Below are 71,478 nucleotides of genomic sequence, written 5' to 3' on the forward strand. Positions count from 1 at the left end.
AGATAACCCAACAAGATAGAACATACACATTGATGTCTCAAATCAATGAATGTACAAGTGCACTCATTGTCACAGTAGTATCACTAAAAAAAAGTATCAAGTGTCGTATCTATAGGGACTGTTAAATAAGATTTTCAAGTCTTAATTACTTAATTGTTGAAGAACACAAACAAAGGAGTTATGATGATAATTTCACTAAGACAAAAAATAGCAAATAGAAAGAAAATAGATTTCAAGAATTAAAATTTAGAAAATGGGGTTAAGTAAATTCAAATAGATAAAGCGAGTACCTAGATTGTAGCATCCAAATAATTAGATTTCTCCCTCAACTATTCAATTTTAATCTTTTAGAGCTATGGAAATTTCTAAGATAAATCAATATCTTTCTCAAAGATAATAGCTCCTAATCCTCGGTTGATTAACCGAAATCTCTTCCTTAATCAACACATCTTAGGTTGCATTAAATTTGATTTGTCAATTCCACTATTAGGGTTATCCCTAATACAAAAGACTTATGTCATTCTATCTTTAGAGTTGCATTCAAGTCTTTTCAAATGAGTAATGATTAATTCATGCTAGATTTTTACTCAAAAACAGAAACACAAGAGTAAGATAGGAGATAAACTGAATCATCAACTAACAAGTAAAACTACTCAATTGAACTAAAAAAAATAAAACTTGAAATAGTTTGAAGGAGAATTCTAAGAAAGGATTACAAATGATTCATTACATCTAGGTACTCAGAAAGGAAATTAGAAATTAAACATAGGTAAACTACAATCCAGGATTAGAGAACGAGAGGAAAGGCTTGTTGTCATCCCCAGTTGTAGTCATCACTTTTTTTTTCTTCCAAAACGTCCTCCTAGGGTTTTACATCATCCCCTTTTTATATTGACAATCCCCTTGCTTATTTTCTCGCAGATGCTCAAATCTGATGCACATCAATCTATAGTCTGAGATACATGGCCGTGTACTTACCCATGTATATCTCTGATTCCTTAATAATTCATCCCTTTAAACTTCTAATTGAATACACGCTTGAAAACACGATCATGTACATGACTGTGTATATCTTTACTTCAAATACTTTGCTTAATTCATGTGATTCGAGAAGTATACAAGCATGTACATGGGCATGTACTTGCCCGTGTATCTTGTTGGATTTGTAGATCTTCAAAGGAGCTTGACATTTCTTCCCTTTTTAATTCATTGTCCTGTAAAAATTCTCTTTCCTTGTTAATTTTTCTTGAAACAAGAATAAACAATCTGGTTAATACGAATTCTTACAATATCTAGCTTAAAATCTCAATCATTACTCATGAAATGCATAAGAGGATTAAGCATAAAAAGCATTTATCACACATCTACATATGCCTATATGTGGTTGAGATCGAAGCTACAGGAGACACGACTACAAGAGATAAGGAGAACAAAGATGAAGGACACATCTTTCATGCATGTTATGTCTATTTATTCATGTCTCTAATAGATATATCCCCTCACTAATAGAGAAGAAAAAAAGGAAAATAAAAATAATGTTGTTAATATATATATATATATATATATATATATATATATATATATATATTAGTGTGACAAAAAAATCCTAAGGGTTTTGGGGAATTTTTTTTACTAAACAGTAAGTTTTTATTAGAACCATCGTGTTTTTATAATTTTCTGACGTTAAGACATAGGCATGTGCACGTAAGCTAGATTAAGAAAAAATTAAGTTAGATAAACTAATTTCATAATTTTTTAAAATAAATTGAATATGTTATAAATTCTCTAAAATAAAAGAACAAGAAAAACTAGAGGAAAATGTGAGAATTTGAAAAGTATATACATGTTATTTAAGCCTAAATTTTAATTTATTTTTAGTCTTTGTATTTATTGGTGAATAAAAATTTAGAATGCGTGGGAAAAAAGAGATTAACACTAAAATAAGTCAAATTAATAACAAAATATAACTATAAATAACATAACGCAAAGTTTAATTAGAAATAATTCAAATGAAATCATCATTGGCAATTAATCATGAACTAGGTCCAAAAGCATTTGGACATCAGCTTTGAGTATGGCTCTCGCCTTGGCAAAGAGTGCATTGATGTAGTCCTATTATCTCACGCCAGTCCATTTTATTAAGAAAATGAGATTTGAAATGACCTCATATTGGTGTTGTGTGCTTTCATTCCCTATCACTCTAAACTCCTTCTTGTAAACTTTGCATATTTCACTAATTCTATAAACACTATCAACATAAGCACGCTATTGACTAGAGTAAGTAGTAATCAAATGTCGACATAAATATTTATCTGTTTGTATGTCACCACGTTCACGATACCTTTATCTCAGATAAACCCTATACTTTAGGTTGCTAGATAGGTCCTCAACAAGGAAAGTCTCAATTTTTCTATCAAATTGATTGACACAAAGGTTTTGGATGCTTGCTCATTTGATTGAAGTTGAGTCATAACAATTTCAGAGAAAATGTGTCCATCATTACTCCGTGCATATGTATCACTCCTATGTATCACTATATATTTGCGTAAATTATTGAAGAAGAAACGCTAAGCTCTGTGATCTCACCCTCAACAATAGCAAAAGCAATCGGCAATATATTATGATTACCATCTCGTGCAACTATCATCAAGAGTTCCTTTGTATTTGCCTTGTAAATGTGTCCCATCAACCTACACAAGTAATTTGCAGTGTTTGAATGCTCTAATGTAAGGACCAAAACTCCAAAACAGTTGAAATAGTATTTGAACATTAGGAACTAACTTGTCATTGTGGTAAGCTTCTCTAGCACCTAACTAAACAATTGATCCTCAAACAACATCACACATTATTACACATCATTGTGACAAAGTTTTAAATGAGACTTCCCTTTGACCAAATATTTTTTCAATTGCTTTTTGTTTTGCCATCCATGTTTTTCAATATGTTGTCATGTATGGATATTGAGATTAAGTCTCACCAATCACAAATTTTACCTTAAAAGAAGGGTCAGATTGTACCATTAGTTTAATATATTCTGCAATTGTGTCTACATCTAATTCTTTATCACTAAATTGCATTCCAACATACAATTCTTTATTTGCACTAAAATAACCTACAAAACACAAAGATTTACTAATTAGACAAAAAATTAAATAAACAACCATATTTATAAAAATACTAACAAAAATTAAATGATAAAACAAATTATTTAACTAGGCAATAAAAATTAAATAAACAACTATATTTATAAAAATACCAATAAAAATTAAATACTTAATTATATTTTTGTCCTTATAAAACTAGTATCATTTAGGATAAATCTTTAAAAAAAAATTGTTAAAATTTGATTGTAACATTTTCATAGTGTAACAATTTAGTCTCTACTTTATTAAATAATAAATTAAAATTTTAACAAAAATTCAGTTAATCACTATAAAATCATCATCATGTCATTATTATATTTTAAAAAATTTATATCTACAAAAAAAATCTTAAAAAATAATAATTTACCTAATCTCTAGAATAGGTGAGTTAAATTGTACTATTTAATGCTCTTTAAAATACCAATAGCAACAAATTTCTTTTGTCTTACACTGTTGATATAATAGCCACAATAACTGTTAATTTGAGCGTAATCCAATTATTTTTTCCGTTCTTGGGTGACCTTTAATTTTCTGGTATGATTTAAAAGCATTAAAAAAAGGTTGCAAAATTAAATTCATCTATATCCTTTTAATGTTGGGAGCAAAAACAAAGAAAATAAATAAATAAATAAATTCAAAGAATTAAAATTTGGAACCCAAGTTGTAACATTGGAAGAAGTAGAAGGTAGAAAGAACAAAAAAGGGATAATTTTTACCCAAATAAACAAAACAATAGTTTTGATTCGAATCGAATTATGTTTTACAAATCTTAAAGGGTAAAAGATGAAGAACATTCTATGGCAATAGAGACTGACCTAAAGAATCTGAGTGCAAATGACATAAGCGATGCCCTTAGCATGCTCCCTCTGCTGTTTGGCAATGATGATAAGATCAGTGATGATTGGCTTCAAATTGCAAGTAAGATTCGACAAGAGCTAGTTGTAAAGTTGTACAATTTTGTCAACGGTTGGCAACGACATGGGGGCTTTGGGAGAGACCTTGATTCATCTTTGCGTTGTTTGAGAAGAGCGTTAAACAACCAACTAGTGTTGAAGGGGGTCGTTTCTGGGCGATTGTGACCTCATTGCTTATGGGTTTTGAAGTAAACACAGCGAGTCGAGGGTTTCAAGAGGGAGTATCAAATTTTGAGAGGTAATGAACATGCCTCAAATGTGCAGACACAAGGGAGTTAGGACTTTTGGGTTAAGGATGATTAAACAGAATACCACAACTATCTGAGACAAGCATAATAAAGAGATCCAGAGAAGACACTTCTAAGAGAATCAATTTTTGAGCTTGTTGAGTATCATTTTTGGCAAGAATATTGACTTTTTTACAATAATAAAATAAAATTACATAAATGTCCTATTTTGATATCTTAAGAAAATAATTTAAGACGATTTCCTTTGAAAATAGAAATCGTTTTGAATCGACTTTGGTTGAAGGTAAATCCCCCATATTTATTCCTACAAAAGTCAATTGAAATCATTTTATTTTTTTTACTGCGAGGAAGTAAATTTAAATCAACTTTGGTTGCACATGCTTGCACCGCATCTTTCTCATACAAAAGTTGATTGGAAACAATTTTGGTGCTATGTAGAAGTCAACTTGAGGTAAGGAGCAAATTAACTTAAATCGATTTTGGAAAGTTTCAGCTTTCAACTTAAATTAACTTTGGCATACCTGTATTCACTGCCATGGCTAACTTGGAAGTAAGACGCACCTATAATCCCTTGAAAGAAAAGAAGAGAAAGAAATTCAATGTTGCTGCAAAAGAGATGGATAATGATCTAAATCAACTTAATTTTGTTGATTATATTGCAAGTAAATTGTCTATAAGGTAAATATTTAAAAATATTATATAATTTTATTTGAATTTTTTAATTTAATATGTCATTAATGTTTTTTAGTTTCTAATTAAAAATAATTTTAATAAAAAAATTATTATTATATATTTAATTCTTTGTCTATTATATATTTATTTTTTATGATATTGTATTATATGATGTATATATATAACAAATAATTTTTATTATGTATTTAATTAATTGTCAATTATAAAACTGTTAGTGTATTTGATATTTGAGTTTTTGTTATTTGATGTTATAAATTAAATAATTATAGGTTTAGGCAAGTAAACATTTAGACTATAACTTGATGAATTAAAATAAATTTAAATATAATGAGTGTGAAATATATTTGGAGAATTTGAATTATTAATTTGTATTGTATTAATTTTTTTATTTATTTTAATGGACTTGATACATTAAGATAATCTTGATTAAATTATACTATTTGTTAAATTTATTTTTTGAAGTAGTTAATTTAAGTATAGTTTTGTTGTAATGTGTTTATATTGAATATTTTAATATGTATGAACTAAATATTAGTTACTATTTTAGTGTTTTCTTTTAGTTTTGGTAATAATACCTTATATATAATTTTATATTAATTTTATACAAAGTTCAGATTTTAAGAAGTAAAAGCTATAATATGATGGTTGCTCCAGATCTAAGGATGGAACCATTTCTTAGGCAGACTGATTTTTGGCATGTTGCGCACATGGTGCCGATATTTGATTATGATATGACACTTATTAGTGCACTTGTGGAGCATTGGAGGTTTGAGTCGCACACATTCTACCTTCTATGCGGAAAATGTACAATAAATTTAGAAGATGTGTTTCAGCTAGGGTTTACGTGTAGATAGACTCCTTATGAGTGGGTGCATTAGAGTGTGAGAGAAATTTTATGATCAAAATATATGGGCATTGTGTGGAGATTTAGTTGGAGCAGTTCCAAATGAGGCGAACATAAAAGGATTCTTTGTAAATGTACACTAGTTCACAGATACATTTAGAGCATTACTCTACAATGCTGATGAGTAAACTATTATCCATTACACCATGGCATACACAATGGTTTTATTAGGTGGAGTATTATTCTCAAATAAATTTGGATTTAGGATTCATATGAAGTAGCTCCCTCTTCTTATTGATTTTATTGGGACTATAAATTATAATTAGAGATTTGTTGTTCTAGGATCCCTTTATTGTTAGCTCTGTCATACGGTCAAATATAATGTCATTAAGATTGCAGGATGTTTGCTGCCCGAAATAAGAATTCTTGTTTTTACTTTCTCTCGAACTCTCATTCTTTTCTCATTCTTGCGTGTGTTAAGTGCTTCGATGGAAGGCTAAACTTCTCGTTCAATCCACAGAATTCAAACGTTGTAATTTCAACTTGAGTTCTACACTAAATTGTTCTGAATTTGTTATCTTTTTCTCTCTAATCTTAGAATTGTGTATTGCGATTGTGATTAACTTTTTTGTTGTTAAAATTTAAATTAGGACTCGATTGATGCTCTAATTTGATAATTAATACGGATTAGGTTAAATGATTATTTGATTTAATTCTTAACTCTGTTCAATTAGGTTATTCGATTGAATTAATAATTGAATTGGGTGATCATTCAAACACGAATTTAAATCTTTAGATACTGTGATAACTGAAGTTACATATATTTGGTATTCTGTAGATTGATGTTTCTTAATTCATTTTTACTCAATTTTATTCTGTTTGTAATTCAATTTGATTAATTTGCAAATTTCAAAACCCAAAAAACCTTATTTGCATTTTTAAAAGAAAACCTAAAATTGAATTTGACTAAGAATGTATCTCCGTGAATAGACCTAGGTTTAGCTCTATACTACAAAATTTTTAAAAAATTTAGTTATTTTGATAGTGACTCGGTATTGTCTATCATTTTCCTCTTCTGTAATCTTGGACATGGTACAGAATACCTCAATTGGCCCCTAAACGTTATCATCCACTCACTTTTTCACTAGCATTGAGGTATATTTATTTGTTATTTTTTATATTTTTATTCATATGTGTTAAATTTGCAATTGTGAAATTTAATTATGTTTATTTTAGGTGAAAAAGTTTTAGGTCATCAACGAGATCACACAAAGATAAGCTGTTGCAATATAGGAGAATCATTGGTTTAATTGGCATTAATGGGGTAAGTAAAATTATGACATATGCTACTCAGTCTTCTATGCCATTATAAAAATTATTAGTCTAATATTTCTTATTAATTGTTTCAATTTAGGTGGATGTCTTAACAACAACAATAAGGTGGAAAATGTAAAATCTCGTTTTGTTTATGATAAGGCCGATGTATGAGCATTTGTGATTGCTCTTATCCAATTTATTGTGATTGAGTGGTACCCTGCTAATCGCGTGGTTCGACAATTTGGTAGAGCACAACACATACCAATTGTCCTTATAAACATTGATCGGTTGCATACTAAGGATGAAAAAGGTGATCTAGATATGTGATGGCCTGAGTATCTGTGACATGACGTGCTGCATAGGAGGCATACAGGAAGCGACGAGTTCAGTATCTGCTAGCTGATGATGATCGTCCCTTTCTCGAATATTTTCAGTGGTACTTATCAGTAGCTAATAGATTTTTATCGTTGGATGGAGTCCCATAGGATTTAGAGCTTAAGGACTTACCTGATGGTGTAGCACCTCATACCCCCTAGCACCTAACATAGCACACCCTGCTGACATCCCAAATAGACGATCTTTCAGGCATCGTTTGTGTGTTGGTACACGTGCTAGCAAACGCTAGTACCCATAAGACAGATGATTATGATGACCATGTACAACCTGATGCATATCCCAACCTACAACATCAACCATAGCCTAGCCACCGAACTGAGCCTCAGTCACATGATGTACCCTAACTAGCACCTCATGTCAGGACCTAGCCAACACTTCATGTCAGGACCTAGCCAGCACTTCATGTTCATGTCAGGACATAGCCACCAGCAGTACATGGCTAGCCCTTCTTAGCAACAGTTCATGGAAAGCCCTAGCCAATCATGTATGACCCCAAACCATCAGTTTATGGCAAGCCCTATTTTAGTTCATGTTAGGTTGTTTTGTTACTCCTAGTCCAATGGAGCAATTTGTCACAAGTTTGGGCTAGAGTGATGTTGCACGACATATATCTTTTATTCCACCTTTCTTGTTAGATGCTGAGGTTCATCTGGTACATGTTCACCTACGCAAGAGGTTCAACCACCAAATCATTTATATTGACCATCACCAACACATATCCAAACTCCCTCTTTTCAAGGCTCGTGTTAAGAGGAGGAAGAGGATGAACTAGATGACTAAGGTGAATAAGCGAATAAGCAAGAGAAAGAACAAAAGGAGGAGCATGGCCTATATTATAGACCAAAATGATATATTGTATATTGTCAATGTGTAACAGGAAGTCATATTACTGGTCCCAAATGCAATAGGCATGACCTATAGTGATTCACATGGATATGTATGGTAGACTTTTAATTTGATTTATGTAAGATTTTTAATTGTTAAAGCATGATGGTGTAAGATTTTAATCGACTTTAAATTTTATGTACTGTGAAAAATATCAATTATGTATTTTGGTAGAAAATAAGGGATAAATAACAATTTTTTCTTAAGAAAGTAGTTACATAAACTTAACAATATTACTCTTAGTACACGAGAAAATAAGGCTATAAACAACAGATATACTACAATAAATTAAACTTAACAATATTATTTTTACTACATAACACAGTCAATCAAATATGTTGGCTATAGGATGGAGCATGTGGGCATGTCCGTCTGATGTGATCGATACCTCTACACAATTCACATCATTTTCTCTGACTCAGATCAGTCTCATTCATTTCATTGTGAAACCTTGTGGTGACCGGACAACCCTCAAGATTTTACTTAAGTGTAGGATTTGTCCGTATAAGAAGCCCAGTGTATGGCAACCATATATCTTCATTACGAATCAAAGAGAAATGTGTTTTATACACATTGAACATGGACTCCATAGTGTACACTTTGTCAACAAAAGAGATCCAATCTCTTTGAGCATTAGAGCAATTAGCAAGTGCATGACGACATGGATAATGCAATTTTTGAAATTCCCGATAGTCACACCATTGCTTTGTTAAATGCACCCTGAATTCTCGTTGACCACGACTTCTTATGATGTCTCTTTCAAACACCAAGTATTCTAAAGCATCGCGGGTCACTCGAGTGATACTCATGTTACTAAAGTGTTATCTATGCTCCTTAATTGCATTTAACAGGGTTTGTGAAAAATTTTTGCCACTTGCAAGTCACGTCTTTGTCGTTATGCCCTTTTGTACAAATAACTCAATTAGACGATAATATGTTGATTTAACTATGGCTTTAATGGGAAGATTGTAAGTGCTTTTCATGACAACATTCATACACTCAGATAAATTAGTAGTCATGTAGGGACGACCCTCATTAGCATACTGAGCCCACTTTGCACATGGTATGTTGTTAGCCCATGCACACATCGTGAGATCCAAATCACCCAATGCTCTAAACTAATACTGAAAATTGTGCTCAGTCTTTGCATATACTATATTCATTAGCAATCGCTTGGCACCTTTATTCTTGAACTTCACAACAAATGTTGACGTAATGTGTCGTGAACAGTATGCATGATAAGCTGAAGGCGGATGTCACCCACTCCCTATAGCTACTAGAGCTGCTTTGATAGTATGATGTCTATCAAATATGAAAAAAATTTCTTCTTGTGGTGTCACATGCTGACAAACATTTCTAAAAAAAAATTACCATGCTTTTTTTGTCTCTCCTTCCACAATTGCAAATGCAACTGGCAAGATATCTGAGTTGCCATATTGGGCAATTGCCATCAACAATATTCTAGTATACTTGCCATACAAATGTGTTCCATTAATTGAAATTAATTTTTTGGAATATTTAAATGTCCCTATGCATAGTGGATAGGTCTAAAAAAGACGATGAAACATAAAGCAACCATAAAACATCACTAATATAGTATGGTCCAGTTTGCATTTGGACAATAGTACCTAGCATATAAGATTTCAAGCCACCCAACCATCTTGGAAGTTCATTATACGATTTTTCTCAATCTCTATATATCATAGCAATAGCTTTCTGTTTGGCGGGTATATGTGGGCAAAGATAATATTATAATTCATCTGAACATGCTGATTCATAGACTCTGTAAAGACACATGTGCGTGATCTTGTCAATTTTTGCACTTCTTATAACTACAATTTTTGGCGGAAAGTGATACATATACTCCAATTACAGTCATTGTTAAACTTCATACACTCAATGAAATTTTATGTGTTGAGATTCATAAATTTTATACTAAACACCTCTTTGAATGATGTAATATTTAACAACAAACGTCACTTTATCTTTGGTACGAAATACTTGACCAAGTGACAAGTCATTCTCTCCTCCTATACTCGAACTTGAACTAAACTCACTCACATTACAATGCGTTGCTTCTAAATCAACTATTGAGTAGTGACTAGGACGTTGTCGAGATTGAGATTAAGATTTGGATTGAGACCACGACATCAAATGTTCATCCACATTCTGCAAATCAAATAATTGTTCATCTTCTTCATCATCAAGGTCCTCCTTTTCATCATTTTCATCATGTTGCTATGCCACAATAAAATCAAAATCTCCAACCAAGTTACCTTGTCTCATTTCCTGTGAATTTTGTGATAATGGCTTTTCAATATGTCTAACAACGTGTTCGAAACTTGGAGAACCTATCTCATCAAGTGAATTGTATACATCATGACAAGACATCTCAACTAATGGGCTTGAATTTGGTGGAGAGCGAGATGGATTTGGGGCTAAACCTCCAGAGCTAAAATGATCACCTTGTAGTTCGACAAAAGCTCTATTGTACGAGTTTCAGCAAATGAGTTAAAATAACTAAATGTGTTCAGGGGCAAACCTTCTTAGGAGCGGGAGGGGGCCACAGCTCCCCCAAAGCTTGTAAATATTTTAATAATTATATTATATTATATTATATTATATATATATATATATATATATATATATCCTACTGGTCTTACAGCTAATTGATAAAACGTGAAATAAATATATATCTTTTTATAGAATAAAGTGGATGGTGGCCATGCCCATCATTTCAATTTTAAAAGTTAAAAGAATTTTTATACATAAAGCAAATGACACATAAGTGAGAGAGAGAAAACTTATTCAAGAAGAAATTTCTCAGCTTCTCCTTCCACGATTTTGCTCCTGCCAAACATAGATGTTCACTGTTTACAAATTGCAACTCCAGTTATAGCAAAAAGGTATGCCTTTTTTTTTATCATTTACTTTTAATTATTAAGCTTATTTATGAGTAGCAAGTCATAAGCTAAAATAGTCATAAGCTACAGCAAAAAGGTACACCCTTTTTTTAATTATTTACGTAGATAAAGATTTTATTTGTCTAAAATAAGAAAAAATGACAAATATATACACCAATAATTCTTCTATAATTTTCATTTGTGCAAAATATATGTTATTATCATTATTCCATTATTGATTTTATTGTATTGATTTTCACCTTGTAGTAGTTTTGCTGATTAATATTGTTATTTTTTTGAGTTTCAAAAGTTCAAATAATGTGAATATTGGATCTATTTATATAAATAAAAATTAGTGTGTTAATAGAAATTGTATAATGTGACCAATTAGTCTTTAATTTTATTACATCAAATAAGAAGTTTGATTTTTATAATCTTTTTACAATGAAACTTTTATGTTTTAAAGGTATAATAACCAATTATCAACAAGGTTACAATAGTTAAACACAAGACAATCAATTCATTTTTCAAGAGCAAAATTACTGACAATGATAAAAATTATAAAGCTTGAAACAAGCAATAATCACATAGTTAAAGAAGATGATGAGTTATCTTTAAAGATTCAAAAAGTAATTGATAAATTTAATGCTAATTCTTTAGAACGTGGCTCCAAAAAAACGTCCCTAAATTTGGGAATATCCTTCGAACCAAAGAGATGAAATTCGAAGAGCTTATCTAAAATGGGGTCCATATCAATATCATCTTGAAAATTATCCCTTCTGGAGATAAACATTCAAGGCGATTTCAATCTACTGGGATCAAAATGTTTCCTTCTTGGCTAGCTAAAACTTTTGACTCTGATCAATTATTGATGACTTCAAGTCTTTAAAGGAACAAGAGCAGCACTTTGAATGTAGGTACACTTAATCTTTTGTATATTTATTGCTACTTTGCATTAATACATTATTTTGAGACTTTGCTTGAGAAATATAAATTTTAGTTAAATCACTTTATCAATATTTATGGCTCCCCTTAAATTTTTAGTCAAGATCCACCATTGAATGTGTTCATCTTTCCAAATTCACTACTTTTTATATTGAATACCATTTGACCCAATATAAATTGACATCTTGTGGAATATTTTTGAAACTTGTATATTGTTTCTCTCATATTCCTCTAATATTCAACTCACCAATTATAGCTAAGTAATTGATAGACAGGTAACCAATCAATCCTTATTATTACTACAAAATGTCTCTCCCTCTATTGTATTTACAATCTCACCATTATAATATATAAACACATGTGTCTTTGTCATTTCACTAAGATTTTCACAGTCAATCTCACAAATTTTTGAAACAAAATAATGCAAAGTGAGAAAGTCGTATATCTCATTTATAGTAGAAGACCAAGCTAATTCATCTCTACTTTAGTCGACTTATGTGTTAAACTAAAATTTATTTAAATCGACTTCTATTTTATACATAAATATATTTAAATCGACTTTAGTGTTACAAATCAGATATATGAAAGTCGCTTTAAATCAACTTATGTGTAAAGAAAATAAAAAAACTTTTACAGAAGTTGACTATAATTGACTTCAATGTAAAAAAATTCCAGTGTTGAGGAAATTGATTTAAACCAACTTCTAAGCAAATAAAAAAAAATTCAACAAGAAAAAGTAGATTCAAATTGTCTTCTATTTCATTTACATGCAAATTTGTAACCAAAGTCAATTTAAGTCGACTTTCATTATCATAGTTTCATAACACAATGGTAAAAATGTTTAAAATAAGACATTTAGGTAATAAATATTTTAATTTAATTTATTTACGTAAAAAACTCAATAATATCATCATAATGATTTCCTTCTCCAAAAGTATGACACAAGGACGCAATTCACTCTTTAGATACGAGATTTTAGATGTTTCTTGTCAAAGCATGATAAATATGAAAAGGTGAATTAACGAGTTTGATTACCTCCATGCAATCCAAATAGAAAATTATATTTTTGAAGCTTTTGACCAAGCAATGGATAACTCATGGAAGTGAGGGAAGTTCGGACTAAGTTGTTTATTTGGGGACTTTTATTTTTGTAAATATAATTTAAATAATAAATCTTTTAAAAATAACGATGATGTGAGATTAAGTGACAGGGAAGAATTGAATTTTTATTATCTGTTTAATAGAATATAGTTAACCATAAATATTAAATCTTTTTATATATTTTAAAAAAAACTTATTTCAAAGGATGCTTGTTTTACAAAAATTAAAGACAGATTATTTGATGTAAAAAAAAATTACATTAATCATACTTATAAAAATATCAACAAAATTTAACATGATAACAAATTAAATAAATAAGACAAATTATTAAATAAGACAATAAAAATTAAATAATATTATAAAATAAAAATACCAACAAAAATTAACAAGATTAAAAATATCAACAAATAAAGCATATATAATGTAAGGTGTCAAAGACTACATACTCAAGTTTACATTTTTAGAAACTTAATTGCATGCTTACCTTCAAGACTGAAAACTGTTCTTTTTAATAAATGTACGTTATTATTTGCACTATTATGATCACTTCTTTATTCTTCTTCAAAATCTTCATCATCACTTTCACTAATATTTGTAGAAATTAATAGATAATGTTGTTGATGTATTCAAAACATTTTTTTGAATATCATCCTTATTTGGTTATTAGAATTGTTTTGTATTGCATGAAACACCATCAAATGATATATCACATGAAATATTCGGTAGTATTGACTTTTCACATCAAAACATCAAATCTTCACTTTAGAACAATTTCACCATCAAAATATACTATTATATTTGCACTCATTTTTTCTTTTCATCAAATGCAAACCAAGCTCAAGTGCTACAGAGTAAAATGAGGAGAGAAAATGAGTTTATTCTTTTTCATCAAATGCAAACCAAGCTAAAGTGTTACGGAGTAAAATGAGGAGAGAAAATGAGTTTATATAGAGCTCAAGGTCACAAAATACGCCTATGGCGACCTGTGCTCAAAAGACGCCAGTGGCGGTCTTCTACTAAATAAAAAATTTCTCGCATTTAACTCGCTTTACAATAAAATATAATTCTTTTGTTGCTTTGGCGATTTTTTAAGATGTAACCTGCCACCTGCACTATAAATCGCCAGTGGCGATTTTTCAGAAGTAAAAAAAATTTCTTTTCCATCTAGCGTTTTCAAATTTTTTAATTGCCTCTGCCACTAGAAGACGCCAATGGCATTTTATTTTAAAAAGAAAAACATATGTTATTGAGCAACCAAATCTCCCATTAAAAAAATGTCACATAATCTATTGAGTTGCATAAAAACAATAATGTCATTGAGAAACCGAGGGAGGCGTGTAAAGAAAAAGTTAATGGTAAAAACAGTTGAATGTAGTATCAGCACCGACATCTATCTGGCAGTGACAAGGGAAAAAGTGTGCGTGATACTACATAAATAAAGCATCGAGTAAACACGATACAGAAGAACCTTTGAGGTCGCAGCACAAAACTCTATGTTTAGTGTACCGTTTAGCTGGCGCAAACCAATAGACAAATACAATATATAGCATTCAACACAAAAATCCCTTTTCCATCAAAATTAAAGAAAAAACATTAAAACTCTAATCAAAGAGTGACAATCCCAAGTCTTCATCTTCTTCCTCTTCCTCCACCTTTTCTTCCTTTTTCTCAGCCGGGGCCGCCTCTCCAGCTGAGGCAGCAACTCCTGCAGGAGCTGCTGCAGCAACAGCACCACCTCCAACGAACACTGCACCACCCACTACCACCTGAACAAAACAATCAACAGCTGTATTCAGCTATTCATATAGTGGTTGAATTAAAAAATTTAGTACTTGTGCATTTCAACTTATTTTAACAAAAATAATCGTTCATTCTTATTATTAAGCAAATATTATCTCAAATTTAAGCTGATTTATTAGTGCTGGCACTATAACCCACCAATTTAGAAATGCAGTATAGCATGCGAGCACAAATTAGATACTTCTATGTAGAAGAAAGATCGAGCTTTACACATGTTTTAGCACTAAACCACATTATTCTCTTCAAGTCAACGCATATTCACAGAATAATTTGAACGAAAAACCAAAAATACAATGACGAAAATAAAAAGAATACGGTCAAACTACAAATTCTCAGCAATCAGCAGAATCTTACAAATGACATGAACCAAGCTACCAACTTTCTCGGATTCGACACAGTTGACTATAAAAAATAGCATAATAAAAGCCTAAACTAAATGCGTAATGCTTCAAAAGAAACAACGCGATATACGCCTATAAATACACACACACATATACATTCTACGGGATCTAAATAATATGACGAATAAATTAAAAAAAAAAAAAACAAAACATAGAGCTCTGAAATTGAAAAGGATAAAAATACAAAGACGACCTAGAGTTTCATTTCCGATCAAGAAACCACAATCATTGGGGATGTGGAAAGTTGTACCTGGAAGACAGCGGAGGAAGGGTCCACCACAGAGAAAGAGGACTGAACGGCGCCGGAGGAATCAACGGCGAGAGCGGCATGAACGAGCTTCCGTTGGAGGTCGAAGGTGGAGTCAGCGGAGGCCTCGATGTCGCCGGAGAATTGCTTGGCAGACCATTCGCTGCCGGATTTGCGGAGAACGAATGTGAAGACTCCCATGGCTACTCTTCTCTTTGCCCTAAGCGAAACCCTAATTGGAAATTGAAGCCTCGTAGAGAGCAAAGTTCACAGTGACGGCACTTTCAGTGGAACGATTCGTTTATGTATCGGTGAAATTTTGCAACCCTAATGCTGTTTAAGTGAAAAGTCCGTTTAGTCCTTCACATATTACAAAACTTGGACATCTTATATTCACGTGCATATATATATAAAAATATTCCTCCGTCTCAAATTAATTATTAATTACATTAACTATTATGATAATATTTTTTTATTAATATGTTATTATTCAAAAGATTATAATGTAATTATCAATTAATTAAACATTTAAGTAAAATATTAATAAATAAAAAATATAGTTAAAAATTTCATATTTTTTAAAAAAATAATAAATATTTTGGTCAAATCAAAACACTTTTTTAGTTTTTCTTGTATTTTGTCACATCAAAATTAATATTTTTAAAATAATAAATAATGTAAGCTGAAGAAAGTATAAAAAATACTTAAAAAGTAAGTTTTAAAACATTAAAATTAAGTAAATTTTGTCATTTGATATTTTTTTTACTTTAAATCATCAACATATTATTTTTGTTTAAATATTTGAGGGTTTATGATAGATTTAAAATATGAGATAATTTTAAAACTAAAATAAAAAAAATTGTGGAAACTAGATAAAGTCTAAGGACTGGATAAGATGAAATTTTAGAGTTTTAAAAAAAAAAAATTATTATTTTAAGTGTAATTTGATATTTTAAGACAATTTAATTTGTAAAAATTTTAAATAGAAAATAACATTTTCTAAATATCAGGTAAGAAAATCGACGAAAGACTAAACTTGTGTTATTTTGAAACTAAAAGAACTTAATTAATTAAAAAAGATTAAAGCTATAATAACCGCAAATAGTTTTCAGTTTACATTGTTCGCTTTAGTTCTATCTGGTCATTTTAATATTATGTCATCATTCGTTTGTGCAAAAAATGATAATAACTGATCTTAAACTCTGTGTGAAAAAACACAATGAAAAAAAATAAAAATAAAAAGTTGGATACAATGACGAGTATTTGTACACAAAATTGATAAAATTAAATACAACTATGAAAACATTAATACATAAATTATCTCACATAATTCTATCTGATTTAAACTGAGTTACTTCCTGAAGAGGATATCTATAATATAGTTTTTTATATTGGTCATTGGGTGGAGAGATCCAAAATTTCCATGTCTAGGCACATAACTTTAGTAGCATAACTTGGTTACCTATGCAGTTTGTCCAAAGTGGTGCGGTCCAACAGTTACGCACCGCATTGCATTAACATACAAATTTGACCTACCCCCCTAGTAGAAGAGTGTTATAGAGAGGAGAAACAAAATATAATAATAATTGGAAGCCAGTTTAGTCACAATTTAGAATAAATAGTGCACATCCATGAACTTCCACGTTCATTGATAACGTCCCCTGCGTTGTTATTACGTCCTTTCCACTCCACAGTTCCTTGCCCTTACATGAATTGATGCTTTTGTCAGGAAGAACCCTGGCCAGATATGATGTCTTTGCATATATCACCGTCTTCTCGTCGCTTAGATTGAAGAACGCAAGATAGATTTCCCCTAAATATAGATAAAATATCAAGAGTTAAAAAAGAATTTACTTCAAAACATTGTGACTTTTGTTGTCTGCATATGTAAATATGCATGTTTTATTGTTCAGGAAGTAAAATATTCTCTTTCTGTTTTCTCAGAAATTGGTCATGGCTGACGTTAAGCAGCAAAAAATAATTAGTTTGTATTGGAATAAAATATTCATTGCACTTTTGTATTTCCAATTTCATAAATGTCTTCTTTTCTAACTAACATTTTATTATTTTTAGATATTTGAACTTAATCTAACAAAATTGATAAAAATATAAAATTTGACTCCTTTAAAATAAGGATTGTACTTCAAAAGGTTAAGTAAGCGAAATTATAATAGGTGATTGTTTCCTTATCCTAGAGTAGTCAAATCTTATAATGTTTATCTCTTATTAAGTTCTTAAATGCCACTTATGATTAAGCAATAAGCATTTTTTCCCCTTTTTGATGCTTTGAAGTTGCAGAAAAGATGAAAATTCTTGACATTCATCTAGAATGTTTGGTAGGAAGTAGCAAGAGACCTTTCCTTCCCGTTGCAATCCAAGACCGAATACCACCAGAATTAACATTAGCTGAATCTGCGACCAATTGAGTCATGAGTTAAAAATAATGACAAAAAAGAAATACAATCTCTGGAAACTGGATCTAGAAAATGGAACATATTTACTAAATTTCACCTTCGACATATTCTACGGTCGCACAAAGACCAGAGTAACTATTTACCAGGGTACCATTGGAGCTCAGCTCCCAGATCTGTTAAAAGACCAGATAGATCAGCTTCCAATAGAATCCACAAATATCATTAAAATACAAATTGGCCAAGGCATAAAGTATCTAGATACGGCTAAGAATAATATGACACAATAATTGATATCTAAATAAAATATTACATATGATATCTAAATAGAATGTGCACAAACAAGGTTGATCACTGAATTGATTTATGTATCTACCCTAGAGACAAACTACATACATTACAAACTGGAAAACTTCTCACAAGATGCTTCAATGAATCACACACACGATTCTCTTCCTAGAGATTAAGAGCCACATGCAACAACTCTTGTACGTGAAATATGAGCTGTATCATACCTGATTTGAATCCCATCGGCAAGGAGAAAATGTACCTCTCTTGAACTCTTTAGAAGTAATCTTTCGTTTTGGTGAAGCATCCAAACAAAACTTCATTCTGTCAGTTGCAACTAATTGATGCTTCCCTTGATAATTCTCGTGATACATACTCCCTCCTTCTCTGTATAAATATTAATATGACAATATTTGTTGATAACAATACAAATGATCAAATAGATGTTAGATAAATGGAATAGAGAAAGATAAAGCATGATTACAATCTGAAAAGAAGTTCTCTCTTGTGTACACAGAAAGGGGCCAGATGCTTGCTTTCTAAACTCTTTTTCCAACAGATTCTTTCAAGATCTTGGTTAAGACTTTCAATAGACCAACCACTTGCCTTTGATTCAGTGCAGCTGGTCAGACCTAATGAATGTGTATATGATGCTTTTATTCCTTTCTTAGGTATTCTCTTTTTCCCTTCTAGGTGATCATGTTTGTGCTTCAAGATCTCCGAGCTTGTGACATAAGGAAACTGTCATTGCAGTAAAAGTGAAGTGATTCATGATAAGTTCATATGCCTCACATGCCTAGTATTCTAAAATATTAAGTTAGATGGCTCACATGCCTCCATATTATTTGAGCTGAAGTAATTAATTTCTAGCAGTGTAGGATTTGTGATAATTTCATATGTGGTAGGATCAATCTTCCGCACATCCCCCCCATACATGAGGGGAGACTTAGCCAAAGACCACAAAGTCATCTGTCAGATAAGAATAGATTCAATCAGATTCTAATATATAGTGCATGTGTACACGTCAAAACTTATACGTGAATATATATAGGAAAGCAAATCATGATCTTTTTATCAATACCTGTGTCCTTTTCTCTTCAAGATTGAGGTTACTATACCTGTGTGGACCTTCATTAGAACCTATGGATAAAATAGGGGAAAAGAAACAGTTCCGTAATTCATATTACAATAAGTCAAGCTCATGGAAATTATCTAGGATACAATATTGTAAACATCTTTTAAGTTTACTAATAAAAAAGAACCAGCATATCAACAACATCCTTATATTTTTAGAATAAATATATCTGCAGAGAATGCTTCACACTGCCAGGAGATTCTAGTTCACACAAATGAATAATAAACAAATGAAGTAATTGGAGCTATAAATACACACTAATAATCAATCCATTCCCAGTATGGGGGTTATGCCATTCATAATGAACAACAAATAAAGGTAGCAGCCCAGTCTCAATACCTGGATCAGTTAGCCATCCAAATGGTAGCATGTCCAAATCAGGCCAGGAATTTCCCTTTAAGCCTTTTCCTCCTATCATATTAGCTGTAGAGAAATCCCTGATTCAGAATTAAACGAATTGAAGTTATGTAATATGGACAGAACGTATATGGAGAAGCTGCTAATATGAACAATGGAGTAATTAATTGTGAAGATTGATAAAAATATCTTCAACAGAAATACAAACAACTTAATCACCTTGTTACATCAAAATGAGCCTTGACATCCCCCCATGTATCCCAGTCATCTCCTGTTATTCTATACATGTTGACTAGTCCAAGGACATCTTTAGCCATGGCTGGTGTCACACTAGTTCCAGGAGACAGAGAATACACAATGGGGCGACTAAGCTTGCTGAGAACCTGAAATGACATGTCACATGACAAGTTAACCAATAAATCATTGGCAAAACATTACCAATCTCAGTCTTAGATGCAAAAGAGAGGCAATAAAGAAGGTAAGAGGAAACTCCAGACTACCTCTGATACATAGGTTATTTCACTCAAATCCAAGTCATCGCCGAACACACAGTCATGTTTCACTACAAGGAAGGCAGAAAATCTATCAAAATTGCTGCCAAAGCATAGGCATAACTGCTTATGTTCTCATATACTATAATGCAAATCTACAGTTGGGTTCACTTAGTAATTTCTATGGTATTTTCTTTTCAGGTAAATCCTGAATTAACTCATGAATGAATAAGCAATCAATGCTTTAAAGCTCTACTCAAATTTAGAGGATTAGAAAGGATGAAAAGGAAAACAGTAGTCAAATGTTGATTCTCTCTTTACTTTAGTGAAAATTGAAGCTCCATGATATGAGAACATTGCTTGAAGTCTAGGGACCACTAAAATACCGATTCTATCTCATTAAGAATTATCTTGATGAAAAAAACAGAGTAACCGCTTCACTTACAAAGCATAGGTGAAGATAGACAGTAAATTATTTGAAATCATCATGGTTAATGTCGGTGACGTGATAAAAGTTGTGATAATGCATAATAATCAGATTATAAATTAGTAGCTCTGGTACCGAAATCAACACCCCACGCAGCATACTGCTCATAAAGGGATCTCAAAAAAGCTCTTCCAGCTCCCAACTTTGTATTTACACTCATGAAACCGTGAGGCATCCATGCACAAGCTCTTTCTGGGATTGCTATGTCTTTTGCACGCCACACTCGACCAGATTCTTGATATGCATCTCCCTAGGAAATTGCAAGAGGAGGAAATCAAGGTCAATAAGATTAAATTTGATAAAAACAATATTCCCATATTCTGCATGTCATGTTGTATTTTTTTTTAAGATAAAATAAAATGTATTGTGTAAGTTACCCATCACTGCCAATTTCTAATAAGATAAATTAAAAGAAACTAGTCTTAGCAGAAATGCATAGCAATACCTTTGTTGTATCTAGGATAGGGGTGTTTGCATTGGCAGCTTGTGTGCTTATCCCTCTCATTACATGAATCCCAAACTTTAAACCCAAGCTATGTACTTTATTAGCTACTTCGCTGAACCCCTTCCCACCTTGGGAAGAAGGCCACCTTCCTGGGTCAGGGATCATCCTTCCCCATTGATCAATCACATCAAATCCAAGAGAATCAGGATAAGCACCCTTGACTTTCTTCCTGTACCAGAGGTAATCTACCACAACATACTACAAGAGTTGATGGAAAGAAATCAGTCTATATCTAACCAAATTACTGCCAAGTACAAACACAGTCAAATTAACCATAAGACATTATTCTTTTCAGTATCTATACCTGATATCCATGAGCCTTGAGACGTTGAGAAACTATTTCAGCACTCTGTAAGAATTCTTCTTCAGAAATTGTCCAACAAAAGGAATCATAGGAATTCCAACCTCTTGGTGGGAAGCTAGCTTGCAGGTCACTCTGTGATATGTTTTGAGATGACACACTAAAATGACAAAGCCAGATATATATTATGTTAGTTTTTCTTTACCTTTTTGTCGAATATCTAACAAATATGACAGAACAGGGTCAGACGATTAAGGAATACTAGCTTGCACTTTGGATATGATTTAACAACTTAAGTTTCAATTTGACATACTGTACTTTTTGCAATTAATCTGGACAATATTGAAGTGTGCTTGTAAGGTTTAAAAGTCATTCCATACTCGTTGCTTAATTGAACTTGTTTATGCTTTATAATTATTCAAAAATCACATCCGCAAAATTAAACATAAATGCTGGAACCTATGCTGAGTTTCTAGTCTACTCCAAATTCACTAATCAAAGTTAACCAGACTTAGGCTTCCTGGAGTTGACATCAAGGACCCAAGTCAACAGTTAAATAACGTCACTGATTTTAAAAGTTACCATAGGTACCGTATATGATCACCATAAGACTTGACCAATATTGTGCAACTTTTCTAAACAGCTTTTGACATTTAGATACCGAAATACTATATTCAAAGCAATTATAAAATCAACCTTTGAAAATAAGCTTTTGAAAATCATCCAGCAATACCAAATCCACTCTATGAGTGAGCTCTATTACTTTTTCTATTCATATAATTTGAAGAAGAAATAACGTGTTCCTAAGGTACTATAATTTTATTTCCCTTTTCGAGTGCTCATCTTGGAGTAAAATTTAACTTTTTGAGTAAGAATTCACACATCACTGGCAATGACTGATCAAACATTCAAAATCCGGTTGGTATCAGGTATCAATATCATTAGACTAATCGACAACAGCAGTAGCAGTCCAACTATGCATTCAACTTGATAATTTCGAAAACAAATGCAAAGTTTGAAACATTGGCTAAATTACTATTACTGCTCACTCACGAGGCAGATTTCTGTGCACAGATCGATCAGATTATCAGAATAATGAAACCAATGTGAGTTAGTCCCTTTTGACACCCTCCAGTTGCAGGCAACGGCAATGTGAGCAAAGAAGCAGAAAACTTTTTAAGGGTTTTGGATTCAAGCCTCCAATGAAGCAGAAAACAATGAAATTATCAATCTAGCATATCTTAACCATGTCCAAAATGTATCATAAAGCAACATGCAGATGAAACTCACACAATCAACTAAACAGTAGTTAGAGAAGAAGAAGTAGCTTTCATGGTTGCATACCTCAGAAGACAGAGACCAAGGAGAATCCAGCAAGAGACCAAGAACACAGAGAAACGCCTCATGACTGCTGGTACGTCTGTTCCACCGAACAACATTTCCGACACGGTTAAATACTAATAAATCTCCAACTTTTTGGTTCACTGATAATAAAATATGAAAAGGGTCTTTTTAAGCAGTTGCTTAAAATGAATCAACAAATAAAACTATGATTAAAGTATATCAATAATATTTTAAATTCTTTAAGTGGTCACTAACATTTATTGAACTTATATTGGAAAAAATAAAAAAATAAAATAATGATATTGCAATGATGCGTTGTCGAGCATATGTACACGACATCCAAATCATCATAATAACGGTGACGTTTATCTCATTTACTTGAATACAGTTGTGGCTTTCTTCGAAGTGATGCGCATTTTTGTCTGTGGCGACCTCGTTTAACCCACGACACATGTTTACGTTACGCTACACGCAATGTCCCAATTACTGAAGAGAAAACGTATCTGCCAGTGCTACCTCCACTGTTGCAAATGCAATTTCCTCCATTAATTCCAAAATTCGGATTTGTCTGCATGTCAGAGGCGATGATTAACAACGTTTTGGTTTGGATAATTGAGAGTAGTAGTTCGAAATGGGAATTTTGTAAAGGGGTGGTAACGAAAGAAAAAAAAAGAGAGGGTAAAAATTGACAAGAGTTTGACACATGCGGTGTGGGAACATGACATCATGTTCATGTGTGGTTTGGTGTGAGGCATGTGTCAGTGTCTACACAATTGCCGGGTAGCGCGTGGGCGCAGATTCCTTCTCACAACTACATCGCATTACAGCTAAAGCAAACGACCTTTCCTTAGCCACGGGACCCCCACCGCTCCTTAAGCTTTGTCCTTCCTAGATTATTTCACAACTCATTAAATGCTAATATTCCATTAACAGTTTTTTGAGGGGTAGTTAACAAAATTAAAATGTTATTAAACGATAACCCATAATTAAGTAAAATATTAATCTGTTATATTTTTCTTTTTATGTATGGTTCTTTCTTCAACAAAATTATAATATCTTATTAGTATTTACTTGCATGCTGCTAAATATGAATCTTTTATTGTTATCACTGATAAAATCATCTGGTTTTTGGCAGACTTGATGGTTGATACTGTGTCAACCAAAAAAGTTTTCAACAACTAATAGGTGAGTCTAGTGATTTAATCTTTCAATTACAAAGGCATAAATTAATTATGACAATCATATAAACTCCTTTCTTAAACTTGTTTTATATTTATTATCTTGTAGGGTAAGGTGCGTTGAGTGTTTTTTGTTGTTTAAGCAAAACTTGCTTGATTTACATGTAATGTAGATTCGGTGAAGCAATCTAGTGCTTTCTTGTTATTCATGTTGAGAATCCTAAATCATTCCTAACATTGTCCGAATCATTTCTGGTGGAATATATTTCATCTTTTCAACGGGTAAAAAATAAGGATCAGTTTTTTATTTGTTTAATTTGTTAGTAATTAAATTTTGAAAAAACAAATACAGACTAATGCCAAATGCAACCATTTTTATAAAAAAAATAAATATTTTTTAAAGTTTTTTTAATATTTTTTAACATTATATTAAATTAAAACTTTATTAATCAATTAACCCTTAACTGATAAATATTATTAATAATAACTAATATTTTATTTGCTTATTTGAGCTCTTCATGAAAGACATTAAATTTTTTATAAGTTGACTTTTTTTAGTATTATCCTTAATTTTATTGAAACTTATTATTTTATTCTCTTTCTAACTAATTAATTCTTTTACTTTCACCGATTTGCAAGAAAATTTATATAAAAAAAACCTTGACAAATCCCAAAACAAAAACTTATATTTAAGATGAAAAAAAAAAGATAATATATTGTTAATTAAATTTAATTTTGTTTATATTCGACGAGATACTATGACCTAAAATAAGATAAATTAAAAAAATTAAAAGAAGGTAAATTTAAAAGACGTTTTTTATTTTTTAAATATTTGTTATCTTTTAATCATTAAATGATATACATATTTATACATATTTTAAAATAAAATATTTATATATTACATAAATTACTGCTAGCAATATTTATTTTTATATTGACAATAATTTTATATAAAACATTTTTAATCAAACTCTTAAATTATAATAATTTTATTAAATATTGAATTTAAACATATATATTTTATATTAAAAATATAAAATTTTATATATTTTTAAAATAATAAATACTCGTTACATCTTATATTAAATGTCCTTAAATTATTTTTTTGAGTAAAATTAATATGTTAACTTTTATAAATTCTAAAAAAATTTAATCTGCCTCTCATAACTTAAAAACTTTAATTAATATATGATAATTTTAAAGATTTTTAATAGTTAATATTATTATACATCCGATAAATATCAATGACATAAATTTTTTATTTTTTTAAATCATATTATTATTAAATGATATATTTAATATTAAATTACTATTCACACGTTGATGTATACAAGTTTCACTTTTTTTTATTATCTTTTACTAATTTATTACAATAAAATATTTATATAAAATTGGTATAAAAATTTGAATTCAGGTTAAAGATATTACACTAAATTAAAAAAAATTTATAAGTGATTTTTAAGAATGTTCAATATTATATAAAACATAAAAACTAACATATTAATGTTGTTTATTTTATATTAAATTATTTGTCACTTTACAATATAAAAATATTTTTTTGTTTTTAATAATATCATATTTATTAAAAATATTATATGACAACTAATAATTAGAATAATCTTAAAATTAGTTATCTCCTAATTATGTCAATGTTTTCAACAATTTTAATAAGAATGTAATATCTTTTTAATACGTGTATTTTGACAGTAAGTGACATGAGATAAATAAAGTACTTTTTTTTTTCAAATAAAATTTACCTTTTTAATTTCTTATTCTGACCCTTAGTTTTCGATTATACATTTTTACTCTGTTTAAGAAAGGTGCCCGTGCTTAATTCATTCAGCACCGTCACACCGCCAACCGCCACTGCGTTCGTCCTACATTATGCAGTCTCCGTCTTCTCATTCGAATCAACTCAGCAACACAAATGAGGAATCGCACTGTGCAGGCATGTGTAGCTGCTGTTGCATGCTTCATTTTACTCTTCATCTTAAGCCCATCCATTCCTCAGCCTCAGCAGTACCATGATTTCGCCGACAACCGCAAACTATTTGGTAATTCTTTACCAAAACTATTCATTTTTTACACTTTCATTTTGACTAGAGTTACCTTCAAATTTTATGTCAACTGGGTAGTAGAGGGTCTTTCATTTTCCACCCATTTTTTGGTAAATTTTGAATTTTTTTTGTTATTATTATTCAGGCCTTCCCAATGCGCTAAACGTGATATCGAATTTCCCGTTCGTGGTTGTTGGTCTCATTGGCCTTGTGCTTTGCAATCGTAGGAACTATTTTAACATTAGGTATTTTCATTTTATCACCATCGATTCCTTTAGCCTATGTGCTTGTTATTGCCATCAATCAATTTTATAATTAAAAAAAAAAATCAATCTGTGGCATTAGTTTGCAGGGTGAACTGTGGGGTTGGACATGCTTTTATGCTGGTGTGGTTTCAGTTACTTTTGGGTCTTCATACTATCATCTCGACCCCAATGATGCACGCCTTGTGTGGGACAGGATGCCGGTGAGTTTCTCCTATGGAAGTTTAATCAATTCAGCCATTGTTGTGGTAGAAATCTATGTTATCCATAGTTTCAAATTTTGATTCCTTGATTATTGTATTTTATTGGAGATGACTGTTGCTTTCGCGTCACTGATGGCAATCCTCATCATTGAAAGGATTGATGCAAAGAAGGGATCAATTTCAATTGTACCTCTACTTATGGCGGGTATAGTGAGCAGTGTGTATTGGAGGCAAGCTTGCTTCTTTATTCCTTCTATTTGCCTGAGTTATTTTCCTTATCCTATGCTAATAGGTGGACACTTATCCATTGATAGAGTGCTTCTTTAAGTGAACAAAATTTTTCTGGGTAGAGATAAAAAGTGGCCAATTCTTTGAACATAGTTGTCATGTAGAAATGAGACTTATTGTGAGTGACAACATCATGGATTGGGTAAGTTTATGCCAAGAGTTAGGCTAGTTCTTAACCCTGAAGAATCTGAGCATTGCAGTTTACTGAACTATAGCTCTTGAAAATAGTTGCTATTTTTCTCAGTCATCCTGTTTTTAATGAAGGTTCTTTGGAGACATCCGTTTGTATGTTCTGGCCCAAAGTGCCTCATGCATTGCCATACCTCTCATGGCTATTTTGTTGCCTCCAGTTTACACGCATTCAGCATATTGGCTCTGGGCTTCTGGTTTGTACTTTTGGTATTGTATTATACATGTTCCAATGCAAAAATATATTCAATTAACCTCAATTTCAATTTGAATCTTAACAGGATTTTATCTTCTAGCTATGCTGCAAGAGGCTACTGATAAATTGATTTATAAATTGACTTATCATATTGTCAGTGGTCACACACTTAAGCATCTGTCTGCTGCAATGGTTCCTATCGTGTTAACAGTCATGCTTGCAAAGAGGAGTGTTTACCTGGGGAGGCTTTTGCATGTATGCAACACTCTGCTCCTTCAACTTTTTGAATTAACTACTCCACACATTTGAGCTATGTGCCAAGATTCTGGCCTGAAATTTCAGTTCAACGACTGTGGACGTGTGCCACATAGAATAAGTTGGCATAACTGTCCAGGTTATGGATATGTTATGAATGATTCCCCTTTCTCATAATAAAACTTGGTGGAGATTTTTTCTGTAATTAAAATAATTGTAGTCCCATTTTCTTGAGGCAAATTGCTACCTTTTTGCAGGTAAAGCATTCTGCATCTTTTTTGTGCATGCAAGGATATCCCACAACTGACAGCACATTCTGCATTTTTTCCTTCTTTTTATTGTTTCTTTTACCTAACTAAATTTTTTCACTTTATCGATATTATAAAATTTGAATTATTAACTAACTAATTATGGAAACCTGACCTGAGTTGTGCATTTGGTAGTTCCTTTGTCGTTGTCATCGTTATCTATCCCCATCCTTTTGCATGGGGATGATTCATTTACATCATCCTATAATGACTAGAATCTTGATCTCATGCGGTTGATGTGGTCTGAATGCAGGCAAAGTCCGCTTAACACGTACAGCATTGCCCAGACTCAGGTCAAAGAAAGCATTCGATCTTAATGTGCAGGTTGTGTAGTCTCAGTAACGATCCTTTCTCTCCAGCTAGAAGAAAATCTTGAAAGGCTAAGCTACTAAGGTTAGGTTAGTGGAATTGAGATTAGGTAGTTTGTAAGATATTTTATGTTCAAACTTATGTGCTTTAGTTGTACCAAAACAGAAAAAGGAAGGTGGAAGGGACAAATCACACCCTATTGTGATACAGTAACACATCCTAATTAGCTTCCTGTTTGTGCAGTTCTTTTATCTTTAATTTATAGCTAGTATTAAAAGAGAAGGGATAGACCCAGATATATGAAGAATAGAGTCCTGATTCATTCAGTCACTGTTCTATGATTTATATGAAAGAAGCTTTTGCTTGCAGCTGCAAAATATATAATAATAGCAGGTAAAACTAATGGTTAAATAACCAAAAATAGTGAGACTCGATGGTAGCATTTGCATACATTAACAGCAAGGATCCTCATCACTTGTTGAGTGTTAAATGTTCTCTACATTTGCTTGTAAATTGATATTTGCTCTGAAATTTTTTAGCTTCATACCTATAAATCAACTTACAAGCACGTGTTTGATGAAGGACAGCAGGAAAAAATGTGAAAATATTAAGACCGACGTAACACGGCAGACGCCCAAAAGAAAGAGAATTGAATAAGGACGTGGAAAAAATGGAAAAGAATTAGCATGTGTCCGATTAGTTATGAAAAGAATAATTTTCTATAAAGGGGGCAGCAATAATTCTAACTTTTTTATTTGAACAAGATAAATATTTTAAAGTATTATTGTTGGAGGATAAAAAGGTAAAATTAAGAATTAAAAAACCTTGAAACTGTAGCTATGAGGGGGGGGAAATTTGCCAAAAGGTTGAGATTGTTTCACAAGGTTTTGATGTTTGAGCTCCCTAGAATGAAATTTGGAAACTGAAGAAAAGAAAAAGAAAATAAAAACTTGTCTTTTAAGCGAAGAAGCAAGCATGGGAAGGCTGCGTGGCATATTCTTGGAAACGAGTCAAACGACCAAGTGCAATCCTTCTACCGATACATATATCGCTTGTTGATGTGCAATTGGTTGGCAACTCGGATTCAGCAATGTAGTAGTCGCTTTTATGTTTGTTGGTTGATCCAACAAAAGCAACTAACGGTGGCATCATGAACAACTTGTGGTTGTGGGTGATAAAACTGTGCTGAAGGAAGTTGAAAGCAACACATCCTAAGGAAAAGTCACATGTCTCTGCAAGAGTTAATGCCCTTCGGAGAATCCACGCTCTATGATTTTCAGTCTCAAAACATTGCTTCGTGTGGCTCTCTTTGCAGGAAATGGTCTGACAATGCCGTTTTTAAGGGGCTATGTCTTTGTTTTTTCCGTTTTCACGAATTATATGTATTTTGTTATATGGACAAATTATCCACGTTACCCTTTTCAGTGCATGTTTCATGATCAGATTTCAGTATAATAGTTGGAAAGAAATCAGGAGTCTTCTTCTAACACATATTTCAAAAGCTAAGCAGAAAATCAAATCAACTGCTACAAAAATCCTCAAGGCTCCAACATGATTGGCTCTTGTTAGAGTAGCCAACATGTGGCAGCCAGGAGGTTTCGGCACCTATCCTATATTTCAAAAAAAAGAAAAAAAGAGTTGTGATCATAAATTATGTGTCTAAATAAATAACTTTATTAAGTAGTACTTATTCAATAAGAACCTATAGCATCATAGTTCATTTACAAGTTTTAACCTAAAACTTATTAAAACAAGTTAAAAAGAAAAATAAAACATTTTGATAAATAAACCAACCTACAAAATTTACTGAAACTGAAAAGAGCTCACAGGAAGTTTTCATAAACTCAAATAAAGTCTTCCAAACATCACTTGAATGATGCAGACTGAGATGATACATTTATTGTTAAGATTATATCTTTTAATTTAATTGGCAAATACTACTGTGGTCTAGTACAGTGCTGATGCGATTCATATATAAACCATGAAAGTAGAAGAAACTATCTGGCAGCATTAATCAAACGACAAATTGCTTCTGTGAAATTTGTTTTTAATTTATTAATGAAAACATTAACCAGCAAAGGAGGATGATAACATCCATAACAATGTCAGCTATAACATCTACACTGTGATTCCCTGCAAAGGTGGCTTTTTTGCACCGATTTTACATTATTACTTAATGGGTGGATGGCTAACCTCCGCCTCCCGTTCCATCCCCAAACAGCCCTATCACTAGGCTGGTGGCTGAGTAAACAGGAACAAGAAAAATAGCCAAAAAATAAGAGAAAAATGGACTTTATATTCGCCTAAATATGATCATTGTTATGTACTTCTGATGCTATCAGTGCACAACCTGCATGTCTTCTATGTGGTTATTATTGCTCAACCTAAGCTACACCTTGCAGGCATGCACCAATATTCAGACAAGAGTGCAGATTAACCTCTGAAAATGGATTAAATTTGAGCCCAACTATGGCTATACAGGATGAAACTGAACATTTAGTTTTCTCTTAAAAAAGTCTTCTACCTCAAGCATAGCTATCATGTTACATGACATAGTGCCACACTACGACGATCCTCTACCATTAACCTCATTTTCAACAGCTTCACTAATAACATCAGCATCTGATATTAGCCATTTTCCACTGTTTTCGCGGTCAGATTGCTTGCAACTAACATCCTTCATCAGATTATCATCCAAGTCAGGCAAAGACAATGACTGTGATCTTACCTGGATCTTGTGGGAATGAGATGGTTCACTGGCCGACGGTAGCAACATGCGAGGTGGCGGGTTACTCCCTCTGCGCTCTGCAATGGAGGGGTAAGATCCTTTGCATGGCACACAAGAGTTTGCCCCTTCCAAGGTGTGATTAGCCAAAAATGCTTCTGAAGATGAAGACGACACAGCTTCTTTGTGAAGTAAAGAAGAACTTTCTGCGAAAGATGCATCTTTAACATAAAAGGGTTCGGCTGATTCCAGGCCAGAAGGTGATGGCTGCCGAGAAGACACGAATGACAAGTCAGACCAATTTGTAGAGGAAGGTGAAAATGTGAAGGAACTAGCATAATCAGAACTGGAGGGTGAAAGTGTTGGTGACTTGCAACTAAATTTAGGGCTGCTGTTTATAAAACATGGAAAAGAATCAGGTCGATGAGGGGATGGTGGCAATGATGAATCAACACTAGGAACAAAGTGATCCATGACTTCAAGGGTATGTTTCCCCCTTTCCGAGCTGTTATCTAGAAAACATTCAAAGGAATTCCTAGAACTACAAAGATGGTTTGAAGATGGTGGTGCTAAAGGATCGCCTAAAGAATGTTGATTTTCTTCTTCCATGTCCACACTCGATTCATCTTTGGAAGAAGAGGATATTCTATCACGGCACTTAGAGGATGTGAACAACCCTTTCATGATGCCACTCGCAAGCTTTCTTGTAAGCCTTCCCCAACCGTTTTCTCTAGCAGGAAGGCAAGTTTCTGATCCAGTGCTAGACACAGAAAAAGGTGGAACAACCCCACCAGCAAGAGCCTTGAGGAAAATTCCAAAATCCAAATCATACTCATCAACTTTCCTGGGACGAATTCCCACATCAACTGCATCATCAATATCCATTCTCTCCAAAGAACTCAACCTTACATCCTTCTTAACCTCTTTTTCACAATCACCTGCTAACAATTGTTGGTTAGTAGAAAGAGCAACCCAAAAACCTGGTGGCTCTTCATCCTCAACAACACTAAGAATCGAACCCGTTGCCTTCTCATAACGCACAACCTGAACAGCTGCTGATCGTGCATTACAAGACATAACAGAACCACAATCTTTCCCAATCCACACATATATAGCAGAAGGAACATGAACAATGAAAGCCCCACGAGAATCAAGTGCTTGTGCACAAGGGTGGTTAACCATTTTAGGAACAAGATGAAGAGGGTCATAAGGGGAATGAGGAGCCATCCTGTACATCCTAAGAACAGAATTAGGACTCGCAGGAACAGCATGTACCCTTTTCTGACACTGCAAGAGTTGACAAGCGAAACCCATGTTAGGATTGGTGACACCCCTCGCATTCTTCACATACTGAAACGCATCCTCAAAGCTCTGACCCTCCCTCCACATGAGATAAGCAATAACCAAAGAGGTTGATCTCGAAACCCCTTGACAACAATGAACAAGAACACGACCACCTTGCTGTCGAACATCCTCAAAATAATCAAAAACATCATAGAGAATGCTTGTGATGTCCTCAGAGGGACTATCCTGCAACCACAGTGTCTTGTACACGAAGTGGGTTTGGAAATACTCGGGGCAAACGAAGCCCACGCAGTTAAGCACGTGCGTGATCCCGTTCTGCCTCAGAAGCTCGTGGTTCTTGGCCACCGTGTCACTCCCCAAGTACACGTGCTCCGCTATTCTGGAACACTCTTTGTCGTAAAAGGCCAACTTGTCCCTCCTCAACTGAAACTCCTTAACGGGTTGACCCGAACCCGAACCCGAACCCGAACCCGGGTTTATTATTGACCCTCTTGGGGTCTGTGGAAGAGGCCAAACTCCGAGATCATCAGATCCAGCACTTGGCCACTCCTCAACGCTGCGTTTGTTGATGGAAAGTGGCTGAAGCGGTGGCAACAACGCTCTCGGTTTGGTGTTCCCCGGCGCCGAAGGCTTCCGGATAACTGGAGACCGGTCAGTCCAAGAAACTGAGCGGGAATATGTTCTCCGGTGACCGGCGGCGCGGTCGTTGGTTTCCTCCCCTAACATGGTAATGGATAAATAATAATAATTTTTTTAATTGGGTTTGAAAGCCATGAACAGAATATGTGGCTCTAAGGTTAAGGGTAATGATGGGGTGAAAGGAAAAGTGTAGAGAGGAAAATGGTAGGTGTTGCGGCTAGTTTTCCACCTAAAACCATTGACCATGTCTCTGTCTCTGACTCGTTCTTTGCTTATGCATATAAAGATAAGGGAAAGTTGAAAGAAAATTCAAATATGAATAGTGATGGATCTTGCAGAAGCAGAGAAAGAAAGTTAGGAGAGAGAGAGGAGTGTTGAGTATGTTGGGTTTATGAAAGTGAAGAAGTGAATTTTTGCTATGAAAAAAGGTGCGGCTGGGTGGTCATGGTCTTTCTGTTTGACCAAGACATAATGCGTCAAATTGCCACCTCAGCTGTTACGCTTTTTCTCAAATATAATAATATTAGTATACTACCTCTTTAAATTTGCATTCATGACACACATTTCAAATTTATTTTATTTGACTTTCTTCTCTTTACCATTCATGATCCTCCAATGATTTAATTATATTATTATTTTAGTGATCCCATTATGATAAAGGCATGTAATATAATAATATAATAATGTACAATTCAAAAACCAAATTAGGAAACCGTATGGAATTAAATTTTTCTTTTATTTTTTGTCTATATAGAATACCTATCATTACTGTTGTTATTAAGATACTTCCACATTCTAGATTTTTTAAATTTAGTAGTCAAACTATTATAGTATTTTTTTTATTAGAAGATATCATAATGAAAAAAATAATTTTGACCAACTACATAAGTAAGACATAAAATGTTTACTATGGATTAATGGCGTAAGAAGGGCATATTTATTTCTCTTTAAATAAAGTTTTGGATTATATATATATATATATATATATATATAATTTTTTTATATTGTATAAGATTAATTTAAATTAGTTGAATCTCTAAAAATTTGAAGAAAAAATAATTATGAAAATATTGTCTTTAAATTGAGGTTTAATGATTAGGGTAAATGCACGTGTGCTTGAATGCGCGTGTGCGTGTAAGAGATAAAAAAAAATTATATTTATTCATGCTTTATTTATGACTTCTTATTATAACAGTTAGAATCTTCATAATAAGACTTTATTAAATAAAGTTTTAAAAAATATATATAAATATTAGACTGGATTAATTTTTGCATTTAATGTTGAATTATTATGAAATTTTTAACGTGTTGACTAAATATAATATCAACTAAAGAAAATAAAATTTTATAACTTAAAAATATTGGTTGTAACAATATGCAATATCTCTTTCAAATTTCAGTAGTTTAATTATATGAAATAGGTCAACTTAAATTTAAATTCACAACAATACTTATAAAAGAAGGTATTTAATATTGTGAGTTTTTTTTATCGTACTTATTATAATTTTAAAAAAATTATTTAACAGTCAAAATGTAAAACCTTAAAAAACTAATTCAATTTTGAATTGCTTTAAATTATATTAGATTGAATTGAAACTAAATCTCTAACCAATTTGACCAAACAGTAAAATTACTTATTTGCTTAAATAACTTTATATGCATACAAAGACAATTCAACCATCAAAACTTACTTTGAGCATTTATCTTTTGTGTATCTAGACATCTCTAATAAAGGAAAAAATATATTTTACTTATTGCAAAACATAACTAAATTATGGCGGATTTATTAACAATTTAATATTATAATACTTTTTATTAGTATTAACAACATTTAACTATTAGCATGAATATTATAAATTTATACTAATAATGTGATATATTACACTTAAAATATTTTTTATTTGTAAAAAAAATAAATATTTCTTGTTAGTACAATAAATATTAACAGAATACATTATTTTTTAGTATAAATTTTTTAAGTCTAAATTAATAATTAATTTTTTAAAACATATTTTTTTAACACTTAAAATTTTTTATTTTAAGTAAATAACAGTTTTTTATATGCTTGTAATGGATAAAAAATTTATAATAATAAAAATTTGAAACAATTTTTTTTTATTTTTATACCAAACAAAATTTGTATATTACTTTGTATTTTAAAGAAATTTTAAATTTAGTTGATACATACAAGTATTTATTATAGTGTGAACATATCATTTTTCTTCGTTGGCTGTAAATAACGAATTCATCTAGAAATAAATTATTTTACTTTACATATTATATTATACAGTGTAAAAACAAGTAAAATTAAATTAAGAATTTTATCGTTATGATAATATATCTTTAATTTTATACAGTATATCAGGATACGAAAATTGAATAAAAAATTTAAAATAAGACATAGCTTTCAAAAGGAATAGAATTTTAATTTTAAATTAAATATTTAAAATAATGGAAAAAATTCAAAAAGAATAATTTAAAACAATATTTCTATTTAAAAGGAAAAACTTAATAAACTTATAATATAAAAGTTGATTATAGGAAGGTACCAAGTTTGCATAAAAATTCAAAAATGGAAATTATCAAAGATGTTAAGTGATAGGTAACCCACTGTGCAGTGACAAAGTGAAGTCATAAAAAAGAAACGTGAAATTGGAACAAACATGGGACAAATAATAGGAAGGGAATTATCATTACTCCAAGTTTTCCATTGCACAGCCTCTGGTCAAAATGAAAGCTACATCTTTCTGGACTCTGAGCCAAGTTGCAGCCTGCTTCAAGCACAGTGCAACTTTGGATTTTTCTCATTACTTTTCTTGGTTAAACAGAGTTATACTGTGAAGATAAAATTAAAAACAAATAAAATTTCATCATCTATCAACATTATGCAAAATAGTTACCTTTTTCTTGCCCACAAATAATATTATCCTCAGGACTTTGTATGAATGGATGGTAGCAACCAATTAAAAGCTCACTTTCCTACCCGTTGCCCACTATTTCTAAATAATAAGTACAACGGAAACACTTGAAAATTGAAATGGCTACCCATCTTCATTAACATATTGTTATGAATCATATAATTACAATATAAGAAGCCAGGAGCCTTGGAAATTGGTAGCAGCACAAAATAACAATTTAATTCAAGATTAAGTATGATTAACTTTGATGAATTCAATTTTAAATTGTTAAAAATGATTATATTATGTGAATGGGTTTTGTTATCCCCAACTTTAAGAACTGAAAATAACCTATTAATAAAAGTAGTAAAATTTTATTAAGAAAAAACATTTATTATGCTTTTATAATAAACTGACAAACATGTGTATTGCATTAAAATATATATATATAAAATTACCCAAAAGAAAAATGGTTGGCCGGTGAGAAGAATAGTGGTAGTACTCTGTCGACAAATGCGAAATTGAGATGAGTTTCAGAAATGTGGAACATGTAAAAGACGTGATCATTGCCGTTGTACTTAGAAGAGGGAGTGGCATACGTTTTATTATATTTTGTTTTGAAAGGGTATTTTATAATATCAGTATCAGTATATGAAACCAAAAATAAGTAGCATGAGGTCAAAAAAGGTGGCGATGGAGGAAGGAGCAAGCCGATTCCTTAACTTTCTGGTCCAAAGCAAGACCTGTCCATTGTCCAATCCTTCTTAGAGTTATCTTCGCCAACACGTCGTTACGTGATCCCATACAAATACAATGACCAAAAAGTATCGTTCACTCTCAAGTAAACTACATTGGTGTTATGGTTCCAAGTGAAAGATAAATATACAAAAATATTAACTTCAACTTTTTAAAAGTCGAGTTTAAACCATTAATAATAATAAAATATTATTAAAAAATAAGCATTTATTACCTTTTTATGACTTTAATAGAATAAATATGTTATTTTTCATAAAATAATATTATTTTTTCATGTTTAAATTTAAGAACTTTAAGTGCAAAATAGGAGAAAATTAGAAAAAATTGGATTACAGCAACAATCAAATCTTATTTTATCAAGTGAAGCGGTTACATAAATCAAATAACTTTATCATGTTCCTTCAAAAATAAAATTTTTATAAGTTTAATTAATTAAAAGATTTATTTGTCTTTCTCAATTCCACTTAAGAATTATGCAATCCATTTTTTTTACTAACATTTTTAAAAATCTGTATATGATTAAACTATTTTTATTCATTTTTTATTATAAGTATTATTTCAATATTCTCTTGGAAGGAAGTGTATTATTCTTTTAAATTTAATTCATTTTAAAGTAAAGAAATATCATAATGTTTTTTATGAAGTATATCGCGATATTAATTGAATAACTTTTTTAAAAACAAAACATATTATTACTCTTGTCCATATATAGAAATTGCTCCTTTCCATTCATATTATTCTTGTAGATGGATTTAGAAGTTGAAGATTCCGATATTTTTGCCTTCATGTTTAATCTATCATGATTCATGATGATGCTATGGCGAGCTATATCCTACATTGGCTTCACCACGTAGGATCTGGGAAGCTTTGGAATTTCTTATCGATGATCATCATGAATGGATTGTGCAACAAATCATCTTTCATAACGGTATACTAACCAACAAATGTGGAAAAGATAAGAGAAAAACATTAAAAAATAAAATAAAATGAGAGAAAAGTTTATTTATTTTTAAAAAGTTAAAGTTTTCCTTTCACCTAGTTACTTCAGTCCTCAGTGAACAAGGTATACGAACCCAACCAGCCCAAAGCCCAATCTGGCGCTGAACGATTTCACTTGAAAGAAGAACCTCTTCACTGGCCTCTCTAGCTTGACATGACTATTTAATTTGGTGTTCAGAAATTGTCTTTGGCTCGAATGAACGAATATCAGAACAACAGAGATAGGTAGCATCTGAATGAATGTGGATTTGGTCGTTGCTATGCATTTGGAAAAGCTTGACATGTATCAGAGCATTGGCGCACGCCGCCTCTTATATCGCGCTCTCATTTCAAACTTCGTAAAAGCAGGTCTCATCGATCATGCCATCCACGTGTTCGATCAAATGTCTCACTCAAATTGTCGGCTCTTCAGCGTCGATTACAATCGCTTCATCGGCGTTCTTCTCCGCCACTCGCGCCTCCACCTCGCCCAACACTACTATTACGGCCACGTCATTCCCAATGGCTTCTCTCTCATTCCATTCACCTACTCTCGCTTCATCTCCGCTCTATGTTCCGCTAAGAATTTCGAACTCATCCAGAACCTTCTATGCGACATGGATGCTCTCGGTTTTGTTCCTGATATTTGGGCTCTTAATATTTACTTGAACCTTCTCTGTCGCGAGGATCGGTTAGAAACCGCTTTGGAATTGTTTCGTGCTATGCCTTTGAAGGGGAGAGAGCCTGATGTCGTTTCCTACACTATTGTCATTGATGCGTTGTGTAAAGCTGAACGGTTTGATGAGGCTGTTAGGGTTTGGCGGGATTTGATTGAGAAGGGATTGGGGCCTGATTGTAAGGTTTGTGGTGCTCTTGTTGTTGGGTTGTGTGGTGGTGGGCGTGTTGAGTTGGCTTATGAGCTTGTTGTTGGGGTGATCAAGGGTGGGGTGAAGGTTGGTAGTTTGGTTTATAATGCTTTGATCAGTGGGTTTTGTAGGACCGGGAGGGTTGATAAGGCGTTGAAGATTAAGGCGTTTATGAGTACAAATGGGTGTGCACCGGATTTGGTTACTTATAATATATTGTTGAATTATTGTTGTGATGAGGGTATGGTGGATGAGGCCGTGAGGCTGTTGGAGACCATGGAGAGGAGTGGGGTGGAGCCGGATTTGTATAGTTATAATGAGCTGTTGAAGGGTTTTTGTAAGGCAAATATGATTGATAGGGCTTATTTGATGATGGTGAAGAGAATGCAGACCAAAGGGCTGTGTGATGTTGTTTCTTATAATACAATTATCACAGCCTTCTGTAAGGCACACCGGACTAGGAAGGCATATGATTTATTTGAGGAAATGTATAGGAAAGGGATTCAACCGGACATAGTGACGTTCAATATACTTGTGGATGCGTTTCTGAGAGAAGGTAGTTCCCATGTGGTCAAGAATCTTCTTGATCAAATGACAGGGATGGGTCTTGTTCCTAATCTAATATTCTATACAACAATGGTGGATCATATGTGTAAGAATGGGAAGATTGATGTGGCTCATAGTGTTTTTCGTGGCATGGTGGAGGATGGAATAAATCCAGATGTTGTATCGTATAATGCACTCATAAATGGGTTTTGCAAGGCTTCTAGAATTATGGATGCCATGCATCTATATGATGAAATGCAGAGAAAAGCATTAGATCCCGATGAGGTAACTTTCAAGTTGATAGTTAGAGGGCTTCTAAAGGAAAGAAAGCTTTCAGTGGCATGTAGAGTTTGGGATCAGATGATGGAAAAAGGCTTTACACTTGACAGACATCTTTCTGAGGCTCTAGTCAATGCCATTCAATCAAGTGATGGTACATGAGCGTGACACTAATTTGTCTTGTGATCCTCTCAAATTCATCACACCTTTCTTTCAAATTGGAAACATGACTTAAAAAATGTTTTCTCTGGATATAATACATGAAAGGTTAGCAAACCTGACTAAAACGTTTTCTGCAGGTAATGACACCTGTAAATTGGTTTATCCCATTTTTACGATGCTCATGGTGCAATCCCATACCTTTATATGTCTATGTGCTCACATATACTTTTGTGCTGTGTAACATACTACCAATTCACAGGCCAACTTTTTGTAAAGGATCCATACTGAGGGCAGTGCTGTAATGTTTTCTTGCTATGATGGAAGTAATGTTGTCCAGGTTTTGATCCATATTGTCAACAGACTATTCACATGGTGGATTGTATTTGTCAATACAAATATATAATAGTGTTCATTAACTTTTTGGCCATTGTTATACACGGAGAGCTATGGATCTGTTTCTCACCCTGCTCAACTGATATGAGCAGTAATAGATGATCTGGTTTAAATCAGTCCAGCTACCTATTCAAATCCCGGTTGGTGTTTCTTCAGAGTTCAGATTGAGGGTGGTTTTGAGTTGGTCTTATGCTGTCTTCATGCTATTTGAGTAAATCTTATGGTTCTAACTTTTAATAACAGCTTTGCATGGCAGGGACGTTGATAATGAACATGGGTCCTCTTATGGTTCTAACTTTTAATAACAGTATAGCACCCGTCTGGTGTTCAAAACACTTAGTTTTAGTGAAAAAGATGTCTTGTTTCATCAAGATGAAGTTTGTGGTATTTACTATGCCTTCTGTGATATGTTGCAGAGCATAGTTTGAACTATGAAGATAAGCATTCATTGGTAATTTCACCTTGCTGTGATCTACATCTACTTCCTTGTGATCTTGCTTCCTATCCTAGCAAATTCTTGAACAATAAACTCAGGTTTCATACCTCAAGCATTCTGGAACATTTATTAACAGATCAATGATTTACTATTTGTGTACAATGTACATGTCTAGACTTATATAACAGCAGAGAATTGTGGAAAAAACAAGATTCATTAGGTGGCCTTGTTAGGTTCAAGATTCAAATTTATTAGATTCTGAAAAACTGTGATGCTGGCACGAGCTATGTATGACTTCCAAGATACATATTTGTTGGATACTGTAATAAATTTCAACTCGTCTTATTTTCTGGTGAATTTTGATGCTTCAGCTTGTATCTGCAGCATGAAACTTCAAGCTTCTCTAAAGAAATGTCACCCTAATCATTACATTTGTCCAAGTATGTTTCTACTCCTTTAATTTTAGCAGAGTCTTGTATTAGGGAACTATGATATTCAATACAATTTTGTCTATTGTTGCCCTTGTCAACTCCTATATGAAACAAAACAAACAAAAGAATGTAAGAGAACAAAATGGATGTATGAATCATTTAAAAGTTGCATAGTATTTCTGAAGGCTGCTGCATCAATGGAGACTAACTGGGAATTGTTGTATGTTATGTTATTTGGTATGTTTTTACTTTTTTTAGTAGACTAGTTTATAGTGCATTCATTCAGGAGAATCTTCTGATATTAAAAAACATTTTCTAGCAGTAGTTAGTAGTTACATTAAGTTAGTTAGATAATGTAATAGTGATGTGGATTCTCGTAGTAGCATTGAACCTAATAAGTTAGAACATAGTTGCACTGCAACTCTTACTGCATTTTTTTTGGGGGGGGTGGGGGGTGGGAAATACAGGTTACTAATGCATATACCTCTTGCATGCCTCAGTAACAAAAATGAGTTTCTTACTTGTTCTCTTTATATAATGATATTACTATACCTTGGCTCATTGTACGCTGGTGTAGAATGCCATAAATATTAAATCTAAATGTATATACTTGCCAGTAGATTCTACCCTAGACAATGTTGCATCTTGGAACAGGAGTAGCTGAAGGACGAATCAGCACAATAAGCCAATTTGCTGATTGATTTGATAGAAATGCAATAAAGAAATAGAAAGAAGGAAAAGGAGGGTGAAGAGAAAGTACAGGTGAAAGGCATCAGTCTGGATTCTTGATGATTTCCAAATAGAAGTGAATGATCTAGGGTCCCAGCAACTTCTGCAATGTTCAAGAAAAATTGAAAATAGTTAAAAAAAATTTGCCATGTTGATGGCTAAATGTTAGAAGGTGCCTTAATTAGTTTTAAAACTTCTACACTTTAGGAATTAGTTTGGGAAAGTGCAATATTGAAACTGGGTTGACAAATCCTTTCTTCATTCATTCACGCACTCTATCTCCCTCTCTTCATTGTGTATTTCTCAAAGTTTTTCACTTCAATTATAAATCTTTCTCCAACATATCATCTTAAGTTCTTCATCCAGAACCATTATTATGCAAAATTTAGAAACTCTCTTTGCCAAGTCATCAAAATGAAACTAGACTTCAACCTGCTTGAATATAGGATGCCAAAAGAAGTGATTTCGTTTCTCCAGCATCGAACATCATTAGATCGGGAATAATCAAATTTGTGACAATTTTATAGATGAAACTACATATCTTTTGCCCTGTATTTTCTCATTACAATGTTTGATTTCCAGCATTTCTTGAGTTGTGGGCTTCTTGTTGAATTGCTAATTTCAGTGATTCAGTCCATTTGGTTTTAGTTCTTACTTTGTAGATACTTTGCATTTGGATTCTATGCTTTCGTTGACTTCTAGTACTTACGTATTGGGCTTCTTGTTAAATTTCCAAATTCAGTCACTATTATGTTATAATTTCCACTTTTGAGATACTTTACACTTTGAATTATATGTTTTAAGTTAGATTTTCTGTTATGAAGATTTAAAATTTATAAGTCACTTTTGTCTTGTTAACATATTTTCCATTTAAAAGAGACGGAACTTCGGACTCATTAACTGATTATTTTTTATATTCTGGGTAAACACTAGTTATTTATTGATATTGATTATGTTTTATAGAGTATTAGATAGCCCTCTCGCTCTTTTTTAACTAGGTTATTGGTTATTCTCCTTATTGTTATGCAAAAGTACGGATTGAACCAGAATTAAATTCTTCTGTTTGATTTTGAATTGGTTTATTTTCTTGTTTTCTCCCAGTGATTTGAATTGATCTAATAATGCTGCGATGCTATTTTACATTCTTGAGGCACAGATTCTGATTTTGTGAGAAAATTCTACAATAATTTCCAAGTTAATAATTCCAATTCCTGGATTTTGCCATTGAATTATGAAGGTATTTTAAGAGAGATAGAGTATGTTTGATTTCTAGTTTAAAAATAATTTTCTGTTTTTAAAAATAAAATGTACTACAAATTTGTGTTATATATTTTTGAAAAAAACAGAATTTTTTAAAATAGAAATCAAACGTGCTCTTATTTTTCTTTTTTCATTTTTGTTCATCTTAATGAGGAAGCAAAACTCGTTTCCTGACCACGTTTATTAGGGGAAATGACTTTTATATTTGATTTATCCTGTCACAGTTCAATATAAGAATGGAGGAGTTAGAATGTTAACAATAGTCATATGGTCTTAAAGTTTGACCATATTATACTTAGGGCTTGTGTGGAAGAACTTATGAAAAATAACTTATTACTCATAAATTGTTTTTAGGGTATTTTAATAAGTTTGTTTGATATAGTTTATTGAAATAAGTTTTTTTTTTTTTTTTTTAAACTTAATAAGTTTCATCGTTAAATTTATGATATGAATTATCATTTTACAAGGAGCTTATTAACTAAGTGCTTAAATAAGTAATTATTTAAATACCTTTAGTAGTTTATGGGTTTGGCTCATCACATTACTTACAACGGTTTCGGGGTGAGGTGGTGGAAACACAGGAAGTGAAGAGAACGGCAGAATTGCTTTTGATTAACCGTCGGTTGGTCTGTACCTGGGGACTGTTAATTGTGCACCTGACCTGATCTTGGAAAACATTGAAAACTGAAGGCAACAAAGATAATCCTGGCTTTAGCTTCTCTATTTGACTTATAATTCTAAAAATAACTTCCACTTCTATTCGAAATTTGAAGTAAAATTCCTTCCAATTATTTAGGCATTTACTTATTTGACATGAGCCTGAGGAATTAATGTGTATGCCATTGATTTACAAACTTATGTATATTTGTTTTATAACTACTGCATTATTGCTTTTTGCTCGGTCTCTCCATTCCACATTGCAAATTAGATGTTAATGACACGCATGGTTTTGACCGTTGGTTCTTTCTATTACTGAGGGTGCGGTGGGGGTGTTTGGTGGATCCGCTGTAAATTATATAGTCCTTTTATTTAGTCACCGGTAAAGTTGAAAAAATGCGTACGCACATGAAGTTTATCAACTCAATTTAAGCAGTCACCCATAAAAATGAGTTTGCTATATTGTTCTGAACTGATCATGGCCATATATGTACCTTTCAATTTTGTTTGTGAATAATTATTATGATATATTTTTTTGCCTCATTTTGCGAATTTCGAAATTGTTTCTCGTGTACTAATCTTCTTTTTGGTAAGTACGCCAAGACAATCTAACATATTTCTTTATTTATTTATTGCTGACAAATATATATTTCTTTTAAATTGATCGAATGTTGACTCAATGAATTCCTCTGTTCTACTGGGCGTTCTAACTTCCTAAAATGCTCGAACTTGCAATCTGTGTTTGTGGCCCACGTATTTTGGACCAATGTAGGGGAAAGGTATCTTGTGCATTTAGTACTGTTTGCTTGTAAATTGGGGTAGACGATTTGATCAAAAAAATTGTGGTAGAAGAAACTGAAAGTGCTCGAGGTTAGAATGTATGTTGTCGCCTTGCACGATCAGGTCTTTTCGGCAACCTTTACAGTTTGAAGGGTATTTTATAATCAAATTTGAAATCTTCGTAGTCCAAGAAAATGAAGACACCATTCCCCCTGTAATTCCACACAAGGTTTTGCTCTCTAATGGGGATTCAAGTTCTGTATATTATAGTCCAATAATAAGCTCCGCAACTCGGATCTGAATTTCACCCATTCAATCAAGGCTTGACCTAAACATAACATAAATAAGTGATACATGATCACTCTCTAGGTGATAAACTCAAATCAGGTGCTAATATTTAAAATAATAAAAAATAGAAACATTGTGCCCCACATAAGTGGCTTATGTTTGATTCTTTGCCTTTATATGAATCATCCTTGAAGTTCTCATGAAGTCATTCTCATTCCCTTTTTATACTTTAATTTTTGTTTTAGGCTTGATTTGTCCTCGTTTCCATTAGCTTAATAACATTTTCATAGCTTTTGTTTCTCTTCATTCTTTTCATTCATCTTTCAGCAACCATGTCTCTTCGAGAAACCAACCCTCATTTTTCTAGACCGTCACGGCCACAACATGTAGATGGTAGTGACCAACCATCTTATGCATTTGTTCCGTCCCATAGACACCGTGGCCAACCACCCACACAAGGAGCTGCACCTGTACAAAATGTATTGCAACCTCAGCATGAAGATCATGTCCCATTACGAACACAACGTGATGACCATTTTCCATTGCCAATGGGGCAAGAGGATCATCCACACACATCTATTCTAAGAGAGCCACGCCGTGGCCAATCACACCGTGGAGCTTCACGTAAACAGCCACAAGATCAAGGTTTGACGCCAGCTAAGTCGAAGGTAATTTTTCAAGAGCAATCTCCCAAGGCTGGTGGCTCTGCAGTGCTACCAACACCAGACCATCCTACCGAGCCTCGGTGGCGGCCACGCCAAGATCATCGGCACACACCAATAAGGTTGCCTAAAGAACAAAAGTCTCAACCCTTAACATGGTTGGGTGCTTGCTTGTGTGTAATATTTTGGCTGGTCATAATTATAGGAGGCTTGATAGTCCTAATAGTGTACTTAGTTTTTCGTCCCCAAAGTCCTCATTTTGATGTATCTGGTGCCACCTTAAATGCTGCATACCTTGACCTTGGATATCTGCTCAATGCTGATCTAAGCTTGCTGGCTAACTTCACAAATCCAAACAAGAAGGTACATGTGGATTTCAGCTCCGTGATGATTTATCTGTATTATGGAAGTACCCTTATTGCCACTCAATATGTTGAGCCTTTCTCGGCAGCCAGGCGTGAGTCAAGGTTAGCAAATATCCGTATGGTCACTAGTCAGGTTCAGCTGCCATTAAGAGAGACCCAACGGCTTGTCAAACAAATGGAAGGCAATGGCGTTTTACTTCAGGTGAACGGAGTTTTCAGGGCAAGATCCAAATTAGGAAGCATCTTAAGGTATTCATATAACCTTTACGGCCGTTGCAACATCTTGTTAACAAGCCCTCCTGGCGGGGTGTTGCTTAAAAAGAAATGCAGAACGAAGCGGTGAAGCAATAATTCAGCAGTAAAGATTATTACAATAATTTAGCGGCTATAATATGATTGGCATTCTTTTTTGTCCTTGAAAATGGGGGTGTTTTGGTCTTACTGATTTGCCTATTACTCCTTCAAATAACAACTTTAAGGGTTAGCCTTTTTTTTTTTTTTTTCGTTTCCCCGTTACATGTAGTTTTCTTCTTTTGTATCTTAATTTTTCTTCTCAAGAATTATTAGAGATTATTACACACAAATAACAAAATCCGTAACATTAGCTCAGTTTCTTAAAGGATGCGCGGATTTCAAGTTTTCACTCTAGATCGCGGTCAATGGTCAGTTAATCTCAATTCCACAATGCAATGGAACTTTAATTTAATTTGACATGTCTAGTTAATGGTTGGCCTGAGTGATTCGTATGTATTTTATTTATTTTTTATTTTTATAATACACAGCACAGACAAGCTGGTCCTAAAAGTGAAATGCTTATATATTATATTTTCGTCGTACCAGATTGGACAGCGAAAAAGATTGTCCTGACCATGAATTTGTCTACAAATACAAGACCTCAAAAGCTATCTTGCACCTAAACCTACAAAAACAACAGCAAATTAATAATTTGAAATGCTACACGCCCCATTCTCTTCAAAAATTCTTATGCTGGTCCAAGCCTCTCAAATACATGTTAAGACCATTTAACTATCATTGACAAAAGCCTTCAGCCCCTGAAACGCTTTTGTCGTCTGAAATCGATGTATTATGTGTCAAGCTGATACTCTCAATACAATATGTGGCCATAATTAACAAAGGAAAAAGTAATTTAAATAATAATTCAAAAAAATTGAACAGAAGTCATATACATTTGGAATGATAAAAGGCTCGCCTGTATTTGGTATGGAAGTAATAAAGGTAAAAAAATCATGCATTTATTTTATTAGTGACATTGTTGAACCTATTTTGATAATAAAAAGATTGACAATTGAATATCGTCCAATCGTTGAAACCGCACTAGTTTCTATAGATTTGGGGGGTTGAGAGTTTAACCTACCCACCCGTTCTAAATCTAGACTGGCAGCACTTGCACGGGTTGACGAAACCATATATCCCTCAAAAGACTATTTGGTAAAAAAATTGGGCAGACAGAAGCTAACAAAGTTGCAACTGAAATTAGCAAGCACAGACTCAAAAAATGTAACCCAAAAACATTTATCGTAGATACAGAAACTTCGGTTATGCAACTTCCCGTGGATACACTGTTGATTGCTTTGATGGAAGGATCGTACAAAACAATAAAATTGCAATGGCCATTTATTCAAGCCAGAAGCAACTACAACATGATGATGCAGGGAAACAGCTCATCTATAGTGTGAAAACATAAGTGAAGATGCATTCACTGTTAATTTAGATATAAGTGTTTAGTGAAGTTAACCCATTCAAGAGTGAACACACCTTCGCGTGTATACTTCAGAGGCTTTCTCAATTAAGAGGAGCCTAATGCTGGATCAATAGCTGGACTAAATGCTGGATCAACATGATGCTATCAACTACAATTTTGTGACATAAAATTGAAGAAATCAACATAAATACACAAGAAAATAAGAAACAAAAAATAGAAAAGGTCCAATTATAAGAGAGGTTCAGAAAGTTCCATTTCGTTAGAAGCCTGCTGTTGTGTATCGAGTCGCTGCTGAAATCCCACAAAGTCTAAGCCGAGCCACTGCCATGGCCAACAAACATATCTAGGCCTGTTTTGGCCCCTCGAGTCTTCCCTGTTCTCAAACTCTTCAAGCTGATGAGTAAGCTCCTCAACTCTCTCTCTCAGTCTAGATGACCTCAAGTCTGCCAACTTAAGAGACTTCTCTGCTGCATCTCTGGCAGCCATGGCAGCAGCTGCTGTCTCTTCTTTGAATTTTAGTTTCTTCTCTGATTCTAACATTGATTGTTTCGCCTCTTCAAGTTCCTGCTTAAGAGCTGACAACTGCAGATTTGCAAACAGCAATCATGACTAGGAATATTCAATAAAAACAACTAATAGTTGTACCAGCAGGGGGCTTTCTGCACAGACCATAATGCTAAAAGAAAGGGGGCATCAGACACTGTATGCATGAAAAATGATTCCAGTAATGAATTCATGGAGACAAGATGCCACTAGTGTTAGATATAAAACCATCATGAAGTTTTGACTATAAAACTTCAGTAGTTCTTGGGATAATTAATTCATGACATGGCACCAAAACCTCTATGCCCATGGCATCTAGCATTTGATCATTGTCACCTCCATTCTTCTCAACAAAAGATAACAGCTAAATTTCAGCACAAAGTAGCATGAGACATAGCTCTTAGCAATCAGAGGCATGAAAGTGCAGAGAAGAGAAACAGAAGAATGGAAGAATAGAAGAATTTAGAGGACTTTCCCTCTATTCTTCTAGCATTTGATCATTGTTTTCTCCATTCTTCTAAACAATAGTTAAAGGCTAAATTTCAGCACAGAGTAGGAAAAATGATAGCTCTTAGCTCTCAGTGACATGAAGTGCAGAGAAGAGAGACAGAAGAATGGACAAATGATATCTGTTCACATGATTGGAAAGTTTTTTTTCCTCAAAAATTTCTATCAATGATCCTGGACATTATCCATGCTTCAAGCCTGAAGAATTTTTGCGTGAGTGGACATGTTAACTTTAAAGTCATTCATTTGTTTCTGCCAAGTAGCTTAAGCTTTTGAGATAGTTGATTCAACCCTCTAGCAACCGGCTAATATACTTAATTAACTGCAAATTTTGAACTCCTCAATTCACCATTACACAACCAAAGCTGGACGTAGTGCCTAAAAATCATTTATAAATTAAAGTTTAAATGCATTGTACTCTTAAGAATAATTGGCACAACTGAATTTTTTCAGTCACATCCTCTAAACATGGCAAACATGTCAATAATATTGGTGACACAGCATACCTGTGCCACAAATTCTTGTTCGACGCCTCTGCCTGCTGCAGCTTCTTGCTCTGCCGCTACTTTCCATCTGTTAATTTCTTCTTCAGCAGCAGCAATGTCCATCATTAGACCCTCAATCTACATACAAATATGCCAAGTTGGTAATTAGCGACAGAGAAGTATTAACAATCAAATGTCCCTCACAAATTATTTACAACTTAGGAATACTCAACAAATTCAATGTCCCACTGTTCCAAAATATAGAAATATCAGATAAAACCGTCCATAGTTAAGGAACAAGATCAAGATAAACTAAATAAAACATAATCAAGTTTACATTTTCATTTGCCACTCTCTCCTTCTCTTCAAGTTCCTCTATCCGATGCATTCTATGGTCAAGCTCCTTGGCCTGAGCTTCAATATGCTGCTTAAGTAAGCTCAACTCTGCCCTTAATGCAGTTAAGCAATATGCAAAGGAAAAAAGTAATGACGTCAGCACAACTAGAAATTCCAAATATGCTAGTTCTTTAGTCAGTAGTATTAATGACTAACAAGGAGATGAATTTCAATTATCAAACTTCAAATTAAACAAATAACAAACAACAGTGCATTTGATTCTAATGTTAAGTACCTTAATTCATCCACAGTATGCTGCAACTCAATGATCTCAAGCTGAGATGTCTTAACAACATCTTGCAAAGCACCAGCCTGCACACAAAGCATGCATGGACAATTCATCAAGGAGTCATTAAAATGCATACTGAGATGAGAACAAGTTTAACTAAAAACTAGAAAGAGAAACAAATACTTAACCAAAGAGTATATTTCATCCTCGTCTTCTTTTTCCGTTGTGTCTGATTTGTTATTTGAAGCTGCAACATTTCCATCTCCAAGAATCTTACTAAATTTGAAATCTATCCCAGCCTCCCTCAACCCATTCTCTGCGGCTTGAAATAACTCACTTTTCCTAGAAGATGGATCAGATGTCATCCTTTTTGACAAGGCACTTCTAAGCAAAGAACCAATTTGATCCTTCTCCCTAATTAACCGAGTCACAGTCTCATCTAAACTCTTGATCTCATGATTCTTCTCCTCAACCACATCCCTAGCTTTCTGAACAACAATCTTAGTCAACTCATATACCGATTCCATCCCAGCCAAAGAAGCACGTATATTCTCCTCAATGTCCGTTTCTTGCGGGACAAACAACGACTCAGACAGTTCCGAAGTACCATCATCATCAATTATCTTAACAACATTGCAAATTTGGTTATGAATTTTTGAAACAATACTCAACTGATCAATCAACAAAGGCCTTTGGGATTCCATCTTAGTTTCCAACTTACTCAATTTATCCTCACACTCATCAACAAACTCCTTCAATTGCAAAGCCTCACTCTGTTCCTTACTCAAATTCTCTGAAATCTCATTCAGCTTCTGATCCCGAACAGCCAAATCCTTCTCTAAACCCTCAACAAGAGAAGCCTTCTTAGCAACCTCATCTCTCAAGCCACTAATTGTGGCTTCAAGCTGAGAAACCTCAATGGCAATCTCGTAATTCCGCTGCTCCATCTGCTCCCTGGCCTCGTTCCTAGACTTCGTAGTTGCGTCGTTCTGTTTCAAAAGCTCTTCCACGATCTCATTCGCTCTCTTGATAACACCGTACGCCACCGCCGCCATGCCGGTGTATTTCTGCGATCGCGGCAACGGCAACGCGTTGCCGGCGAAACTGCTCACTTTCGCCGAGATCTTCTCCATGCCAGTCACTAGCATGTGGCTCGAATTCCCAATCTCCGATCGCAGCGCGTCTCGCTCCTTCGCCGTTTCCTCTAGCTGCTTCGCCGTCTCCTCCTTCTCCCGAAGGGCGTCGTCTCTCTGCCGTCCGAACTCGTCGCGCTTCTTTATGGCCTCGTGTGCCAGCGCCTTCAATCGGTTGAACGAAACCTGCAATTCCGTCTTCGAATTCTCGGCGGCGAGCCGCGCCTGCCGCTCCTTATCGAGCTCGTCGAGAACCTCTCGGAGTCTCTCGACGGAAAACTCATCCGGCGAAGGTGGCTTCGTGGCGATCGGAATCGAATCGCCGCCGCTGTCGTCCTCGACGTCGCTGAGCACCGCATCGGAATCTAGGTCGCCGGCGCCGGCCATTTAATTTATTAACATATATATATGATTGATAAACCCTAGAAATTGGAGCGAATCCACAACACGAGAAGGTAGAAACTCTAATGTAATTGTAGTATTGCGTTAGGTTATATTTTAGGGTGCTGATGATAATAGATAGATAGATGAAGAAACACCGCCACAACCTACCAACCAGTCAGCCTCTCCAGAATTTCGGAGTTTCAAATTGAGAATTGAGAAATTCTGTTTTTCGCCTTTTGTAATTGGAATGGATTTCAATTCAAAATATAACAATAAGTGGCGCTGTGGTGTTAAAATAAATTTGATTGTTTAAAATGAATTAATTAATATAGAAGTGAAGAAAATAAATAATATTAAAAAAAAAATAGAATATGGATTGAGGTGGTGCGAAACGAAGTGAGTGTGTTTCACGGCGATGTGATTGAAGGGGTAACTTCGGAAGTTAATAATATAATGTTTAGGATAAATAGATGAGGGAAGCGAAGACGGTAATGGTAGGCGCGTGCCCAGTGGATTGCAGGGATCGGTAACAGAAAGAGAGGAAACTTCGTCTGCAAGGGTTGGCGACGGAGAGAGACAAAAGGACCGTCACCGTAGGCTCCTTCACGCCACGGAAAGCATCATTTTTTGTTTTTTTTTCTTCTTCTAATTAACGTTAATGTTAAGTATTAAAACTATAATTTAGTTGAGTTGATTTAATTGAATTTTACAACAAAATTTCTCAATTAAAATATTATATTGATTTGTATTTAAATTATATTCAGTGTTATAAAATTAATCTAGTTTATAAGAAATTTAAATAAAATAATAAATTTTATTTTTGATTAAAAAGTTATAGATGTCTCGTTTTATTAACTTTCACTCTTAATGTCATTTAATTTTAATTCACAAATAAAATTTATAAATAAAAAATTAAAGAGTTATTATTACACAATAAACTTGCTTTAAAACTTCATGTCATTGACTCTTTTTTTTTTTCTTTCTCACCTAAGAAAATACTTTACAGAAAGATTGGAGTAACGTTTGACATAAATGAACAAAAGAGAAAAAATAAATTAACATAGAGGTTCTAAACTAAATTCAATCACCTAAGTCTAGTAAGTATTACAAAATGGTCATGCAGTTTAACACATAAATAGGCACAATAATGTATCTCAAAAACAATATGCGGTTTTAATCGTATAAAAAATAAAATTTATAAGATAGAGACAGTTTATATTTTTTATTCTTATAAATATTTACGCGTAAAATACAATCATATTCTATTGTTGGAACTTTTGTAATTTGTCCTCAAAGTTAACACAAGCGGAATTATTTAAAAAAATAGAATACCAGAAAATGTTTGTTTATTTTTATTTTTTTATTTAATTTTTAAATTATATTTTAAAATAATTTTAAAAAATAAAAGTAAAAGTTATATTAATAAATATATTTTATTTTATTTTACTTTTAGAAGAGCTGTTTTTAAAAACAGAAAACAAATAAGTTTTAAGGGTTTGTTCGTGTTTTAACTTTTGATTTTTTAAAGTTATAATTTAAAATAATTTTTAAAAAGTATTTAAAAAAAATTATGTCAACAGATAATTTTTTTATTTAAAAAACTGTTTTTTAAAAAATAAATAAACGACCTCTTAGATGCTCGTCATCTTAGTTGGTTTTTTTTTAAATTTTATTTTACGCTATGAATGTAGATAGCCAAAAAAAAAAAAAAAAAAGGAAAGTAGCAGATAAAAATAAAACGATAAACTAAAGAAGGACAAAAAAATTTGTGAAGTGTGGTGCAATTGACAATATGAACTGATATTGTGAGAATAATAAAAAAATTTATTTTAATTAAACACACCTAATAAAATTTAAAAAAAATCATATAGTGGTCGATATATGATCGAATAATGAATTATGTAAACAAAAGAAGGAAAGAAAAACATAATTTTATAGAAAAATCAGCATAATAGAAAAAATATATATCATTCAACTTGTTACTAAGAAGGGTACATTGATTTGGTGGCTTTGTCATTTAGTGGGAGAAAAAAACTTAGGGAGGTGGAATTCATAAAATTAATTTCAGACCGTCCATACCATGAAATTTTGTGGGGCGGGAAGTTTATTTCTCCCCTCCATTCCCTCATTTGATTATTAAACATTTTAAAAATAATATTAAATAAAATATACACTTAAAAGTTTTTTATATTAAATTAAAATGTTTATTATTATTCTAAAAATGTTTTGTGTGACATTCCTTATTTATAAAAAAAAAACTCTCCTTTAAGTATAGAAATATCAATGTGATATAATTAAATTAAATAAAAAATAAATAAATATAAAAAGAATTTGTGTATGTAAAATATGAATTATCAAAATAAGATTTAAAATTTTATACATATAAATTTTGTTCGTAATAGCATTGAAGATATAATTTTAGAATTATAAATTTACAATTAAAGAAAAACTACAAATTTTATATTAATGATTAATTACTAAATATTATACTTGTATTTTGAATCATTATTTAAAATGATTAAATCTTATAAATAACTTTGAATGAGAAGTTAATTAATAATATATTTACAGTTTTTTCTAATAAAGTAAATCACCTAGAATAGTTTTTTTTTTTTATTTCTTACGAGTATAATCTTAAAACGGATCAATTCTCTTTTTTTCACTTTATTACCTAAAAAAGTTTGTAAGGGTGAGCATTCATCGTCCTATGAGAATTCTTATTTTATAAAATAATAAATAATAATACAAAAATATTTTATAATACAACATGTAATAGAATAATAATGTTTCATACTTAACAAATTTAACCAGACAAATTATTCATATACATCTTTCATCATTACTCATACATATTATATTTCTTATTTAATTAACCCAATCAAATTCAACACCATAATTCATACTACTTTACTTATTCATACAATTTTAATTAATAAAAGTTATTCATAAATATTACTCAACATTTAACTAAATATCATTATTCAATCTATATCTTCGTGCCACTTTATTCATCTCAAGTCTGAACATCTCATCAATTTACAGTACTCTAAGTACTCTCGGGTCCTTAAATTATTGCTAGCATACTCTCTTTAGTTATGAAGGACTTATGCAGTATGAATAGTCGATGTTCAGCTAAACCACACATGGATACAACGTGTGCATTCACAGCCTTCTAAGCAAAGGTATAGTTTGGAGTTCGGTTAAGAAATGTGTGTGAGGCTTGGAAATACATCTCATTTTTACATCGTATACACATCAGTAAATCGCATTCACCACTCTTATTTCCACTATATTTCCATAATCAACTCCAAACCCTATACCTCTAGTGTATCCTTGAACTATTCATACAATATTTCAAAAGTGGCACATCAAGTTATACCATTCTAATCATATGTTGTAAACACACTAATCAGTGCACTACAACAAGTGTTATAATCTCACATGTCAATGTATTATAACGCATCTATCATAATGACACCAATTGGTGTATTTGTAATATACGTACCAGTGTCCCTTTCTCTTTTCTCCACACATATTCATCACCTTTCAATTTTCACAATTTTCCTTTCTCTCATAATCAATTGTATACTTTCTCAAAGATTCTCAAACATTCATAATTATTCAAACTTAACCCAACTCACACATATAGGATACGATACCTTTTATATCACTCTCACACAACAACAAACTTCTCAATTACGTAGATAATCATAAGGCAGACACATATCATCACACAATTTCATACAATATGTTGAGGGTCGGACAACTTCAGACTCAGCCCAAATCATGCAATCTAGAATATACTGTTGGAGATCACATTCTGTCGGTCTTAATAGAATCTTATAGCCTAAAGTGCAACATATTTCACCTTTTCACTATTTAACACATACATTATTTTAAAAAATATAGCAACTTATCCATAAAATTGTTTAACTTATTCTTACTCATGACTATTTATGATAAACTACGTCTTAAGTGATTTTAAACGAATTAAAAATCTCTTTTATATCAAAAATCCATTTCAAACTTATTTAGTTTCAATAAAACTTTACGGATTTACTTTTTAAAATAAGATAACCCTCTTCTGTAAAGATTTATAAACATATTTAGGTAGAACTTCGGGTTCAGGAGTAACTTCTCTTTCCTGGAAATGCTTCTCAAGAACTAAGTTCTTTGTGTACTCTAAAGAGAAACTCTACCTCTTGACCAAAAATACTACCCCAAGGACTAGATTTCTTCCTAACATCACAAGGTAGATATCTATTCTGAAAAAGAGAAAAGAGAAATAGGAATGAGATTCAAAGGATGAGCTCCAGAAACTTATTTAGATTTGAGAGAATAGACGTTTGAGCTAAGATCCGAAGAAGATCTAGAGTTATTGGAGGTTTTCTCTGGGAAGTGAGGGGGAGAGAACGAAAAGAATGGAGAGCAAAAGATGATTTGGTTGAAAATGAAGGTTTTAGAATGAAAGTTTTTTAAATATCACTCAAACTTGCGACTTTCTTATTACAGCAAGTAGCTCTCGCTACAGTGAAAAAAAAATAAAAAATTCTTTTGTTGTTTGTCATTCTAGCTATAGTGAAAGATCCTTGCTACAACAAGAAGGCTTCAAAGAGCCTGATTCTAGATTATTTGTCTCGCTATAGCGAGATATCTTGCAGTTCACATCAATTAAGTACTCCTAAATTTAAATAACATGCACAAACAAATAACATAAATTATAGTAATAATAAATAACAAAATGAGCGTGTTACATTTTACATACAACATATTTATTTTTTACTTATCTAAATAAATAAATAAGTGTTTTACAATTTTTATTTATATTTTTTCAAATAACAATTTTTATTTTTATTTATTCAAATAACATTAATTTCTCAAAATTCGATCATCACCCACTATAAAACGAGAAAGAATAAAGGAAACAAATGATTTGTAAACATGTATCATTCATTGATATGCTAAGACTTAAATACACAAGTTTACAAAAGTTTAAATTCAAAATAGAGAGAAATCAGAAAACTAATTTACAGCTATATTATCTATAATTTGAAACTATTGATATCCTAATAATAACAATTGATTTGTTGTTATCAAGATTAAATTGTTACTCCTTGATTTGCATCATATTTGCACTATTGAAAAATTGCTGCTCCTTGCATGTATCATTCATTGATATGCTGAGACTTAAATACACAGGTTTACAAAAGTTTAAATTCAAAATAGAGAGAAATCAGGAAAGTAATTTACAGCTATATTATCTATAATTTGAAACTATTGATATCCTAATAATAACAATTGATTTGCTGTTATCAAGATTAAATCGTTGCTCCTTGATTTGCATCATAGTTGCACTACTGAAAAATTGCTGCTCCTTGCATGTATCATTCATTGATATGCTGAGACTTAAATACATAGGTTTACAAAAGTTAAAATTCAAAATAGAGAAAAATCAAGAAACTAATTTACAGCCATATTATCTATAATTTGAAACTATTGATACCTAATAATAACAATTGATTTGCTGTTATCACAATTAAATTGTTGCTCCTTGATTTGCGTCATAGTTGCACTACTGAAAAATTGTTGCTCCTTGATTTGTGTCCAACACCCCCCTTAAGTTGGAGATGGAATTGAAATGTCAATGACACCCAACTTACAAAGAAATCGTTGATAAGTTTCATCTCCGAGTGGTTACGTAAAAATATCAGCCAATTGATCACGAGATCTTAGATAAAAAGGAGTAATAAGACCTGCTTTAATTTTTTCACGAACAAAGTGGCAATCAATCTCAATATGCTTGGTGCATTCATGAAAAACTAGATTTTCGGCAATGTGAATGGCAGTCTGACTATCACAGTGAACTGTAATTGGTTGTGAGTGGCGAAGATCAAGATCAGAGAGAAGATATGTTAACCATTGTAACTCATAAGTAAGAGCTACAAGGGAACGATGTTCTGCTTCAGCAGAAGAATGAGAAATCGTGGGTTGCTTCTTAGTTTTTCAAGAAATGGGTATTGAGCCTAGCATAGTAAAATAACCAGTAGTAGATCGACGAGTAATAGGACAATAAGCCCAATCAGAGTTAGCATATCCAACTAAAGTAATAGAACTAGATGCAGAAAGGAATAAACCTTTACCTTCACTACCTTTAAGATAGCAAAGAACTCGTGTGGCTACATCAAGATGGGAGGAGCATGGAGATTGCATAAATTGACTAAGGGTGTTAACGGCGTATTGAATATCAGGTTGTGTGATAGTGAGATATAAGAGGCGTCCAACAAGGCGATGATAAATTGTTGGATCAGAAAGAGGAGTGTCATCATTGGGTTGTAAACGAAGATATTGTTCCATGGGAAAGTCAGAGAGTCGACAACCAGTCATACCAGTGTCAGATAGGATGTCAAGGGTATATTTTCTTTGACATAAAAGGATTCCTTTTTAGAACGAGAGACTTCAATGCCTAAAAATATCGAAGACTTCCAAGATCTTTGATGAAGATTGATTGAGCAAGGAATTGTTTGATATCAGAAATGGCATCATCATTGTTGCTAGTGATAATAATGTCATCAACGTAAACAAGAAAAAAAACAGATGTTGGACCATAAATGTAGGTAAACAGACTATAATCAGAAATAGATTGATGAAAACCTCTTTGAATAAGAGTTGTTGAAAATTTAGAAAACCATTGGCGAGAAGCCTGTTTAAGACCATAAATGAATTTATGTAATTTGCATACACAAGTCTCCCCTTTACGAGAAAATCCAGGTGGAAGCTTCATATAAACTTCTTCATGGAGATCTCCTTGAAGAAAAGCATTATTAACATCAAGTTGATGTAATGACCAATTTTTAATGGCAGCAATGGAGAGGAGAAGTCAGACTATGACTAATTTGGCCATAGGTGCAAAAGTATCATGATAATCAATACTTTCAATTTGAGTGTAACCTTTAGCAACTAAACGAACCTTATGTCGCTCAATAGAACCATCAAATTGATATTTAATTTTGTAGACCCACTTACAACCAATTGCCGATTTTCCTTCTGGAAGGGGGCATAAAGACCAAGTGTTGTTTAATTCAAGGGCCTGAATTTCTTTGGCCATAGCTTCACGCCATTCAACTGATTTCATGGCTTCAGAATAAGATTTTGGTTCTTAGTTGCCAATGATGTTTGTGAGGAAGGCTCGATAGAAATTATTGAGATTGGATTAAGATAAATAATTTGCCAAAGGAAATTTTGTTGTTGATTTAATATGATTACAAATGTAGTCCTGGAGATGATGTGGTGGACGACGAGGATGTTGAGGATGATTAGTAGTATGGAGACTCATTTCTGCAGAAGAAAAATCATTTGATGGAGCATCTATAGAAAGGAGTTGAGAATTGGTAGAGTTATCATTCTGAGGATTGGATGTGGAAATAATCACAATTGTGTCATTTGAATTTGCAACTTGACTATTGGCTGAAGAGATATTAGGACAGATTGGAATTATAGTTGCTGGATCAAGTAAGTCATCTGCATTAACAGGAGTATTAATGCAGATTTTGTCAGGAAATGATGAAGATGAAACATTGTGAAAAGGAAAAATAGCTTCATGAAATTGGACATCGCGAGAAACATAGATTTGTCAGGATTGTAAGTCATATATGCGATATCCTTTTTGGCCAAATGGATAACCAATGAATATACCAGGGTTGGATTGCTCGTCAAATTTACGTTGAATGTTCATATTTTTAGCAAAACATAAACAACTAAAAACACGTAGTGAGGAGTATGAAGGAAGGGATCCAAGTAAAATATGATGAGGAGATTTATATCGAAGAGTTGAAGTTGGAAGTTTGTTTATAAGATACGCAACAGTAAGAATGCATTCACCCCAAAAAGAAAGAGGCAAGTTTGCTTGAAAACGTAAAGCTCTTGCAACATCAAGAAGATGTCGATGTTTACGTTCCACAACGCCATTTTGTTGAGGAGTGGCAACACAACTATGTTGGTGAATAATTCCATGATCATGAAACCAAGTTTGCATTGGTTTGGAAAGAAACTCTGAAGCATTATCAGAACGAATGGTTTGAAGTTAGGGAAGAAAAATATCCCCATCACCAGAGTTGATTTGATCAATTTTAGTATTAAATTGACGATGAATTTGATTAAAAAAATGAACTATCATGTTGAAAGTTTCAGATTTGTGCTTCATTAAATAGAGCCAAGTACATCGTGAATAATCATCGATAATGGTTAGAAAATAACGTGATCCATTTTGAGACGGTATAGAAAACAGACCCCAAATGTCAACATGAATTAATTCAAAGCAGTGAGTGGAACAAGATAAACTGTGAGAGAAAGGGAGGCACATTTGTTTAGCACGCGGACATATATCACAGACAAATTTTTTATTTGTATTAATATTTGGAAATTTTCTAACAATGAAATTTAAACGAGACTTTGAAGGGTGACTTAGATGTGAATGCCATAGATCAAACTTATTATGATGCATAAAACTAAAATAAAAACTTGATGAATGACTAAGACGAGAATGATGTCGGTCATGCTTATAGAAGACTTGAAAGTAGAATTTGATGCTAAATCGACATTGAGATAAAAGAGTCCATTGCAAGCACTACCCCAACCAATCGTCTTCTTTGTTGCTCGGTCCTGAAATATACATTCAGTAGATGAAAAAATTGCATCACAATTTGATGAATGTGTTAATTGTGAAATAGACAATAAATTGAATTTGAAAGTTGGAATGTGAAAAACATTCGTGAGTGTGAGTGATGGAGAACAACAAATTGTGCCTACGTGTGTCACAGGCGCTTGAGAACCATCAGGCAATTGAACAAAGATGTTTTTGTGAAGAGGAAAAAATGAAAAAAAAAAGACAGAGATGTACAAATATGATTAGAAGCACCTGAGTCAATAATCCATGAAGAAGGGAAATTAGCAAACGCGGTACCTACCAAATGGACGGATGGACCAATAGTATCGTCCTTGGCTAGAAGTGTCAGGAGTTTTTGATATTATTCAGACGATAAGTTATTAATAGGATTAGTGGAAGTGGATGACAATGTCCCTATTTTCTTTGTCGACTTATCAGGAAAGCCATGAATCTGATAGCAAGTAGCAAGGGTATGGCCATGCTTATTATAGTGGTCACAGAAAGGATGTTGGCATTTGTTGGGTGGTCGAGAGCTCAGTTTGGAAGCTTGGAGTGCAGTAGAATCAACAACAGGGTTTGATTTGAAATTGATCTCTTGTTGTTTTTCTTCTTGACGGACTAGATTGTAGATACGTTGGATTGAAGGAAATGGCTCCATCATAAGAATTTGACTACGAATAACTAAAAAGGGATCATGAAGACCTTGAAGAAACTCCATGGCGCGATCTTGATTTTGTTGATCAATAATTCTTTTAGCATTACCACAGATACATGGAGAGATAAGAGCAATGGAATTGAGCTCATTTCATAAAGACTTAAGTTGTGTGAAATATAAAGAGACAGACATACCGTCTTGCTTGATAGCAGAAATTGATTGTGTCAATTGATATATTTTAGGAGCATTTGATTGAGAAAAGTGATCCTTTAAATCAATCCAAATTTGTGTTGCAGTTTTAGTATACAAAATACTTGGACAGATTTTAGACGAGATAGAATTAAGAATCCAACTAACAACTAAATCATTGCATCGTTGTCAATTAGGAATATCATCTTTCTGCTTAGGAGTTGGGAGTGATTCATCAACAAAACCAAGTTTGTTTTTTGCATGAAGTGCCATTGTCACAGCACGATTCCATGAACCATAATTGTCTCTTGTCAGCAAAGGTGTGACAAGAACAGTTGATGGACTATCTGAGTGATGAATGGTGCAAGGGTCTGGGGTGATGGATGATGAATTCTCAGAAGAAGGAATTTCGTGAGACATGATGGAGAATTCCATGATCAACTGATACCATGTAAAACGAGAAAGAATAAAGGAAGGAAATGATTTGTGAACAGGTATCATTCATTGATATGCTGAGACTTAAATGCACAGGTTTACAAAAGTTTAAATTCAAAATAGAGAGAAATTAGGAAATTAATTTACAGCTATATTATCTATAATTTGAAACTATTGATATCCTAATAATAACAATTGATTTGCTGTTATCAAGATTAAATCGTTGCTCCTTGATTTGCGCCATAGTTGCACTACTGAAAAATTACTGCTCCTTGATTTGTGTCCAACACCCACTCCCTTGCACCATTGTTGTGCTCTATCTTATCTCATTTTTGCTCTTCATTTATGGCTTTCCAAGATCTCAATCTAGGGTTCACTCATAATCACAATCACATCCCACTCCACTCACTATGTATTGTTGTTGCTTCTCTTTGTATAAATGGAGAAACCTCTCCCGTGCTCTTTTCGGACAAAATACTCTCACTCTCCCTCTATGGCTCTTTGTATTTGTTTGATGTTTCTCTTTTCTCCCATATTTTCATACGAGAACGCAAAAAAAGGTCATTTTGATACATATTTCAATTTAAGTTAATAATCTGTATTTGGTTTAATTTTAAGAAGGTAATCAATCATCGTTAAGCACGATATATAATATTACGACGTGTAATGATTCTTTAAAGGAAAAAAAGTAAATTTAAACTTGTTTTTCCATCAAACTTGACTAAATCTGAATACCTGTGTGATGATGAGAATAAGAAGAATCATAAGATAATTTTATTTTTGATGTTTGTTATCCGTCTAATGGAAAGGGGCATAAAGTCAAATAGGCCCAAATTTTAGCATTCTTAGTTTGATTTGATTTGAGATTTTCAGGCCCAAATCCCATGAATGTACACTCGAACTAAATTTAAAGTAAATTGCCAATTTGGAAGAAACATTTTCCTTTGTTAAATCCACTTGCACTACTGATACGCGAGGTTTGGCAGAAAACAAGGCGCTCGCAAATTTCGCGTGACTGACGACGAACACCCACATTACTTGTTGCTGCTGCATAACCACGTCATTCTCAACTTCATTTCTATGAATAAGAGACAACAACAAACAAAAATGTGTCGCGACATATTGACAATATCTCAACTTCACATTACTTTTAGTTTTGTTCGTATTTTCATTGAAGTTAATGTGATGCAGTCTGATATTGTTAAATCAACTCACGACTGGTCCCAAATAGAAAGCGCCGAATGGAATTAAAATTGATCGCTCGTCTCTTCTACAGTTCTACTTCCTCTGATTACGAGATTAAAATTGTAAGTTTGCTGATTCCTATAAAAATATCTTTTACGATATATTTCAATTAAGTTTTCAAAAAACTATTTTTGATTTTTTAAAAGAACACTTACATATTTATTATATCTTCAAAGAACAGTTTCAATATTGTTTTATAAAAAAATATATATGAACGAGCATTAATAAATAATAATGTACCAAAGAAAAAAAAACAGCTGTAATTGCACGATTGATGGGGGTTCAAATGAGGCATTTCCTAGGAGTTTCTGCCATTTCAGAGAATGGGACTAGTCAACCAGTACCAATGTGTACATTGACATTTCTTATCCGCGAGTAAATATTTATACAAGATAACGCATACGTTACGGGGAAGGATCGATGAAAAATACAAGGTAACTTCCCCTTCTTTTTTGAATAAACAAAGGTGGTTTCTTGTCTCAATTTGCCAATCTCATTGTAAATCGACAAATATACATAATTAGTCACTCGTTAAAAGAATATTCATTTACTTGTTGAATGGCGATATAAACAAAGACTACCAGTTATCTTTTGTAATACATTTTTTACTCTCAAATTAATATTTTTATATATTTTTTAATTTTTAATAAATTTTATCCAATACTAGTACTTCTCTTAAAGTATATATTATTTTGCTTTCAAATAATTTAATGCATATTTAATGCATAGAAAGTGTATGAACAGGAGGAAAAGGTTAAACAGTTTTGTTGTTGACTTGACCTTGTTGGTTTCCTTCTAACACGTACCTTCTTTAATTTAATTCATTGTCCTCTTCCTTTTATTTAGTTCAACAAGGAGAAGCTAGTCTACTTTACGTGGTTAGCGTGAGACATTAACCTCCAGCGTGTTGTTAATTCTCTCACAATTCATTTGCAACTCGTGTGGAAACAATGAATGTAGAGGTATGGAAAAAACAGTTTGAGTGAAAATTTCATTTTAGCATTTGTGGAAAGGTAGATACATGGTCGGTGTCGTTTGATTCAGTCATCATTGTTCTCTAGTTAGGCGCCTGAGTTTTTTTCCTTGGTCTTCTCTTTCATATTAGTTTGTGTCAATTTTAGACCTCGCAATTTCTTGAGCCAATTCTTGTTCCCAAGTTTGCATATTAAGCATTAATTTCCCAGAAAATATATTGCTTGCAATATAGTATTTCTAGTCAAAATTTTGAGGTTTATTTTTCTTCCTTATTCAATGTTCTAGTAATCTAGTTTGTTTCTTCCATGAATATGAACATATTTATATGTATGTATTTAATTTAGCATATGGTTTGCAATTGCAGCTGGAGACTTGGACAGCTTTGCTTGTCATTTTGTGTTTCCTTGGGTTGATTCTAAAGGAATCGATCATGGGAGGTAAGAGCTCAAAAGGGTCTGATAGAAGACATGTTTCATCATATGGATCTGCTGGTTCTTCATCTTCATGGGATAACTATGGATACCCACAATCACCATATTCATACCCACAACAGAATCCGTATCATACACCTCACCACCCCCGTGCACCTGCTCAATTCCACGACTATGCACAGCCAAAAAGGAGGCTGGATAGGAGATATTCAAGAATATCCGATGATTACCAGTCACTGGATGAGGTAATTTGATCGCTACATAGTTGTGTTGTTGTGATTTGCCTTGGTATAATTGTGTTTTGTTTATCAATGTATGAGCATTTTTTTAATTAATTTTTGGTTTGGGCTGTTTATACAATTGACTTTTATGTTTGGTGAAATAGGAGGATAGGGACAGTGGGGTTGGGGACATTACATTGACTTGAACTAGTCTATATTCCTTTCTCGCGTTTTCAGAAGGTAATGTGAATGCATTAGATGAAAAGAGTTAAAGTCAGCAGTCAGCTCAAATGAAAAGAAATAAAGAAAGGGAATCACTTTTGTTCTTTCTTAAATTAGACTTCAAATTTCTGTTTGTGATAGACCAACTTAAAAATCGAAATGTTTAGGCTCTTAATAAGGATTTGGTGTAACAAGTAACAACAAACCCGAGAAGTATCTCTTTTTGTTTATACAGAGACAGTCACACATACGCAGCAAATGCTGTTAGAATCAGTGTCAGAGCTAGACTTCCAAAAGCATCTTGTTTGGGGGACATGTTCAAGAAAAATAAAATTTTTCTTAAATGCTGAATCTAGGGGCTTCTGAAAATACAAGACCTTTACCTGGAATTGTTAGTTTGTTACTTTTTTATTTTTTACCATGCGTAAAACCTTTGTACTTCCACACTTTTTTTAAGAGACACCTTTTACTGCCGCATATCTTGAAACTAGGCATGACCAACTAAAAAGCTGCTATGTAAAGAGACTACTGTTTCTCGTTTTTTATTCTTCTACCTGATCTTACATGCTTGAATCACTACAGCATCCCATAATTCAATTTATAATATTCCTAGCAGTACACGTATTATATCGATGTCTGATTAGGATACACGTGGTTCAGAAAAAAACTTTGTCAGTAACCAGTACATTACCCTGAACCTACTAGTCCCAGCGTGCAACAAGATGGAGCTCAGGATTGCTATTATTATTGCCTTAAACAGATAGTATCATTCTGTAAGTTACAAATCAGTAAAAACAACAGCTTATTTTGTTAAATAATGAAATAATTGCACGCAGGTTACTGCTGCTCTTTCACATGCTGGCCTGGAATCTTCTAATCTCATTGTGGGCATTGATTTTACAAAGAGCAATGAATGGACAGGTTTTATTCCGTACTCTCAACTTGATGCTTGAGTTTCTTGTATTGAGTTGCGGTACTAAATAATATTATTCACTTTGAAAATCAGGGAAGAGGTCATTCAACAGAAAAAGTTTACATCATATTGGAAGTGGTCTTAATCCTTATGAACAAGCAATTTCGATTATTGGAAAAACTTTAAGTGCTTTCGATGAGGATAACTTGATTCCTTGTTTTGGATTTGGGGATGGTAATGCCACATATACTTCTTCATGCTTTTCCAATTGTCTATGTTTCCAAATTACAAACTTGATTGTGTTTCTTTCTTACCTCTCACTCTCAGCATCAACACATGATCAAGATGTCTTTAGTTTCCATTCAGATGCGACGTTCTGCAATGGGTTTGAGGAAGTTTTGTCAAGATATAGAGATATGGTTCCTCGCCTCCGACTTGCAGGTGTTGCCTTCATCAATAATAGTCTCAGATAGCATTTTCAAATTAGGCTCATCATGACTCATTGCATATATGTGACAGGACCCACTTCGTTTGCCCCTATTGTTGAGATGGCCACGACTATAGTTGAGCAAAGTGGCGGTCAATATCATGTCTTGCTGATAATTGCCGATGGACAGGTATCTTCAATACATATTTCATAACTAGTTTAAGATGCACCAATCAGCAAAATCTCCAGGGGCAGTTATGATGCTACCTTTGTCAATATGACTCTGTCATAAATAAAAAAAGCTAAAATGTTATAGTAGTATCATTCCTAATAGCATTTTTTTGTTTGGTTTGCCTTGCTAGTAATAATCATAATATCTACTTAAACACATAAACACCTTGCCATTGACAGTGGAAGGAGAAAAGCGACTAATATTTTACTGTAGATATTCCTAGTTTCTTTTGTTTCCACGTCTAAGATCATAAAAAATTGATGCTTAAAATTTTGCCACAGGTGACAAGAAGCGTTGACACACAACATGGTCAGTTAAGTCCACAAGAGCAGAAGACAATCGATGCAATTGTAAAAGCTAGGTAAAAATATTGTAGTTTTCTTTCCTATGGAATGCCACCCTGCATTCTAATTCTTATATACTCATTAAATTGTAGCGAGTATCCACTGTCAATAGTTTTGGTGGGGGTTGGAGATGGACCATGGGATATGATGAGGGAATTTGATGATAACATTCCAGCTCGAGCATTTGACAATTTTCAGGTTTGTTGTAATTTACTTAGCCATATTGACTTGCCATATTTACATCTTCCAAATTATGCTGAAATGTGAGTATTTTGTTTTTGGCTGCGTGTAGTTTGTGAATTTCACCGAAATAATGTCAAAGAGTGTAGATTCAAGCAGAAAAGAGACAGAGTTTGCTCTAGCAGCTTTGATGGAGATACCTTCTCAATATAAGGCAACCATAGATCTAGGCATATTGGGGTAATAAATAAATATTGATATATGAAAAATATGGTACTTATAGGCTATTATAAATGTTTTCAATGGGGCAATAACTGAATTTGCATCATATCTTCATTGATGAAAAGTAGTGCAAGGAGGGGACATTCACCAGACAGAGTTCCTCTACCTCCACCTCATTATGAGAGGGCTTCTTCTAGCAGCAGTGCGACATCTTTTCGTTCAAACAGTTTTCAGCAGAGTACAGCTACATATTCTGCCTACGATAATGGAATTAACACAGAATCAACTTCAGGTGGCTTATATGATAACAAGGTATTTACACCATTCCTTCCAACCTAAGACATGACTTTCATATAATACTGTGACATAGTTTAACTTTCCTCTCCTGAGTCCTAACGTGCTCATCATGATTTATGATCATTTATGTGTCACTTTTCTATAATGGTTTACAAATGACACGGTTAACTGCAGCTTTGTCCCATTTGTCTTACTAATGGAAAGGACATGGCCTTCGGTTGTGGACATCAGGTAACCAATTAAACTGTATGTTGTTGATTCATCTTGAATAAAAGACTGAAAAAGGACATCAATTTTACTAAGTTTTCTTCCCACTGTGTTTCTTTCATCACACATGGGGCAGACTTGTTGTGACTGTGGAGAAGGCCTTGAATTCTGCCCCATTTGCCGGAGCACAATCAGTACCAGAATAAGGCTTTACTAGTTAGCTTTGCTTCAAAACTGCTTTCAATGGCAATTGCATGCATTGCCAGAAGAAGGTTAGTTGCTTAAGTTTGATGATGTCACAAACTGAGTGCTTAGTTGATGCAATAAGTTAAAAACTAATGATTTTCATCATAGGCAGGACAGCAAAGAGATGAGTAGGGTTGGCCTGGATCATGATGGATAGGTTAATTATTGTGTACAAAGCTTCATTTCACATTTTTGAACCAAAACATATGCCAGGGTAGGAAGACTTGTGCACGGGTGTTGCCTCATTGTACATATGAAGTTTGTGCGTCTTGAAGGTTTCACTTTTTGAAGTTAGCTGCTTGTTTGTAAAATGATCTCTTAGAAATTTTTTTAATTATACGATTTGTTTAGTTTTCATCTTGTATGTAAATGTATGTCTTGGTTGCCTTGGAGCATGTACGAAACTAAATATGCATAGTGTGCTTGATAGGCTTCTCAGTCAATCTTGTTTAATAAAAGAATTTCATTTGATAAAGTATTAAAAGGAATAATTACTAACGTCTTTTAGTTTTTAGCTAAAAGTTTTTATATATATATATATATACACACACACGTTGCCTTCTTTAATTCATTTAATTTTAGAAGCTTAATATCTTTTCCTCGAGTACGATCGTTGCTTAGAGCACTGGTATTTGTAATAATTTTATTTATACAAAATAAAAATACATATTTTAAATTTAAAAAAAATAAATTTTAATATATTAATTTATTAAAAATAAAAAATATGTCCAATATAACAAAAAGAAAATAAATATTACAACATCCATTATTCCAGAATACAATAAATTACTAATATCATGTGAAGGATTTAATAAAATGATTAAAATTTTTTATAATATAAAATTATCAAAATAAAAAAAATTATTTATGTTATTTAATTTAATTTCATTTAATAAAAAATTACAAAAATAATAAAAATTTTAAAGGAATTGAACACATATACACATGAAAATATACGCATATTTGAAGAACATATTGTACGCATGAAAATAATTATCCGAATAAATAACTACCCCTTCAGCCATTGTTAATATTAGCGAATGAGTTGAAAACATACCAAGGAAGATTAAACCCTAATGTGAATTATAAGAAAAAAAAATGTGTTTGTCATCTAATATAGCTAACTTTTCTTTCCATAGCAATTAATAATCAATTGGACGTCGATGATTAGCAAGTTAGAAAATTTTGTTAAATATATTCATTACAGGAAAAATAAGTTAACTTAAAAATTAAATATATATTTAGAATTATTTGTCTATAAACTACAAAGTCAATAAATATATAAATAAAAAACATGCATATGAAATAAAATATCTGTTTAATTAGTTGTAATGTCATTTTGTTTATGGTGAAAATTACAACTGACAAATAAATAAATTTAAGAGTAACTTGAAACTAAATTTTAAGTTTTTTTAGATTTTCTTAAGTGTGTTTCTAGTGTAACAATTTAAATTAACATAGTAAAGCATAGATTTACACAAGAATAGTAGATAATATGTAGAATTAAACCAAATGTAAAAGTTTATAGAGACATATTAAACAAAAACATAATTTCAGGAACATGAAATGTAAAATGGATTAGAAATAAACAAACTAGAATTAAGTTAAATGTAGACATACGACTTCCTTATTGAACTATAACAATTGTGAATATCTTTGTAGCTGATGTTTGGCTCAAGCATAATTTCAGCGTATAGAAAATTATAGGTGCAGTGTCTGGGGCAAAAAGTCGTCCCCTGTAATGTAAAGCTTTGTACTATTTATAGGTAATATATCTTAACCGCTCTCCTCCTTTTGGGGGTCTCTTGATAACTACTTCTGCACGTACTTGCCTTCAATGCTGCCACCTATTATCCATAACTGCTTATGATCGTGCTTATCATCGTGGCTTCTCTATAACCATTGTCGCTCATGATTATCTCTTTGTGTCTTGTGAATTTAGAATAATTTTTCTTGTCGATCATGTTTCGATAGGTTTTGGCTGTTTTCAATCTGGGGCTTGAACATCCCCAAAACTCTTCGAAAGACAACCCTTTTTTCAACCAAGATTAAGGCTTTTCTCATAATCCGTCAAAACTCCTCAAAATGTAGCCTTCTTTTCAACAAAGAATGAGGATCTTTTGCTAGTTTTCATAGAAACGTGTCAAAGAGTAGTTCATTTGACAAGTTTTTTAACCTTAGACCTAAAGTTTTCTTTGTTTTTTATTTGAAAGATGTGTGTATGTCACTGATCTTTGAGGTGTGTTTCTCCTAAAAAAGGCAGTTTATTTCCTACCATGAAAATTTGGAAAGGGCTTTGGTAACTTAGAAAATTTTCTTTTCTCCAAACAGATACCCCTAAAATATTAATTTCTCAAATTGAGATTTTAATATTTTATTTTTTTATAAAGGTAGGAAAATTTTTACAATTCAAATTTCCCTCCATTTTATGACGTCTTCAACTTCCTTTGAGCCTTCACAAGTCACATTGCTTGATGTCAATGCATTTAATGCAGCATATACATGGAAATTACCAAAAACAACCTATTATTGAGACGTGTGCCGTTCTATGGGGAGATTGAAGCAGTTTTTAGTCAAAAAGGCGTCCCATGATCTTTACAACTTCTCACTAAGTGCCAAAAGGCTTTGGACTTGGGCTATTTGTATGGGCTTTAGACTTGGTTAGGATCAGTATATAAGGTGGAGTTACCTTATCATTTTTTACGCTATCATTTTTACTCTACTCTTTAAGAGCTCTACTAAAGATAATCCATTTCTTTTGTGTCGAAGTTTCCTTTTGTTAGGATATCTGATTTGACTCAAGAATGGCCTCCAAGTCTAGAGTTCCTTTGACTACCTCCAATGTTGAGCTTGTGCCTATGGGTCATTGAGCTATCTCCTTGAGCCACCTCTCGAAGAAGAGAAATTGGCCATCTAGAAATCTCAGATACTAATCTCTTTTCTTATGAACTCGAAACCATACGTTGTTTTTGGATCCTTTTGTTCCTCATGAAGATCCTTTTGATTCCTCTTTTGCTTTTGAGGGTATCCTTACTTTTTCGTCTAACTATTGGCTCTTAATCTTCAAAAATTATTTAGGACTATGCTCCTTATCACCAAAGACCTATACATTCCTTGGCTAAATAAAGTCGAAAAAAAGAAACAAGAGAGTTGGAAAAGGTTAGGAATTTTTTACTTGATCCAACTCTCTAGGTATAACCTATCTTATAATTTTCCTATGCTTCTGAGTTCTTTCTTTTTCTAGAATCAAAGCACCAACTCCTTTCATGTTCCTTGTGGCATGATTACACCCACCCTCTTCGAGTTTGCTGCTATCACAAGACTTCGACCTATTGATCCTTCATTCCAACCAGACTTTGCACCCAAAAATTCAGTTGTCCTTCCAAATTTTACCAAACTTTCTTACTAACTCTTTATTTCCATCAACATGGGTAAGGATGGCCCTATAACTGACAAAGAACATGTTTCTTTCCTCATGTTTTGGCTCTTTGCATATGTTTTTTGCTCAAGATCCCTCCAAGTGCCTAAGGCATTGCTTTCGCTTGCTCAACTTTTACACAAGGAGTCTTCAATCTCTTTGGGGAAGCTCATTCTAGGCAATTTATACGAAAATATGAATGAAGCTGCCCACTTTCTAAGGTCCAATGATTCTCTTCCCATTCTTAGTGGGTCTTTTTGTTACTTCAACTCTGGCTGAATGCCATTTTTGAAAATAAACTCCAGAGAGCTTCGAATTTTGACTCACCTTTCTCATTGCCACTATTACCAAGAGGCATTGCTTTGAAGTCTTTTGACAATATTTTATGTTTTTCCTTGATCTTCGGGTTTTCACACCCGAATTAGCTCCCTTTTCTTTTCAAAAAGCGGATCGCTTTGGTTTAAGAGGCCTTTCCCTTTAAAAACCCCAAGTGACCCAATTAGAAAGCTTGCTAACTTGGAAGCAATTTCTTAGCCGCCAACTCCTTTTTAACAGTTTTACTTTGAGTTACTTTGAGACCATTTCGCGTAGTAGCTTATCAGCCAAATTTAGTGGCTAGACAATTTGGCATAAACTAGTTTAGGTCTTCTTTTATGCTTCAAGGAACCAACCAACATATCTTGGATGAAGCTCGAAAAAGCATTGATGAATTGAATAGAGCCATAAGTTTTTTCAAAAAACGTAGGACAAAGCTTTCTTCCATGGAATTCGAGCCCTCCTTCTACTACACCCAAACCTTTCAAGATTGGTGGTCTTGTTACTACCAACAACATAATATTTATGTCGAAGAGTGCTACAAGAAGATGATGTCTACTTTTTCTGTGTTGCAGAAGGGAGATTCAAAGGCCAAAATGAGAGATATACATGTATGAGAAATTCAATCCTTTGAAAAAAAATTTAAAGTCATATATTTACCTACAACGATTTCATATAATATAAAC

At 33.0% G+C, this 71,478-nt stretch overlaps 7 protein-coding genes across 17 annotated transcripts; 3 read left to right on the forward strand and 4 right to left on the reverse strand.

Moving 5' to 3' along the window:
* Positions 1-14,723: 14,723 nt before the first annotated feature.
* LOC113873206 (60S acidic ribosomal protein P3-like) lies at positions 14,724-16,124 on the reverse strand. Its single transcript, XM_027511238.1, has 2 exons — positions 15,841-16,124; positions 14,724-15,155 (listed from the first exon to the last, which is right to left on the reverse strand). The coding sequence occupies exons 1-2, from the start codon at positions 16,036-16,038 to the stop codon at positions 14,991-14,993; spliced, it is 363 nt and encodes a 120-aa protein (XP_027367039.1). The 5' UTR covers positions 16,039-16,124; the 3' UTR covers positions 14,724-14,990.
* A 922-nt stretch (positions 16,125-17,046) lies between these two features.
* On the reverse strand, positions 17,047-23,346 carry LOC113872246. Of its 2 annotated transcripts, none has more exons than XM_027509649.1 (14): positions 23,157-23,346; positions 21,816-21,972; positions 21,452-21,709; positions 21,082-21,256; positions 20,529-20,590; positions 20,248-20,411; positions 20,011-20,108; positions 19,618-19,676; positions 19,371-19,505; positions 19,021-19,277; positions 18,764-18,923; positions 18,349-18,424; positions 18,193-18,249; positions 17,047-17,650 (listed from the first exon to the last, which is right to left on the reverse strand). In XM_027509649.1, the coding sequence occupies exons 1-14, from the start codon at positions 23,249-23,251 to the stop codon at positions 17,436-17,438; spliced, it is 1,968 nt and encodes a 655-aa protein (XP_027365450.1). In that variant the 5' UTR covers positions 23,252-23,346; the 3' UTR covers positions 17,047-17,435. The 2 variants fall into 2 exon arrangements, with proteins under 2 accessions (XP_027365450.1, XP_027365451.1); XM_027509650.1 differs by having other exon boundaries at positions 17,417-17,650; positions 18,193-18,243.
* A 2,855-nt stretch (positions 23,347-26,201) lies between these two features.
* Positions 26,202-28,602, forward strand: LOC113873341. Its single transcript, XM_027511420.1, has 6 exons — positions 26,202-26,388; positions 26,537-26,636; positions 26,737-26,857; positions 26,966-27,087; positions 27,410-27,531; positions 27,616-28,602. Exons 1-6 carry the CDS (start codon positions 26,262-26,264, stop codon positions 27,837-27,839), a joined length of 816 nt encoding a protein of 271 aa, XP_027367221.1. The 5' UTR covers positions 26,202-26,261; the 3' UTR covers positions 27,840-28,602.
* Positions 28,603-30,784: 2,182 nt separating this feature from the next.
* On the reverse strand, positions 30,785-33,332 carry LOC113873013 (protein-tyrosine-phosphatase MKP1-like). The gene is made up of 2 exons (XM_027510955.1): positions 31,784-33,332; positions 30,785-31,753 (listed from the first exon to the last, which is right to left on the reverse strand). Exons 1-2 carry the CDS (start codon positions 33,156-33,158, stop codon positions 30,966-30,968), a joined length of 2,163 nt encoding a protein of 720 aa, XP_027366756.1. The 5' UTR covers positions 33,159-33,332; the 3' UTR covers positions 30,785-30,965.
* A 4,439-nt stretch (positions 33,333-37,771) lies between these two features.
* Positions 37,772-45,909, forward strand: LOC113872581 (pentatricopeptide repeat-containing protein At1g13040, mitochondrial-like). 9 transcript variants are annotated; one of them, XM_027510237.1, is made up of 5 exons: positions 37,908-39,692; positions 39,815-39,927; positions 40,365-40,482; positions 40,769-40,824; positions 41,433-41,785. In XM_027510237.1, exon 1 carries the CDS (start codon positions 37,960-37,962, stop codon positions 39,553-39,555), a length of 1,596 nt encoding a protein of 531 aa, XP_027366038.1. In that variant the 5' UTR covers positions 37,908-37,959; the 3' UTR covers positions 39,556-39,692; positions 39,815-39,927; positions 40,365-40,482; positions 40,769-40,824; positions 41,433-41,785. The 9 variants fall into 9 exon arrangements, with proteins under 9 accessions (XP_027366043.1, XP_027366044.1, XP_027366038.1 ...); XM_027510238.1 differs by having other exon boundaries at positions 37,908-39,660; XM_027510245.1 differs by adding an exon at positions 44,857-45,909 and having other exon boundaries at positions 39,555-39,927; positions 41,433-41,655.
* Positions 45,910-46,064: 155 nt separating this feature from the next.
* Positions 46,065-51,551, reverse strand: LOC113871413 (myosin-10). Its single transcript, XM_027508508.1, has 5 exons — positions 49,628-51,551; positions 49,446-49,522; positions 49,152-49,263; positions 48,836-48,952; positions 46,065-47,861 (listed from the first exon to the last, which is right to left on the reverse strand). Exons 1-5 carry the CDS (start codon positions 50,957-50,959, stop codon positions 47,508-47,510), a joined length of 1,992 nt encoding a protein of 663 aa, XP_027364309.1. The 5' UTR covers positions 50,960-51,551; the 3' UTR covers positions 46,065-47,507.
* An 11,509-nt stretch (positions 51,552-63,060) lies between these two features.
* On the forward strand, positions 63,061-67,214 carry LOC113872860 (E3 ubiquitin-protein ligase RGLG5-like). 2 transcript variants are annotated; one of them, XM_027510713.1, is made up of 13 exons: positions 63,061-63,104; positions 63,482-63,793; positions 64,828-64,912; positions 64,998-65,138; positions 65,232-65,345; positions 65,424-65,521; positions 65,845-65,924; positions 66,000-66,105; positions 66,200-66,327; positions 66,438-66,621; positions 66,781-66,837; positions 66,950-67,085; positions 67,168-67,214. In XM_027510713.1, exons 1-12 carry the CDS (start codon positions 63,093-63,095, stop codon positions 67,028-67,030), a joined length of 1,398 nt encoding a protein of 465 aa, XP_027366514.1. In that variant the 5' UTR covers positions 63,061-63,092; the 3' UTR covers positions 67,031-67,085; positions 67,168-67,214. The 2 variants fall into 2 exon arrangements, with proteins under 2 accessions (XP_027366514.1, XP_027366515.1); XM_027510714.1 differs by lacking the exon at positions 63,061-63,104 and adding an exon at positions 63,254-63,371.
* Positions 67,215-71,478: the final 4,264 nt, after the last annotated feature.

This window comes from Abrus precatorius, unplaced genomic scaffold (genome assembly GCF_003935025.1).
Source record: "Abrus precatorius isolate BTA unplaced genomic scaffold, Abrus_2018 Scaffold7, whole genome shotgun sequence".
NCBI lineage: Eukaryota > Viridiplantae > Streptophyta > Magnoliopsida > Fabales > Fabaceae > Abrus > Abrus precatorius.

Bases quoted from the DNA above. Each gene is read 5' to 3' on its own strand.
- LOC113872581 (XM_027510236.1), top strand. From the start codon at position 37,960: ATGAATGTGGATTTGGTCGTTGCTATGCATTTGGAAAAGCTTGACATG.
- LOC113873341 (XM_027511420.1), top strand. From the start codon at position 26,262: ATGAGGAATCGCACTGTGCAGGCATGTGTAGCTGCTGTTGCATGCTTC. The intron at 26,389-26,536 runs GTAATTCTTTAC...ATTATTATTCAG, and splicing joins CGACAACCGCAAACTATTTG to GCCTTCCCAATGCGCTAAAC. The intron at 26,858-26,965 runs GTGAGTTTCTCC...ATTTTATTGGAG, and splicing joins TTGTGTGGGACAGGATGCCG to ATGACTGTTGCTTTCGCGTC.
- LOC113872860 (XM_027510713.1), top strand. The intron at 63,794-64,827 runs GTAATTTGATCG...AATTGCACGCAG, and splicing joins ATTACCAGTCACTGGATGAG to GTTACTGCTGCTCTTTCACA. The intron at 65,139-65,231 runs GTAATGCCACAT...TCTCACTCTCAG, and splicing joins TTGTTTTGGATTTGGGGATG to CATCAACACATGATCAAGAT.
- LOC113872246 (XM_027509649.1), bottom strand. From the start codon at position 23,251: ATGTTGTTCGGTGGAACAGACGTACCAGCAGTCATGAGGCGTTTCTCT. The intron at 20,109-20,247 runs GTGATTAAGTTG...ATTCTGAATCAG, and splicing joins GCTCATTTTGATGTAACAAG to GGATTTCTCTACAGCTAATA. The intron at 19,677-20,010 runs GTATTGAGACTG...TTTTATCCATAG, and splicing joins TGGATGGCTAACTGATCCAG to GTTCTAATGAAGGTCCACAC.
- LOC113873013 (XM_027510955.1), bottom strand. From the start codon at position 33,158: ATGTTAGGGGAGGAAACCAACGACCGCGCCGCCGGTCACCGGAGAACA. The intron at 31,754-31,783 runs GCCGTGATAGAA...CTTCTTCCAAAG, and splicing joins GTTGTTCACATCCTCTAAGT to ATGAATCGAGTGTGGACATG.
- LOC113871413 (XM_027508508.1), bottom strand. From the start codon at position 50,959: ATGGCCGGCGCCGGCGACCTAGATTCCGATGCGGTGCTCAGCGACGTC. The intron at 49,523-49,627 runs GTTAAGTATTTG...CTTTGTGTGCAG, and splicing joins AGGATGAAATATACTCTTTG to GCTGGTGCTTTGCAAGATGT. The intron at 47,862-48,835 runs GTATGCTGTGTC...GCAAATCTGCAG, and splicing joins AACAAGAATTTGTGGCACAG to TTGTCAGCTCTTAAGCAGGA.
- LOC113873206 (XM_027511238.1), bottom strand. From the start codon at position 16,038: ATGGGAGTCTTCACATTCGTTCTCCGCAAATCCGGCAGCGAATGGTCT. The intron at 15,156-15,840 runs GTACAACTTTCC...TGTTTTGTTCAG, and splicing joins CTTCCTCCGCTGTCTTCCAG to GTGGTAGTGGGTGGTGCAGT.